The sequence below is a fragment of the Pholcus phalangioides genome, unplaced genomic scaffold (assembly GCF_987345545.1).
Source record: "Pholcus phalangioides strain wild (caught in Gottingen) unplaced genomic scaffold, Ppha-v1.0 ptg000024l_1, whole genome shotgun sequence".
NCBI classification, from domain to species: Eukaryota; Metazoa; Arthropoda; class Arachnida; order Araneae; family Pholcidae; genus Pholcus; species Pholcus phalangioides.
Genome location: NW_028301616.1, coordinates 16,531,543 through 16,603,631, shown reverse-complemented (window position 1 = coordinate 16,603,631; position 72,089 = coordinate 16,531,543). Strand labels below are relative to the sequence as shown.

The following is a 72,089-nucleotide window of genomic DNA, read 5'->3' as shown; positions in this document are numbered from 1 at the left end:
TTCGGGCTTTGGCAGTAACACATTTTTATCCCACATGACCTTCGAAGCAGACCCAAATACCGCATATCCTATTTTAGTACCCTAAGGAATTTTTTGGCAGGCTCATATGCTACCGCGTATGCAAATGCCACGGTAAATGCCAAAAAATGTGAAACAAAATGACTAAATAACGGATCCAGAAAAATCCGCTTCGCGAACATAATTACAGCCATTCACGGGCAATAATTACATTCATTCGCGGAATTCCATCATTACCAAACATCCGCCATTTCTTGCAAAACGTATCAAAAAATATTGGAAACTTCCGGCAAAAAATGATATCGTTTCGTAAATATTTATTTATCCCCATGCGGAAGGGGGCGTGGTTCCAGACAGACACCCCCTTTGTGTGTTGTTGGCAATGTCCCAACATGATGATGAATAGAACTAAATTAGTTAGAAGTTTTTCACATGTGTACAAGCTCGTGACCAGACTTCAGAAACGGTTTCTTTTTGCGGCAATAAAGGGTTTTTTTCCTCCCGACGAAGATGAATAAAACATGAATATACATGACTTGGGAGAAAATATGCGAATAACTCCGCCATGTGTGCGATAATTCATCATGTTTTCATTTTTTAATTTCTGATACCACAATCAATATCAGCTGTGCGTGTGTATGTTTAGATAATTTCTGGGAGAAAATTGCTTGAAATGACATTTTGCAATTAATTTCTACTATTTTCCCTACCCGAAATTATTGTAAATAATTACTAAAATTGTGCCTAGAGCCCATGCAAATTAATATGAGTTATTGTAATTTATGGGCGGTGAAGAAGTACAAGGGGCTGGATTAACTCCAAAAATTATTTTTGAGTTGAAGTAGTTCTTACTGTAATCAATAATTTTTTCTCGCGGAACCCCTAGCCATGTCTTGGGGAACCCCAAGTGATGGTTCTCCTTCAGAAAATGTCTCTCCACCCGTGTTTAACGATCCATGTTCCAGAGAACACTTAACATATAAATCTACGTTCTAGGGATCTTGTCCTGCTGCATTGCGTATAATTTTTTTTTTTGCGGAACCCTTAGTGGTTTTTTAGGGGACCCATGTTGAGTAACTGAGCTGGTTTCTCCCCGATGGAAAAAAAATCCTCCCAACATATCTTACAATCCATATTCTAGGGAAGAATAGAGGTAAAAATCTAATCTAGGTACTGTCCAGCTGCATTACATAATTTTTCTCGCGAAACCCTAGCGATGAATTGGGGAACCCTTTTTTTATCCTTGAAATACGTCTCCTCCCCACTTGTCTCACAATCTACGTTCCAGGGAAGACATAAATATCATTGTTTAAGGGAACTGTCTTGCCGCATTCCATAATTTTTTTTCGCGGAACCCCTAGTGATATCTTGAGGCTTAGGAAAACCCCAGTTGAGAAACATTGACCTGGTTTATTCTTCAAAAAAACTGTCTCCACACATGTCAACATTCTTATTATAGAAAACACTTGAAATTAATGTCTATGTTCAATGTCTATGTATCCCATTACGTTTTTTCGCGGAATCACTTGCGATGTCTTGGGGGAACTCAGAATGAATGACACTGAGCGCTGGTTTCTCCATGAGAAAAATGTCTTCCTACAAGAAGTGGATATTTTATTGCATCTTGCAATCATTTGAAATTAAAACTGCTAGCATCATAAGAGGCGCGGTAGCCCAGGGTCGCTATGATACTCGCCTGAAGTACCAAAGGATGTTTAGAGGTGTCGCGAGTTCGATACCCGGTTCGTCCTTGTCAGAAAACTTTCCTGACACAGGGGTACAACAGAAACGGCGACATGACCACAGAAAAAAGATTGTTACCGCAAGGAGTCCCACATCAAGGGGTTAGCGCACCAACCTCTCGATGAGTATAAAAGAAAGACTGCTGTGTTCGGAATCGGCAATAGATTGTAGGTCCCGGTCTAATCAGCCCTCGTGTGCAGAAAATGACTGTGGTGCGACAAAAATGATCATAAGCTGCATAAAACAGAGATAGTCGAATTATTTGTGTATGCATCATGATTTTTATTCTTTTCAGCTAAGCTTCGTTCTTCGGTTGCAAAATTTATGTATATATTGGTCCAAAGATCCCGCGGCAAGCTTAATTCTGTTGGAAGTATGTGAACGAAAATAAAGTGTATTATAAAGAATTATTCTTACGTATTCTGTGGCTAATGATGTTGTGTTGATCCAGCACCTCCTAGAGATACAAGGCCTCCGCAGTCTGCTTGTGACGTCAGTAAGTAGTCCATTTTCCCTCAGAATATTCAGGGGAAAATAAATTCCCTGCTCGTGTCAGTATCATCGTTGTGAGAAAAAGAAGCGGTCGGGCTCAGAATTGGCGATTTCTATGCCCACATCCAATAACTATGAGGTATTTGTGAGCCAATCACGAAGATTCTACGCCAAAATAAGAAGAAACGAAATAGTTTCAAAATGTGGCAAACTTGCTAGGTAGTCTGAATGACATTTATGGCAAATACTGCAGAGGCCTTCTACCTATAGGAGGTGCTGGTTGATCGGTAGTTTTCTTGTGATCAACCAAATAAATTCTCATTGGCTCTGTTAACTAGTCCAGTGTGTCTGACGTAATATTACGTCGGAAGTTCGTAATATTACGAAAGAAATACAAACACTGCTCTTTTGCTAGCCAAGTATTTGCGCCGATTTTAGGTAAGAATGTAACCTTGAGAATTTTTTGTGTGAGGAGATAAAAAACACGTTTTTCACTCGAATTCCTTTTGTTTCTATGCGTGCCTTTGCTTGAGGGGGTCGTACATAAGAATAATTTCACACATAGAGGGAAAATTTAGAACTGACTAGTGAGTTATCAAATCCGAAATGATATCAAGTGCAATATGCAAAGGCGTGGGGTTATTGAAAATATTGGGAGGGCTCAAAAATATTGATGGGTGGGCGAGGGGAATCAAATCCAATATTTCTATATGTCTTATCGAGATGTTAGCAAATATTGAGTGGGCTTGGGTTCGTGGACCGGATACAAGTTTACACCTATGGTGATTTGGCGTTATATTGTTTGCTATCCGTTTATTAGGGATTATATATAGTTATTAGCTCATTACCATTATACCCAAAATGGTTCTTTTTTTCGACAACATGAATACACTTGAGGATCAATATTTCTCATTCATTTTTTTTTAAATATATATTTCTTTAACGTTGCATATTCATGGCTGATGCTGGGATCTAAATGCTCAGTTTAAGTGGAGAGAATTAAATTTTCAGGAGCGTGGTGCCAACAGCTACTAGAGAATTTTGTTTTCTAGTGGGTGTTGGTGGTGGTGCTCGGCTTCAGCTTCATGTAAAAAATCTGATTTTTGAATACATTCTCGTGTGCTCGAATGCATACCAAAAATTATTTGGGGTGCTTGTTTACCCATGGCTCCGACGCAACAGTTTTGCCAAACAAAGTTTTATATATATATATATATATATATAAACAAGCACCCCAAATAATTTTTGGTATGCATTCGAGCACACGAGAATGTATTCAAAAACCATATTTTTTACATGAAGCTGAAGCCGAGCACCACCAACACCCACTAGAAAACAAAATTCTCTAGTATGTTAGAGAAAGTACCATCTTTTTATTCTGTAGATATCTTCTCGTATTTCAATGTTTGTGGATCTTCATTTGACGTAAGCAATATCACATTCTCACCATATGGGCATGTATACGCAGAGATTGTAAGCAATATCACATTCTCGCCATATGGGCATGTATACGCAGAGAATGTAAGCACATTCTCACCATATGGGCATGTATACACAGCACATTCTCGCCATATGGGCATGTATACACAGAGAATGTAAGCACATTCTCGCCATATGGGCATGTATACGTAGAGAGTGTAAGCAATATCACATTCTTCTCGCCATATGGGCATGCATACGCAGAGAATGTAAGCAATATCACAGTCTCGCCATATGGGCATGTATACGCAGAGTGTAAGCAATATCACATTCTCGCCATATGGGCATGTATACGCAGAGAATGTAAGCAATATCACATTCTCGCCATATGGGCATGCATACGCAGAGAATGTAAGCAATATCACAGTCTCGCCATATGGGCATGTATACGCAGAGAATGTAAGCAATATCACATTCTCGCCATATGGGCATGTATACGCAGAGTGTAAGCAATATCACATTCTCGCCATATGGGCATGTATACGCAGAGTGTAAGCAATATCACATTCTCGCCATATGGGCATGTATACGCAGAGAATGTAAGCACATTCTCGCCATATGGGCATGTATACACAGAGAATGTAAGCACATTCTCGCCATATGGGCATGTATACGTAGAGAGTGTAAGCAATATCACATTCTTCTCGCCATATGGGCATGCATACGCAGAGAATGTAAGCAATATCACAGTCTCGCCATATGGGCATGTATACGCAGAGTGTAAGCAATATCACATTCTCGCCATATGGGCATGTATACGCAGAGAATGTAAGCAATATCACATTCTCGCCATATGGGCATGCATACGCAGAGAATGTAAGCAATATCACAGTCTCGCCATATGGGCATGTATACGCAGAGTGTAAGCAATATCACATTCTCGCCATATGGGCATGTATACGCAGAGAATGTAAGCAATATCACATTCTCGCCATATGGGCATGCATACGCAGAGAATATAAGCAATATCACATTCTCGCCATATGGGCATGTATACGCAGAGAGTGTAAGCAAAATCACATTCTCTGCGTATACATGTCCACATGGTGTGATATTGTTTGGGACTCATATGGGTCCCTCCATGACAGGAAACAATTCTCTCTGACAATTCACGACAGGAAACGTCAAACAATATCATCTGTTCCCATTCGTTACGTGTCCAGTGGTAAACACCAGTCCGGAAACACAAACCTCTGTATAGTGCTTGCACCAAAGATACTCCGGTTGAGCGTCAGGTGTTAAAAACCCATGTCAAGAAAAATACCAGTTTCCAGCGTTGAAACTAATATTACACGCTGCCGTGTTGAGTGAAACGAATGTCACTCTCATGCTCAAGTTTTTACGACTCCGCTGTATGTTTTTAAAAATATATATATATTTTAGAGGTTTTTGTGCAAAATACTTGCCATTTTATTGCATAGGGACGTTGAGATCTTGAAAACGAATGTGTATTCCATTATATGGATTCCAAACTCATCAATCATTAACCATTATGAACAGTGATTACCCATAAAAGGGGATGAACTACAATTACTGGAAAGTGGAAAATTTTGATGAAACCGTTTACATGCATTGTTTGTACCCCGCCATTGATTGTTTTATCATCGATCTCTTCGTGCTGGTATGCATTTATGTTTACAGAAGACATTATTCCTATTTCAGATCTTTTCCCGTGTCCAAACAAAGTCACGCGATGGCCAATCATCCGAAAAAGCGCGCACCAAAATATTATAATCAACTTCGAATTTGGTAAACAAATTATATGTGCCCCTCTCTCCCCTTCTTTTGGCAACCTCTTTTATAATGTTTTGTTTTCCTTGGTCATCAGTTGGCTAAATATAGATGCTATTATTTGACTTCTCATCATTTATTGGTCGAAACTATTTCGATAACATTCAATACAAGAATCGATTGGTCATCTTTTTATTGATGATGACCGATTTTTCAATGCTAGTGATATATAGAGTGTCCCATAAATTCGTAAATAGTTTAAAGATTCGTAAAAATGGAAAGAATTGGTATATTTTGAATGCGGTTTGCGAAAATGTTATTTCACGAAGGGAGATTTTTGATTTTTTAGTTCAGAAAAAATATTAGTTCAAATTTTTCGTCGACAGAGGACGCTGCACAGAAGCTAATTACTGGAAATGTGCAAATTAGAGTCCCATAAAACAATGCAGAGTGTACGATTAACTGTTTATTTCTGAATTTTCCTGTTACTGGCGCTTACATCAGGTTTCCATTGTGATGTTGACTGTTGGGATGGTATTCACCGGCAGGGTTTAAACTATAATCCCAATTTTTGAATGGGAGATCGACACGGACTGGTTAATGTAGGGTTTTTTTAACCAATCCGTGTCGATCTATCCAAAAAATATGACTAGTTTAAACCCCGTCGGTGAATAACACACTTGGTGAAGTTGTTTTACCTCAGACACTAATCACCGGCTGAAGCTTTAGGGGTCATTAAAGTATTACGTCAGCATCGAGGGGGGGGGGTTTCGGATTTGCTGACTTTTGATGACAAAGGGGGAGGGGGGGTTTGAAGGTTGCTTACGTCATCAACCACCCTTTTTGAAGATATGAAATATTCTAAGCTGCTGACGAAATTTTGCTGACAGGGGGGAGTGGGGGGGGGAGGAGTCAGTGATTTGCTGACTTTTGCCGACGGGGTGGGGGGATCAAAAATGGCTGAAAATCTGCTTACGTAATTCTTGAATGGCCCCTTTTAAAAATTCTGAAATTCTTCTAAATAGTTCTGAAAGTATTTCTTTAAGTAGTTATAAATTTTCATCAACCTTGAAATTATTATTTTTCCAAAAATTCTAAGTTGCAACATTTTTGTAAATTCTGTAATCACAGGGTCTTTTTAATTAAAGTCTCACTTTGAAATGGCCATGAAAGGAAAACTACTGGACAAAATGTTATCAAACTTAGTAATAGTTTACAGAAGGTCATGGTTTACAGGAGAGGTCATGGGATTCAATTTTCCGCAATAAAGAAAAAAAAACAAACTTACCACCAGTGGGGAATGGCGCTGTATGCAATATTGTTAAACGAAATAAGACATGAAGATTAATTGCGAGAGAGATAACAGATTTATTTATTTATTTAAAATACAAAGCTACGGGTTTAAAACCCAATTACAGCTTGCAGTAAAAATAAAAATTAGCACAGAATAGAAAAAACGACAACATGATTAAGTACACAAAAGGCAAATAAAAAGTAACAAAAATTACGCAAAATGCAAAAATCCTACACAAAGATATATACAACGCAATCACAGCAAAAATCTTCTAAATACGGTAACAGACGAATGAAAAACACCCAGATGTTGAGGAAACGTATTATAAAAATTCGGAAAATCTATTTACAGCACAGTAATTACCAATATTCGTATTGAATGATTTGAAAACAAATAAGCAATTAGATCTTGTATCGTGGCACTTAATATTGAAACAGATTTCGTTAAGAATGGTTATGCAATCAATTTGGTTAGTCAACAGTTTCTTGTAAAAAATAACAAGCAAGCAATCTCTGCGTTTTTGTAAACTAATGACATTGAAACTGTTTCGTAGATGAGTGGCAGATAGAATATTGTTATAAGAACCATGCTTCTTGAAATGACCTTAGAAAATTGTTTTGAATAATTTCAAGACTCATAATATGGCACAAGCGTGAAATGGGTTCCATATAACTGAAGCATATTCCAGTTTAGATCTTATAAGCGTATTAAAAAGGGATATTAAAGTATTACTATCGGTGCGGAATCTCACGACATTCTTTTAAGCAAGCCAAGTTTTTTATATGACAAAGAACAGATTTCTATAATGTGATCAGCAAAGTTAAAATTGGTACTGTAAATAGCAGCCAAATTGATCGCAGATGTTCTTTTAAGCAATTAGCTATTATTAATGCTATACGTAAAAGAGATTTGATTCTTTTTGTGAGTAAATGAAAGAACAAAACATTTATCAATATTGAGATTGTCTATTGAGTAAACACCATTCGTGAAGTAAAGGACACTCATTTTGTAGGCAATAACATACATCAATACAATCAATACGTTTAAAAAACTTCAAATCATCAGCAAAGAGAAGACAATTTTTTTAAAAGTGCGGATGGATCAGATACACGCCACATTCAACATGCTCTGTAACAAGTTTCGGAAACGATTAAAAACATTTTGAACCGATGTCTTTAAGTCTTATTTCGTTTAACAATATTGCATACAGCGCCATTCCTCGCTGGTGGTGAGTTTTTGAGCCCTTTTTTTTTGCGGAAAGTTGAATCCCATGACCTGTTGTAAACTATTACCAAGTTTGATAATATTTTGTCGAGTAGTTTTCCTTTTATGGTAATTTAAAAGTGGAACTTCAATTATATGTTACATCAATATCCCTGTATATGTTATATCAAGGACAGAAGTCATTTCAGTTCCTGTAATTTCAAATTAGCTAGAACGTCGAAAGTTTACGCGGCTACTCCCCGACTTACGTACTTTCGTGGTACAAACCGAAATATATCCGGCACTTCTGGTGATATTCGGTGATATTGTTTTTTACCAGGCCTACCTCTCAGCAGTAAAAGATTCTCTATACAAAATATAATAATACTCAGTATACAGCAGAGTGTAAAATCAATGAGTCTCTCCCACTTTCTCATTCACACTCACGGACCTCCTAAAATCTTCCTAACGACCCCTGAAGGGTCCCTGGTTAAGATTTCCCCCTGATTTATGTATGAACAAAAATATGTATTTTTGAGAAATGTTTTTTATTAAATTAGGCTGAATGTGTTCCCGATTGAAATAGACTGTCCCGTTTCTGATCTCAAATTTCTGAATTGGCGGTGATTTTGTCTTACGGACGATGCTCGGAACGAATCCTGTTCGTAAGTCGGGGAGTGGCTATATATTTTTTTCGCAACACTCTGTATGGTATCGGATGATTCACACGCGATGTCATGTCCAGAGCTTCCGGATTTGGCGCTGTGTATGTTACATAACAAAGCCCGTAATGGTTGGTTTGTTGAGAAGAGGTTTTCCCCGACGGGGTCTTTGTCCTCGATGTTTGCTTATTAACAATTTACGGGACGTAGAAGTCAAAGTCAGCTGCTGTAACAACACCACATGATAGAAAATCATTGCTTGTCATGATGTGTCCACAGAATAGGTTATAGCCAAAACATTTCTAGCTTTCCTTAGAATAATTAAGATTATTGATATGGTGTTTTTTTGTTATTAGGGGGGGGGGGTCTCATACCTTTTTAACATGGTGGAAAAACTCTATGGTCTAATAGAAATATATCATAAAGAAATACTATTTAACCATTAGTTTACTTCAAATTTTTCACATATATTCTTGATTGTATGCACTATTGTACGCTAGCATAAAGTTTCACATATCTCTGATACTTAATTTCTTGTAAATTTAAAAAAGAAAACGCATTAAAAACAGCTTGCACGCGTGATAAAACACCAAGACATCAATGTAACTGATTAAAAATCAATTCGAAATATAAAAGCAACTGTTCGGTTCATGAAATGAAACAAAAGTTTGCGATTTCATTGACTCAATATGATTTAAAATTAAATTTTATACTTATAAATTTTTGAAATTCAAAATTTGAATTAATATAGATTGAGTCAATGTGGAAATCTCAAAGTTTTGCTTCTTTCCACGAACTGAACAGTTTCTTTAATATTTTGAGTAAATTTTTATTCAATTAAATGGATGTCAATGGTAATTTATCACGCAATGAAGCTGTTTTTAATGGATTTTTAATGAATGCAAATATTTAACGAAAAATATATATAGAATTAATGAAAGAAATATTTCCAGAATTTGAGGAAAACTATATCTAGAAATAATAAGAAATATTTCCAAAATTAACAAAAAATATTTCCAAAATTAACAAAAAATATTTCCAAAATTAACAAAAAATATTTCCAAAATTAATGAAAAATATTTATAAAATTAACAAAAAATATTTATGAAATTAATGAAAAATATTTATAAAATTAATGAAAAATATTTATAAAATTAATGAAAAATATTTATAAAATTAATGAAAAATATTTATAAAATTAATGGAATATATTTTCAGAGATAATGAATATTTCCAGAATTATACTTATATAGTATAATTCTTATATTATTTCTGAAAGAAATATTTTCAGAATTAATGGAAATCTTTTCACATTTGATGACAAAAATAATATCTTAGGATTAATGAGAATTTATACTTAATGAAAAACTAATCTAAGATTAAAATTTTTCACAATTTAATGATTCACCAGAATATTCAATGGGCAGAGAAGAATTTCCATTCATTAAAAATAGAATTCAATCATGCAATTTCATTAAAATATACTCAGGAATAATATTATTAATTAAATACCAAAAATAATGAATTCAAGGATATATCCATGCCCTCCACAAAGGGGGGATGACAGGGATCTAGCCCTGGGGACCGAGACAGTTCTCATCATTTGTTTACTTTTTCCCGCTAAAAATTAACTACAGAAGGGGCCCGTGAAAAGTCTAACCGTGGGCCCGCTAAGGATTCTATCCTAGGGGCCCCGCTCCAGGATGTGGAGGCCATGGATATATCAACCGATTAATTATCAACTTAAAATTACATGTTTCGTAGTAGATTCAATGTTTGATAATAAAAAAAGAACCATCATAAACACATATACTGTATATAGCAACTTTATTTATTATTTTACGATTATCTCAACCTATAACCTTCACTTTGCTGGCAAAAGGCCAGAAAGGTTCTGTGGCAATTAATTTAATCGAAAGAATTTCTGAAGATTCCTTTAGGGAATTAGCAATCAAGATATTGCGCTGGCAAATCGCGATCCGCCGCTATTTTCATTCCCGATATTATGTGGTGGGAAGGTTTTTTTCCTACTTTTTCATTGAGTGTTGGACATAAAACATCAGATTATTATGTTCGAAATGTGTGTAACTAAATATAGGATTATTATTGCGCGCGAGGGAGATAATTATAGAGAAATTTACTTATGCATTTTTGTTTTCGGATTGTTATAATTGATTTGGGGCCTTCAATCTTTCTATAAATCCTCATTTCTTTATTCCTAGTTCAAAATTCAAACATATTTTACACAAATACAAACGTATACAATACAAACACTTTGTGGCTTCAAGGCACTGAAAAGTCATTTCAAGGCCTAAATCTAAATTATTAGATTTTTATGATCTATAAACCGACAACATATGCTCCATAAAAAAAATGTATTCATTCCCTAAAAAAATTTGAAATGTGCCGTAAAAACCTAAACAGGAATATGAAGAGGCTGGCCATATTTCTTCGAGAAAATTACGGGAAATCGCCAATCATTGTCCAAAATGATGCCGAAGGCAGACAAATAAAACTGCCCATTGTTGCTAATATCGCCGAAAAATCACCAATGACGAGGCCGAAGGTAAGTAAAATTGTCAATTATTGCTAATATATTGCAGAAAAAATACCAGTGTGGGAAATGAGCTTGGGGGGGGGGATCCTTCTCCATCGTTCTGCTGAAATATGCAAAATAATACTCAAAAATATGAAAATATGCTTTAAATTCTGAAAAATCATGAAAAAATGCATTAGAACTGCTGAGAATCATGAAAAAATTTTCTATTGCGTAAAAATAGTGAAAATGCAAAATCATATAAAAATATTCAGTCATAGAAATCCGAGCCCTAGCTATTAGATATTTTTTGTAGCAACAGCGTTATTACATTTATTAGATACAAGGTGTTCAAATCTACGTGCGCGTCATTAAGTAAGTCATAAAAGATAATTAAAAAATAACTTGCAAAGGTAATCACTTCAAAACTATTTTAATTTCCAACACACAATCTCCCCCAATATCAATGCACTTATCCCATCGTTTTATCCATGCCGAATACCAGCTGCATAAAAATGTTTGGGTTGCTGTCTCAGCCACATTAGGACTTCATCTTGAACCTCTTCATCATCATTTGCGAAGTGTTTGCCTCCAAGATGGTTTTTTTAGTAGACTAAACAGATGAAATTCGCTTGGGGATAAGTCGGGGCTGTGTAAAGTGGATGTTTTGGGATTCCAAAGGAGTGCTACTAGACCATTTACAAAATCGAGGAATGAATGTTCAATCGTACAGTGATGTTCTATTGAAGCTTCGGACTGCAATGCAATATTGAGAAAGCGTCACAGGCCTATTGACCAAAAGAGGATTAACGCTTAAATTACGTTAATGGGAGACCTCATACAGCTCGCCTTACGCAGAAGGCGAAAAATGTATTTTTAAATTAAAATTTTTAACTGCAGTTAAAAACGGCCCCACCGTAGCAGCAGTGGTGGTCGGCTGAAGTTGGTTCTCTGCAGTTCCCACGTTCGAGGCGCGAACGCGATCCGATCTTCCCGTTAAAAAGCCTCGCCGCAGACAGCAACGGGCCTACAAATCAAATCAAATCAAATTTATTCATTTCCAACATACAGAGATTTAGATTTGTTAAAAAAAAAAAAACATATTTATCATCCAGAGACTGTGATGCCTGTACGAATGATTGAAAGTTTACATGATAATTAATGAATAAAATATATAAAGCATACGACATGAACAGAAACATTAAAAAAATAGACACATATGTAACATAAACGAGACAAAATTATCGCTGTCAAATAAAAAAATACGTAAAGATAAAAAATCAATAAAATTGATTGATTGCAGATAGGTTTAAATAATTGATTGCAGATGGCAGCACTACACGTAACAAGCATTACACAGAAACAAACTTCACGGAAGGTTCACTATACGCACACACACATTCCAACATGTACCAATTCGTTAGAAGTTCCGCAGAGGAATATGGACGAGAGGTGCATGTCTGGTTCAGTAGTAGTAGTTAAAAAATCTGGCACTTGATAGATTCGATTATACGTAGGTGTGTTTTGATATATTTTTTTTCATTAATTACTTTTCATTCAATTGTGAAAATTTGATAACTCTGTACAAAAAGTTTTGTCTTAAGGAATGGTATCTGGAAAGAGATTATTATTTCTTCATTCATTATTGAATACTATTTAATATTAATTTACTATTTCTTTCATTTTCATGGAGAAGAGTTTTCAAACTCTCTGGGTGATTTCTTCAATGAAAATCACAATAACACATATCATCGAGCAAAAAATTATATAATCTACAAAAAACAAATTGCGAAATTTATTTCAATTGGCTGTTTCATAAGTTTGTAAGTGATTTCAAAATTCACGAAAATTGAAGGAATTTGGGTTCGCGAGAAAGTTATTGTAACGAAAAATTTTTTAAGTACAGAAAAATCAGGTTGAGTTTGACATAAAACATTAAATTATTATTTTCGAAATTTATGTGTAACTAAGTGTGGAAATATTATTGCGGAGAAATTTGCTTATGTATTTTTTTTGTTTGAATTTCGGAGATTGTTACAATCGATTTTGGATCTTAAAATTTTCTACAAAACTGGAAAGAGATTATTATTTATTATTGAATACTAGTATTTCAATATTAATTTACTATTTCTTTCTCATTTTCTTCTAAATTTACATGCAGAGGTGTTTTCAAAGTCCGAGTTTTTCTAATTAAAGTTACAATAATGTATGCATATTATCGAGTAAAAAAAATATACAGTAAAATCTCCCAACAACGGCCACTAACGGGACCGTGAAAATGTGGCCGCTATTGGGAGGTAGCCGTTATTGGGACAGGTAGTTTTATTTCTGAAAAAAAACAAAAAAAACTGAAATTTGCGATGCATGTACATAGTATGTGAAATGACAATCTGTTCTGTAACTGATTACGATTGTTATATAATTGATTGTATCATGGTTCCCACAAGGGGTGGGCTGACAAGGCTCCAGCCCTGGGGCCCGAGAGGATTTTAATCTTTTTTTTGTTTTTTCACGCTATAAATTCATCATAAAGGAGGCCCCGTGAAAGTCTGGTCGGGGGTCCCGTAAAAGATCCCAGGCTAGGGGCCCTGCTTCAAGATGTGGGGGCCATGGATTGTATTAAAATATATGATTATATTTTGATAATATTATAATAATTAATCAATCTACAGCACTATTATGACACTCTAAAATTCAGAAGTGCTCGGGTAGAACACAACAAGCGGGAAAAACTGATATGGACCATGACGGTGTATCAGCAACCCTAGATAGTTCTTTGTTCACACTGGACTTCCAACTAGACCAGTGTTTCCCAAAGCGGGAAATATGGCCCCCTGAAGGAGATGGAATGATCCAAGGGGCAGTAGAAGCTACTGGTTTAGTATAGGATCCTATCGGTTGGCTTGGGTTGGGGGGCAATAAGAACAAAAAAAAAAAAAAAAATGTTGAAGGAGCACGATGGAACAAAAAGTTTGGGAAATTATGAACTAGACCAGAGCTCTTCAACCATTTCCTAGTCACGAGTACTGCCAGTATCCATCATAAAAAAAAAGAAAAGAGAAGAGCACCCTTACAACAAGTTTGGCATACTAAAGCATGAAATCACGATGATTTCAATCCTTCAATGCAATTTGTACAAGGTGCTTACTTGGGAGATCAAGCGCTCGCGAGCACGAAATCGGGCACGAGCATCGAGCACTCCGGATGCTTCAGGGAGCACCGTGGTGCTCGCGAGCAATGGGTTGAAGATACCTGAACTAGTCCTTTCCAGGGCGTTCCTGAGTCCAATCCAATAGCTGAAGACATAGGCGCTGACATACATTCTAGTTGAAACAAAAACATTGACACATCCCTCTCAAAAAATTAATACCCTTTCTACATTTCTATTTTTATTTGCAATCACCATTTCTTTTGGTCGGAACCATCCCTTGGACTAGGGAGTACCGTGAACTTGCATTTCCCTCTAATCATTGTGCTGACAACAGGTCTCTTTTTTGTCCCCTATATTATCTCTTCAAGACTTTTTCCTTCTCCACTGCCTTCAATATTAATTAAAGGCAATTGTCCGAAGTGGCCGTTAGTCGAAATCGTTGTTTGGAGGTTCCTTGTTATGTTAAGTCTATGGAACGCGTTCGGTTCCAACAAAGTGTCGCAGTTGTTCGGAGGTAGCCGTTGGAGGAGGTTTCACTACAAATAAATACTGAAGTCTAAAAAATATATATATTATGAAATTTTTATTTTAAATTGTACAAGGTGTCCCGTAAATTCGTGATTTAAAAATTCATGCACATTGAAGGTACGGTTCGCGGCAAAAGTTATTCTCACGAAGGAGGGAATTTTTTTTTTGGAACAAAAATTTAGTTTAGGTTTTTCGTCAAAAGAGGGCGCGAAATGCAATCACTAGAAATATGCAAGTCAAGAGTCCTATAAAGTCAAGGATGTACGATTAACAGCTCATTTGTGAATTTTCCCGTTACTGGCGTTTACATACGTTGAATTTTCATTGAATTGTTGGCATTGGTGAATATATCACTGACAGTGAATTTGTTATACCTCAGCCACGAATCGCCAGCTGAAGTTTTACGAGCGTTTTGGACAAAAAAAGAGATAAATATAAGAGAGAGAGAAAAAGATAAATATAAGATAAGAGAAAAGAGATAAATATGAAGAGATAAAAAAAAGAGAAAAAAAGATAAATATTTTTTCACGTTTTTATTATTTCTTTATATAAGAACTTGAAATGATAAAAACGTTTATTAATTAATTCTTGCAAAATTGCTTTTTTTTTTTAAATTATTTATTTCTTTTTAAAGTTTTCAATAAATTTTACTCATTTCAATGAATTTAAAATTCAAATATTTTAATAAATTTTAATTTTCTACTTTTTGATAAGTTCAAAGCAAAGTAAATCACTTTGGTGAAATTATATTTAATATTGTAGATATTGAAAATGTGTTTGCATTGAAATCGAGATTTAATTTTGAAAATATGTATGATCTGAGACAAGTAGTAAAAGATGTGGTTTAATTTCTGCAAATTGTTAAAAATGTAAATCAACATACTAATATTGTATTGTAGTAGTGAGAATATTTTATGTATAAAAGGTTATATATAATTTAAAAAAAATCACCGATGGTTATTTTTAAGCAAACGTTTTGCCATTGACTGATCAATATCTCCACCTAAGTAGAGAAACCAAGACGGAGAAGACCAGAGCTCGGTGCTCGGTGCTCGGTACTTCGCATCAACTAGCAACGGCAACACCAGAATTTATCTTTGATGAACATTTTTAACATGTACTTTCTTTATAGAAAAAAAAATCTATAGATATCAACACTAAAATTTATGAAGTTGGTATGAATTTTAATGTAAATTGTATTAACTTTAATTCTTGTTATTTATTTATGCCAAAAAAGAAGTTATGACCAATAGTAATAATATACTAAATTATATATTAATAATAATTCAGTTAATAATATGCTTAATATTACTAAATTTAGTAATTTAATGGTAACTGAAATAAGAGTATATAAATATTTTTATGTCTTTTTTTATAGTTGCTGGTTTCCCACGTAACCGGGGAGATGTAGAAGAATATCGCAGTCGCCGGGTTCGAGTGGACGGTGCCATCTTGGTGGACTTTGAAGAAGAAGCTCTTAGGAAATTTCTGGTTTCTGAAGTCGAATCTGGACTCATAAAGTCGTCCGAGATCGAATACGAACTCGACCGCTACAAGCAAGACTTGATATCTGTCGCGGAATACTACGACGAGAAGGAGATCCTCACGGTCGTCATGGGCGATCAACAGCACCACGAAGTCGTGAACGACATGGTGAACGCAGTCGACCGCATCATAGAGAACAGGTCCGAGTCCTCGATGGACGACGACGCCGTTCCCGATGACAAGTCTCCACCGCCTTGCATCGTTAACGGCATATGCGAAACAGTCGACAAGCGACCGCCATCTGCGGGATTTGACGGCACGGAAGCGGAAACTGATCAATATTCCAGGCAAGGCCAGGGTATAGATGGAGAGGTATTTGGAGCACAACAAAGTGACACTGCCATCCACGGCGAGTTTGACGAATCTCAGAAAGCGTTGCTGTTGCAGCGGGAGATAGAAGAACGCGTCACGAACTCTTTACTCAACGGTACTAGGGATGAGTCTGAGGACGCACCATCGCACGAAGAGAAGAGCGAACCAGTGATAGATCAAGAAACTTCGGAGGTCGTCGAAGTGAAATCTCAAATCGATGAAGGAGAGTCCCTAAAAGATGACAATCCTGAGAAGACAGAAAAGAATAAGACAGACGATGAAAAATCAAATTCTGATACCGAATCGTCTGTGCCTGAGACATTACAGAATGACGAGAAACTGGCTGACACTGAAACAGCAGAAACGAAAGAGAACTCTGAGATACTCTCGGAAAAACCACCCGAGGTCGCAGAAGAAGTTGAAAGTGTTGCATCAAAACCAACAGAAGAAACATCGGATGCGTCAAACCTACCAGAAGAGTCATGCGAGGCATCGGTTACATCAGACGCACCAGAAGAAACACAGGAGGCATCCATTGCATCAGAAGTTCAGGAAGCATCAATTGCATCAGAAGTGCAGGAAGCATCAGTTGCATCAGAAGTGCAGGAAGCATCAGTTGCATCAGAGGTACAGGAAGCATCAGTTGCATCTGAAGTGCAGGAAGCATCAGTTGCATCAGAACTGCAGGAAGCATCAGTTGCATCAGAAGTGCAGGAAGCATCAGTTGCATCAGAACTGCAGGAAGCATCAGTTGCATCAGAAGTGCAGGTAGCATCAGTTGCATCAGAAGTACAGGAAGCATCAGATGCAGCCGCAGATGTCGATCCACAGGAAGAACAACGGGAAATATCTGATGCAGTAGATAATGCTACAACAAACCCTGGGGCATCTGATGCAAATGAAAGCACTATATCAAACTCGCCACCACCAGAACGCACAGATCAGGTAGCAAACGGAGAAGCACAAGAAGAAGAGCTCCAAGACAAGATGGACGAACCAGAGAGAAGTATCCTGCATCTACCAGAGCCATCAGAACCCTCGACAACGAGCGTGACACCGGAAAGTACAGATACGTCCCTCTTGTTTCCTAGAAATAGGGAAAGAAGCGTGAAATCTGTCCCGTTGATGTTCGTGCTGGGTCGCTTGGACATTCCAGAAGCTCTCAAGACTTGTTTGTCCAACGAGCTTAATGTGAGCACAATCCAATTCGAGGAAGTAATTAAATCTCATTTCTATCCGACCGACCTCAACGACGCCTTACTATTGCTCAGGAACTCGATGCTCTGGGAACAGTCGGCCGAAACGAAAGGATTCTTGATCCGCGAATTTCTTTGGGAGCTCCTCAAGCCGGAAGGAGTTGACGATTTTTCAGGTCTCGGCAACGTCCTATTTCTCTCTCCCAAGGATTACAAGGACGAAAACAACAAGGCCATTGGGATAGGGGATGACATCGTCTTCATCTACTTTAAAGAAAAGATAAGAACTCTAAAAAATGTTGATGACTACGCCGAAGAAATTCTCGACATAGTTAGAAAAGAAGTTTTACTCGACTCACTAGAAAAAACGAGTTCGGAGGACGTTAACGTTGAAACTTCTAACGATCCCGAGACGGGATCACAGGTTGAAGCAGCGCCCGACGGCAATCAAGACGAAGATGGAGGACTCGGGGACCCAACTGTGACAGAACAGAAGGTCCCTGAAGATATACTGGAGCAAGAGGCCATGGAAGCTGACTCTGGGATGCCAACATCCAACGAGTCTTCAAGAACAGAAGACATATTACCAATTTCACCCGAAGAAGAGTCACCAAGATCAGAAGAGGCTGCCGAAGAGACCAATCCTAGTACTGCTGTGGAAGCAATGGGAGACGATGGAAAAGAAGCAACACAAACATCCGATGAAACGATCAGGGAAGTTCCTGCTGAGGAATCAGTCGATAATGATGCAGCATCAGATCCTGATATGAGCTCGTGCCAAAAAGAAGCGGTTCCCGTCACAGAAGAAGCATCTTTGAGTGATGGTGAAGCCAAGGACGACGAGGCTTCTTCAACTGTTGAATCGAAGGAGACCGAGGAGGTACTACACGGTACCTCTTCAGAACCCAATACAAGCATGAGCGAGAAAGACACGGTCCTGGAGAATGAGGGAGGAGGAGAAACCTCTTTGACTGATGGACGAACTAACGACGGTGATGCCTCAATGAAGCAAGAAGTCTCGAATATCGAATCTACTGGAAGCGGTGGAAACGAGGAAACACCAGATGCCTCGTTGAATGAAGTTGCAGAAATCGTACCGGAAGAAGTTCCAGCGAACAGCGTGAAGATGAAACCTTCTTTGATCAGACAAGGTACGTTTTCGGCAGCGGACGTGGATGATGAAGTTACGGATGAGACCACGAGTGTGAAAGATCTCAGCATTGCCGAAAGTGAGTCGCAACAAGAGGATGAGCAATCCTCTGAAAAAAGTGCCAAAGATACTACCAAGGAAGAGCAGCAGCTGCGAGACGAGGCAAACGAACCGTCTTCTATTGCTGAATCGTCACTTCCCGAAGAAGGGATAGAAGGAAAGGACAAGAATGATGATGGTGATGATGAACAACAAAACGTTCTTACTGCTGATGATGATAACCATTCTGAGGCAGCCTTGTCGTCCTCCGAAAAACGAGACATTAGTGAGGTTGAAGAAATCGTTAAAAATGACTCGGAATCGGGTGGAGAAATAGAAACATCGGAGCTATCCACCACAGATGCAAAACCTGTAGAAGAAGATAATAAAGGAAATGGCGGACTAACGTCGGATACAGAAGAAGGTGTTGCAAACGAAAAAGAAGCCAAAAAGGACTCTCTTGAGTCCGAGAAAGAGTCCAATCTCGAGAACTCTGAGGAAGTGAAAAATGCCGGAGAGGAAACCGGGACTGAAGTAACCACTGATCCATCAGATGATCATACAACAAATGGGAACGAAACTGTCGAATCGTCGGATACAAATGCTAACGAGGATAATGAACACCCCAACCCCGATGCAACAATAGCCAATGGAATCGTAGATGGTTCTCCACTCGACGATGAGCAAAATGGCAGAGCAAACGAAGCCGTGATTGACCAGTCATCGTCGTCACCGCAACCACCGCCACTGGAGGACGGCTACGATGAGAACGACGATTCCGAGAACTCCGAATGTAAATTCGACTCCGATACAGGAGACAACATCCACCACGACGGGACGAACGGCGAGATCAGTTGCGCGCCCGTCGTTGTCGTCGACCACCGTCAGTCGGTCAGCAGCGAATCGTCTCAGGACAACTGCGCGAGAAACATCCAGGTCGAGGCCGAGGTACACGCGGCCGCCGTCAGCAGCAGCAGTGACCTCCAGACAACGACGACGCCACCGAGTTCGGACACCGAACCTGAGACGGTGATAAGCAGGAACATCCTCTCGGACGGCATCGACAGTGCCGTAGAAGACGCCGACGATAAGACGGACAATGATTTAGTCGACAGATCGGAATTACAAGAATTCTCCCTGGACAGCGGCGGTGACTGCGCACACACTGAAGCTCCTGCTGATGCATCCGCTACAGCCGATGTCGAAGATCCCTCCGACAAGCCAGAAACGGAAGAAAACACTGAGAAGGTCGATCCTTCACAAACTATAGACACAAATCCACCCTCCGAATCAGTTCAGCCACCATCAGACGGTGAGAAACCACAGCTGGATAGCAATTTGACATCCACCGAAGGAGAGGAAAATCCACCAGCCGAAGAAAATCCAGATGACAGATCGAACTTCCAAGACGCAATAACGAACAACATCAACGATTCCTTGATCATTCCTCCAGATCCTGCGTCCAAATCTCCATCCAGAAGTTTGGGAAGCGGATACAGCACCAAGTCTTTGGAAAGGAACGGGGACCATCGCGGTTCCAACGACCCCGATGACGAAGACCAGCAGGAGAGAAGTTCCAGCAGCTCTAGGGGAGAACTCTAACTGATCACAAAACATCGGGACTGCGTTAGACGTCAACCAAAATAACGTCCTAATTAGGGAAAAACAAAATCACGTACATGTACAGGGTGTCCAAAATCGACAAGGTCCATTTGAAAAAAAATTAATGAAAAAAAAAACAGGAAATGCACCGTTAATTGCATCGGTGTTTGGGAAACATTAAATTTTCAGTGCGACAGAATTTCAAAATCAGTTACACATTTTCGCAACAGATGGCACTGCAGTATGAAAAACTAAAGTACTGAAAATATACGCTACTAGCGGGAACAACATGGTGTGACAAGAACAAAATTCTAAAATTCTGTGTCTCAGAACAAAAATTCGCGATGAAACCTGTGCAAACGTCTCAGGCGGCATGGCCTGCATTGAATTACACAACTTTTGAAATCAGTTACCAAATTCGTTACCAGATGGCGCTACAATCTGGAGAACTAAAATAATGTTTTTAGAAATACCGGATGAGATGATTGCATGGATTTCCTACAAATGTTCTGAGACTATACCAGTAATTGTAACCTCGTCACGCAAAATTTCCCTCGAAAATTTTCCTTTTGAATATATTTCTCCCCCTTACGCATTCCGAAAAATGTGCTGCCATCTATCGGTGGAAATACGTGGTCAGGTATTTTACACTAGGAAAGTATTGAAATGCACACATTCACACATTTATATATATATTTTTAGAATTCTTTTTTTGTTGAACTCTCAAAATTTCCCACAAACGCTAAGAAATTTTCGACAAGGACCAATTTTGTCCACTTTTTCCAATTAACATTGGAAACTTCCCACAAGTTACCATTACTGGACAAAACCATGTTGCTACTACAAATGATGGATATTTCTAAAATATCTTATTTTCGTTTTCACAAACAATAGCATCATCTGTTGCCAAGCTTGGTAAATTTTTAGTTGGTAATAATTTAATAATTAGTTAGCAAGTTCGGCAACAGATACCGCTATAGTCTAGAAGAACTGAAATACATATTTTCGAAATACCCACTACTTGCAGGACCACAACATGCTGTAGTGTCAGAAAAAAAAATCTCAGAAACCCGTGCAAACGTCTCAGTCGGAATTAAAATGTCATATCTTGGTTCACTAGATAGCAGCGCCATCTGTTAACAAACTTTGTGACTAACCGCGAAATTCTATTTCAATTCAGGCCATCCCGGCTGAAACGTTCGCACAGTTTTTGCGTTCTGAGATATTGTTGCTGTAAATGGTGGATATTTTAAAAATAAGTTTGAATATTTTGTAAATAATAAAAATGTTTCTCTATACTGCAGCACCATCTGTTGCAAAAATTTGTGAATAATTTTAGCATTTATATAGCTTTCCGTTTTCTCCCTTTTTCTTAATTCATTTTTCAAATAGACCAGTCAATTCTGGGACACCCTTTATATACAATACATGAGGCACACTAAGAAAGTTTTGCAATACGCAAGGTAACATCAAGACCGGGAATGAGAGGAAGTTTTGTAGAGACGAAAATATTGTGCCATGCAATGCCGGGCTCTGCACCTTTTTAACTTAGTCTAGGACCAGATGATTGTTTGGCTGAAACGTCTCTTGTCTTAAAAAACGATAGTTCACACCGCGTCAGTATCATCAGACGGCACGAGCAATTACAGAGAAGATGATCCAATGTCCTAAAAACCCTCAGATGTCAATTTGCTCAGCAACCAGGAGAGCATTCTCATGCGTTTTAGCTTCGACTTTGTGCACTCCAATGGCGATAGGTAAACAAAAATTGGCAATCCAATCGTGCCAGCGCTGTTTTCGGAGTTTGCAGTTCGACTCGCTTCTCACCATCAAACAACCATTTTCGGAAAGTAAAAGCAATTTCGTAAAATACCTTTTTTGCAACTTAGGCTATCTTTCATGGGCGGAGATACGGGGGAGGGGGGGGGGCAACCCCCAGCGTCAACGGTGGAGTCGACTGTATATGAATTGACATTATCATCATCATCGTGCCCCCCCCCCACCCAGACTTTCAAGTCTATCTCCGCCTATGCTATCTTTCCAACTGCAAGGCGTGAATGTGAGCTGGTCTCTAATTTGGAAAAGTCTCTCCACGGAGAGCAGGAAGACTTTCAAGAAGAGACATTTCTGCCAAACAATCTTCTGCTCTTAGTCTACGCTAAACGTTATAGCCCGATATCGAGCAATACCTCACTTTCATCTATCCTAATTCCTTTTTCCTCTTTTTTTTAATGTTCGATCAGATTGTAGATGTTGCAAACCATCTACTTCGATCATGAATGATTATGACGGGGTGAAGTTCCCGTCAAAACAAAAGTTGGTCTTGTTGCCATCTCGCCGCGCAAAACTTTCCTAATGAAATAAGAAAAAAATAAATAAATATTGAAGGTACCCTTCAAACACATGTAAATTCCAGTTTCTACAATTTTTTTTAAAAAGCTCTGAACTCCGAAAAATTGCGACTAATCCCCTCAAATTGACAATTATACAATATTTATTACTTATATATATACACTTATACACATATTATACTTGCAATACTCGTCTACGTGTTGCTAACCTAGTGAATGTTTAGGTCAACAGATTTGCATGCATGACATAGAATTGTGGGAAGCATGTTAATTAAGTCAAACGTCCATGTTTTACTCGTTTTATATTAATGGCAGCTTTTCTTCTGTAGAGAGAGACCTCGGATCGTGATACCAAAATCAGAAACCCCGTCAATGCCTTCTCGAAATCTCAAAGTGTGATAATAGTCTTCAAGGAATTTTGTTGTGACTGGTTTATAGAAAGTTTTTGTCTAAGCATTATATTCTCTCCATAAGAGGTGAAAAAGAATTGGCGAGGTCCCAACCTGGAGTCCCAAGAATCCACTTTCTTTCCGTATTTTACGTTACAAAGTTTTTAGCTAATCAATACGTGGTATCCCACTGAAAATTTCGCCCTAGAGACTTCCTCTCCAGGATGACGTGCCCTGGTGGACAACCATGGGAGCTGTTGTGCTTGCGAATTCAATTCTAATACTGGAGAATTAGAGAAATGGCGAGACATCCAGGCTCTGTCACAAGAAGCAACGTAAGCATTTAAAATAATTCATTCTAATATTGTAGAATTGTTGGTTAAACTGGAAATATTTCTATATTTCGCCGCATCAGTAACATCGTTTGTGGTCGAATGAGAAGGTGACGAGGACTGAAGAAAATACACATAGTATATTTTGCAAAAGTCTAATTTGGTGCCTTGCATCATGCAGTGTGGGTGTTAGTAGAGAGTAGTAGATGTATGTGCTGGCCGTCCAGTAATCTCTCACGGATTCGGCCTGGTCATTTTCTACAACCCCATGAACTTCTTAGAAGACAATGGCGAAGTGCGGCTGCTAGTTCAGTTCAATCAACCCGTGAAGCCGCTGTAGCTGTCTAGAGTAAGGCACCTGTAAAGCCAGTCGTACTCTGAAGCGACAACACACGGCAAGCTACACGAACGGAAAACAGCCGATGTTGAGTTCGTTGACAATGAGCGTTTGACCTCGTCCACTGAAAGTGACCTTTGGGCCTTTCGTTCATTGGAAGCGACTTGAAGCGGTAAACAAGTCGCGCGCCAGAAGCCTGTGTTCTCAAGACTGATTCCATTGCACAAAAAGTACGAGAACCTCGTCCATTAGCAGCGATCTTCATCTAGTGATTTGCGGCTAGAACAGCAAACGAGAAAAATTTCCGATTCCAACGGGATCACACACCACTTGCCGTATCTGCGCAGGCGCAGTACGGTTGTTTCCTTTTTTTATCGCGTCATTTGCTCCGTTTTCTTTCTTCCTCTCAACGGTCTCTCTCTCTCCTTTTCTCGCGTGAACAAGGAAGCTGAAATTTGATAATTGCCGTTCATCTGTTGTGATGGTAAGTAGTAATAGATAAAACATAATTATTCATTTATTTAAAACAAAGAACACCTTCTCTCCGAGTTTATGTCAATGTCTCATTAAGTATATTATTATTTAACGACTTCACTCCATGCAGACGCGAAACGAGTAGCGTGTGAGGGTCGCTTTCAGTGGGCGATGCCAAATGTCCTTTGCAATCGGAATCAGTGTCAGCCACTGTGGACTCAATGTCGGTCATAGTGACGGACTCACATCGCGAGGATCCGGGTTCGAACCCTACCGTTGCCATAGGGTGGTCGGCTGCAGTTGGTGTTTTCTGTGGTTTCCGACTTCGAGATGAGAATACGAACTGATCTCTCCGTCGAAAAGTCTCGCCACAGAGACTAACAAGCCTACAGCTATACAATTATTCAATCATTACACTTCACTCATGGCTAGAAAAAGTCACGGCAGACGGCAGCAGTATACACAATAAGCATTACACAGATAGATAGATAGATAAAACCGCTCACAACCCAGGACTGATGCAAATCCCCTTACTTCCGTTTCCTCAAGAGAGGCAGAGTTATGTCGGAAAAGTTAACAAAGATTTACAGTGGTGGCTCTCCTTGCCCCGTGCTCGCAAGTATCGAATCACTCACATCGTTCTCCCCATGAAGACAGCCATCAACTCGATGCAACGTACAAGACACTTGACCGAAATGGACAGCCGAACCAAACGAACAGGGAGAAAAATTGCACGTGCGCCCAGTGGCACATAAGGGCCGGAGACGGCAGCCTAGGATTTCGAAAGAAGTTATTACACAGAAACAGACTTCACGTTAGGTTGACAACATATGCATGCAGAGCTTCCATCATGGTCCAAGGTCATCTTCGACCACCTGATAAAATAGAGACAGATTGTTGGGCCATGATCTGGTTAGGAGGAGGAGGACTCAATGTCGGCCATTGCCGCTCACGTAGCTTGCTCCATGCTGGCTGTCATTACAGCTACTCTGTTCGCGACTGCAGACGAGTATGTTCGATGATAATCTTGAGGAAATATTAAAAAACTAAAATTTTAGAGAAATGAATAGAGAGGACTGCTCTTAATGAGGCATCTGACACAAACTCGGAGAAGGCGTTCGTGTTGTGAATAATAATAAAATTAATCGATTCCTACGTAGCATCACACTCCATGAACGCTAATTATCCAATTCCAGCTTCCACGTATACGCGGGAAAGGAAGGAGGGTCAGAGAAAGAGAGAAAGATGGAGAGTGAGGAGGAAGAGAGAAAAGAAATGGAGTGAGAGAGAGGCGCGAAAAAAAGAAGTGCACCACCGCACTGTGACTGCGCAGAGCCGGCAGGTCGCGTAAGATCCTGAATTTTTCGGATCTGCCGGTCGCCTGCTTCTGCTGTCACTGCTTAAAATCTTTCCGTGTGGAAAACGTATCCCTACTTTCTATGCAATGGGATCAGTCTTGCGAATACAGACAATTGCGCTCGTTTATCGCTTCAAGTAGTTGCCAGTTGACGACCATCCTTAAGGAGAGCACCCGAATGGCGTGGTGGTAAGGTGCTCGTCCACCACAGTGAAGGTTGCTGTCACTGTCCCGGGTTTAAATCGGAGGGAGGATATAGATAAGGTTCCCTAAAAAACTTGAGGTGACCACCGATAGACAACGCCTTCATTTCCAACCCATCTCATTAATGGCAGTAAATTGCAATATAGCGATATGGCCAGAGTTGGTGTTTGGTGAAGTAGCCTTAAGGAGAGCGGACTCACATCGTCCTCCATCTTTGAACGAAAAACTGGGTTTGCCGCTATAAATGAAATTTAATCGGTGAAAAAAAGAGCAGGAGAAGGAACAGCGATAGTATTGACGTCATACTTTATCCTCAGAAAAGGCGGATGAGTCAGCCTGGTATTTCAAGGAGCTCTAGTATGTCGTACTGTAAGACTCCACGATGGCTAATGGTTGTGTCATAAAGATCAAATTGAGCACGATGGTATCGTTAACGTTCGCTGAGAAGTACTGGAACATCCTTCCTCCAGTCGGAACCCATGACACCATGACTTTCGCTTTTTCGAACCATTACCGTCATAAAACATGGGACTGACAAATACTGACAACTGCCCGGGGGAGGGCTTTCAATGAATAGGGGAGGCTCATGGAAACGAGATCCGGTTGAAATTTTCGATAGAAAGCATGTCAATTGGCAGACAAGCATTTTTAGTCAAGTATGGGGCTTCAGAAAAACAGCTTTACCCGAGGACCATAGGTGCTGGAACCTTGGGGGGCGAGGTTATTTGAGCCCCCTCCGCCCCAATGAGTTTTGTAAGGGGGGGCTGAGCACCTCCCTAATAATTTCTTAAAAAACGATGCAATGCATCCTCCCTCTCCCCTGCGTACGCTCCCAAGTCCCGTATATACGGGACGACCGGCAACTTTCAGCCCCCCCACAATATTTTCTTCATGTCGGCGCCTATGCCGGGGACCCATAGTGCTTTTAAAAAAGCCCTGCTTTGACCCCCCCCCCCTCCCCACTTTTCGTAAAAGATCACGGTTTTCATAAAAGCCCCATACGTTGATTTTAAGGACTTCGTAAAAGATTAACAGCTTTTAGAGCCCAAGGCCTGAAGAAGAACACACACAGGGATTCGAAACGATCGGATCTCTACCTTGAAGACCCTGGGTCGGAACTGTATTCTATCTTCAGAGTCTATAGCGACAGTTTTCCATTAGAAGAAACCCTATTACGTAACGGATCTGTCCCGGTGATGCGCCATTTACTGGTCACGTGATTGTCCATTTATTCTCCGGAACGTTCACGAAAGTTGACGAAATCGTGAAAAAAGACGCCGTTTTAAAGCATTGATTGGAGAGAGAGAAAAGCTATTGGTGATGAATCGATTCATTGATTTTCGTCGCTTTCCTTAATGATAGCTTCCCCTTAATTTATATTTTTCCCACGGATTGCGTTTCGTACTTTTATCATTGCCGGTTTATGTGATACAAATATATATATATATATATATCCTATATCGTATATATATCGTCGTCGATGTAATAAGTGCTCTAATGGCTTTCAACGGCATCCATCATCAGAGTTTTTGACGAAATTGAATGTGTTCTTGCCCTACTTTTTTCCAATGTTATGGGGGCTAATGTTGTTCCCGTTTGCAATAAAATTATCTTTTGTCATAACGTGCCATATTTCTATTTATTACTTGGCGAATTTCCATTCTAATACATGTGTTCCATTAAAAATGAATAGCGTGAAAATTTTGATACTGAAGTCAGCGCCGTCATTTCAACTTTTTCCGGGGGGAGGGGGGCAAAGCACATGTGCTCAATGTATGTATATATATATATACACACCATTTTTAGTGTATTTTCAAAAGCCAGGGGGAACAACGGCCCCCCTGCCCCCCCCCCCTAAATGACTGGCCCGACTGCAGTATTATTATCGCAGCAGTTCACGCCGCTCAACGTGATCACATCGAGAGTCGAAGTTCCTGATAACAATAACCAAATGATAACTATATCCGAAAAGTCCCTTTTTTCAAGTAGCCTACGATGAACATACATCCCATTTGGTCGGACGGGATGCATGGCAAACAAGTATTGGTGAAACGATTTTCCTTTGAGCTAAAATCCTGCATTTTCTTATTCAGTCATTGTGAGGTGTTAGAATGGAACTGTCTTAGGCCTGGATGATTATACTATATACGTTTGATAAAAGTACTTTTATAAAACTTGTATAGTGTAATCCCGGCATAATGTATGTCACGAATTACGATATGTTCGTTGGTGGGGTGGGGGGGTTGGTGCACGCGAATTTTCTAAAAAAACCACATTTTCGAAATTTTTTCAATCTTCAAACACTATGAAATTTTCTGCGTCTAATTGCGCTCCGAGCTTTTGTTTTACCTGAAATAAAAAATACTTCTAAGGCCGGTATTACACTATAAAAGTTGGATAAAATCCCTTTTATAAAACTTGAAAAATTCAACCAATAATATTATCAGTTGCATTTGCTCGAATGTAACCTATGAGCTTCATTGGTTGGATTTTTTGTTTTATAAAAGGGATTTTATCCAACTTTTATAGTGTAATACCGGCCTAACATATTTTAATACAAACGGCTGGCAGGCATTATATAATGCAAATGTTTTCCCACTATAAAAATGCTCTTTTCTAAAAACAGAGTTTTTTCTGTCAAATAACGACCATTTTCTAACACAACTCGTTCAAATGTCTTGAAACTTGGTGTGTGCGTGTCTCCCATAGTATTTGAGAAATTAAATTGGGCGCCTGAAGTGAATAGAAAATTTTTAAATGTTCCTTAAGGAATATTTTCCCCATAGGAAAGCATGGGAAGCCAAGATCGTGTACACCCCCCCCCCCCCCACCTAATGTACAGCAATACGTTTCAACCGATACGTTCAGTACCAATAACTATAAACGGATTTTTCCCCACGTTATGATATTGGTCCGTTCCGTTGTTTGCAAAAGTGATAACAATACACTATTACATTATCCGTGATTCTATTAGGCAGCTTCGAACTGTATTTGGAAATCCAATTATATTGGCTACTAATATTACATTACGTAATACAATTCTTTTTCTGGGTAAATCAGCCTCATTTCCCAATTAGGAAAGAGATTTCCCAACTAGAAAGAGTTGAAAATGGGAATTTCATGTTTTGAACTTTTTTTTTTGAACACGGGAGAGCAAAATTTTGTTAATTTGGAGGTCAAAATAACTGAAAAAGCATTATTATATGCGAGTGGTAAGGAACAGGGCCGTCTTAAGAGTATCGTGGGCCCCCCGGGCCAAGTGGTTTTTCGGAGACCCTACCTGGTTAATCCTAGAACATTTCAACCGCATCTCATTTTTGTGATGCCCCTCTTCTCTTGAGACCCCCGGGGCGTGCCAATACTTTCTAAAGCAGACTTGCTCTAGAAGGTGTTGGCCGTGCCCGGGTGGGCCCATGCGTTAAGACGGCTCTGGTAAGGAATTATTGTCGCGAAAATATTATGCGAAAAATGGCAGTTGTTTACTCTCGGGATATCAGTTATTGATCTCACAAATCATGCATACTAAACCGTGACCATACTTCATTGACACAAAAGCGGGACATACAGCCAATCAATCATCGAGGAGGTTAAATTGCCTCTCATAACCAAAAAAAAAAACAGAGGAAAGCCGAATATAATATATCACTCCATAAATTCGTGAATATGTAGTTTAAAAATTCATAAAAATTTATGAAATTGGTGTGTTTGAATGCGGCAATTGCAAAAAAAAGTTATTCTCACAAAGAAGGTTTCCCGTGAAATTCAGAATAAATGCGAGAAATAATTCCAGCCACCCATGAAATTTATGAACATCTATCTATATATATATAATTGATTCTCTGTGTGTGTGTATATGTTCTCTATAAAAATCTACAATTTTAGATCGATCGTCACCAAATTTTGCATATATGCCAAATGGGACCCGACTTGAACGATAGGCTACGTTAAAATTTCGTCAGACCAGGGCAAATGCCCCAAATGGGCGAAAAACTGTCGGGCAACAATGGTTTTGGGGCCCTCAACAATTACTTTCGGAAGGTTTAATTTGGTTACCGTGGTTTCCAACAATGCGTTTCAGACGTGTGTATATATGCCTTTACAATGGTTAGTCACACCTTTAATTCTGTTATTATAAGAGTTTATTCCTTTATAACGGTTTGTAACTTTTCCAATCCTCCCAGTAATTGAAGAAAACCCGGGAAGAGCGCCGGGTATTTCTGCTAGTTCAAAATAAATGAAAGAAATAAATCCAGAAAAAGTTCAGAAAATTCCCGAATTATATAACTTTATGGATAAAAATTCAGAATTCCAGAACTTATGGGAGAAATTACTATTGCTGTGTAAGTGCCGGGCCTTCCAAAACGAGAGGGGGCCCCCCTGTTCGACCGCACCCCTAAGGGCGGCTCCGTCTCTAAACACTATTTGTATAAGGTATATTCCCTAGAGTGGTAATATATAACTTAACAGAAACAGAGAACGACCCCCGCCCATATATAACGATTACTATTTAGTACAATACTAAAAGTCTCGCAAAAAATATTTCATTTCCCTTAATTTCGAGGTGGGGAGGGACCTCCCTTAACTAAAACACTAATATATTGGTAAAAATATTACATGTAATAAAATAGATATTTTGTGGCTGTGCGCACTTTTCGCATTAAAGCGAACGAGAAGGTCGCAAATTGCAATTTTTATTACACGCCCTCTGCTCCCGTTTCGATGTAGTAACGAGTGCCTCAACATCGAACACGCAAGATACAACAAAAATAAAATAAAATCACGAATAGTGGAACGCGCCATCTATATAAATGTTTCGAGTCATGCGATTATGATATTAGATATCTATTATCAGTACAAAAAATGTCTCTAGATGGCTACCGGAATCAATGTTGTGTCATCAACGCTGGATTTCTCTATGTGGCAATGTGTTTCATGCTAATTATACCGTCAAACTCGGTTATAACGATGTGGAAAATTCTGTGAAATTTTGTCGAGGTCAGAGTCGCGTTTATGGCTTTTGCCGCCTGCGGGCTCTACACGAAATTTCCCGCTTTTTATTCTAGACTAATTTTCTTGACTACTCTCTCCTCGAATTCACCACCCTGAGCTATAGCCCGCTTTCTTCACGTCCTCCTGCAAGTACACCTGTGTCTCTAAGGCACTCTTTTGGTCACTCCCGTGATCATACACTCTCTAAGTCACTTTTTAAGTCATTTATATGTTCGCACACTGCTTTGGTCACTTCCATGTTTGCACACTTTTTTGGTCACTCACATGGCTTGCACACGGTTTTGGTCTCGTGCTTGAATACTTATTTGGTCTTTCATATTTTGCACACGCTCTAGGTCACGCTTTTGGTCGCTCACTGACATGATTCCTTGCTTTATAGGTCACTCTTTTGATCGTTCACACGTTTACATATGTTAGGATGGTAGGTCATTCTTTTGGTCATTCACATACTTACACGTGATCTAAGTCACTCTTTTGGTCATTCTCCTACTTGCATGCATTCTAGATACTCTTTTGGTCCTTCACATGCTTTAACCCGCTCTGGGTCAATCTTTTGGTCATCCAGATACTCGCACACGGTCTAGATCACACACTGACCTGGTCTCTTGCTCTGTATGTCACTCTTTTGGTCATCCAGATACTCGCACACGGTCTAGATCACACACTGACCTGGTCTCTTGCTCTGTATGTCACTCTTTTGGTCTTTAACATTCTCGCTCACGCTGTAAGTCACCCTTCTGGTCATTCACATTCTTTTTCACGCTCTAAGTCAGTGATTCCCAACGTGGGCGTCAACGCCCCCTTGAGGGCGATGGAAAGTTCTAGAGGGGCGGTAGAAGCTACGGGCATAACATTGGATCCCATGAGTTAGATTGCGTTGGGGGCGATGTGAGCAAAAAATTTCTGAAGAAGGGAGCGATGGGACAAAAAAGGTTGTGAAACTATGCTCTCTAAGTCATTCTTTTACTCACTCATGCGCTTTCAAACTCTCCAGGTCACTCTTTTGCTCACTCACGTGCTTTCAAACTCTCCAGGTCACTCTTTTGCTCATTTACTAACCTAGTCCCTTGGTGTTTGAGCAAAGGCGAATTCATTAAGGTATAAACAAATTTTGTCGTCCTCCTCTCATTCTGCCAACTGGCCACTCATTCCTCAAATTTGCGGCCCCTCTAAACTTACCGCCCTGGGCCCACTAAGTCTCCCCGTAAATACGCTACTGGTCGAGGTGTCATTACACAACCGAGGCCCATGTTTCAAAGACCTTTTTGATATGAGAAAATATGATCAAATGCAATCAAATGCACATTTGAAATCTCATCATGAATAGGGTGACCATGATTTACCGAGAAAAAAACCGGGAATTGGAATCATAAACACGTTAAAACGCCAATTTTCAGCAAAGTTGCTCGTTATTGCTTATACAGTCGAATCCCGTTTTAACGAATGCCGTTATAGCGAAAATCTCGTTTTAACGCGAACACTTTTCTAATCCCCTCAAATAAATTTACAAAGAAACAATGCTAGGTAACCTGGAATTCCTTTATAACGAAATTTCGTTTTAACGAAGTGATTTCTCCGGTCTCTTGGCGTTTATTATTACGGGATTCGACTGTATAACCTTGGCGCTGATAAAGTGCTGCAAGTCTGCAGGAAAATAGAAAAGAGGAAAATATTTAACATGATACATGATAAGGAGCAAAATTACGGAAAATTACGGGAATGTCCTGTTTACGGGTTTTATCAATGAGCAAGTCAAGGGCGGATCTAGAGATCGTTGTTGGGAGGGGTGATTGTTTTTTAAACTGGATGGGTTGACCGTACGTCCAGCACTGTCCCGTATTTTCCGGGACAATCACGGTGTCCCCACTTTTTTGAAAAAAAATGTCCCGTTTTTCAGTCGAAGTTTCCTTCAATTTGTTGTTTAATCAAAAACATTGATACAAGTAATTTTCAACGGATTTATTGAACGCAATATTATCATATTTGAATTTCGCTTGGGTGAGGTGATCGGGATGATCACTTCTCCCCCTCCCCCATTGATTCGCGCCTGGGCACAGTGTTCGCCAATAATTCGCCATTGTTGGCGCGATTCGCATCCAGACGCATCAAAATTTCGTGAAGGAGTGAAAATACTCTTTCAAATTTTAAGTAATTTTTTTTTTAATGGAGTCATTAAAATGCATTGTTCCTATGTGAACCTATCTGGAGGATTAGAAAAGTGTTCGTTAAAACGAGATTTTCTCTATAACGGTATTCGTTAAAACGGGATTCTACTGTATATGACAAACATTTCCTGAATGTAACCAGCTCGTAATTCTCGGATTTTCTTAAGAAAATGCCATAGAAACGGTCGCAAACGAGACAAAAAGTTTGTTGTTTTAACCGAAGTCGTTGCGTTCTCTTTTGCCGCGTTATAAGCAAGAGATTTAATAACCTTATTTTCTATGGGAATCAGTCACGTCTGAAAGTTATTGACGCTACAACCGAGGTGCCGTTACAATCAAGGTCGTTATAACCGAGTTTGACTATAAAAGAAACATACCTATTCTGTTTTTGAATTCTATAATTATTGAATAAAGGAATAATTTCAGAATTTCATTGAAAGAAATAATTTCAGAATTTCATTGAAAGAAATAATTTCAGAATTTCATTGAAAGAAATAATTTCAAAATTAATGAGAAATATTTCCAGAAATGAAAATTCATATTTAATGAGTCTTAATTTCACAATTATTGAAAAAAGAAATAATTTTAGAAATAATCACAAATAATTTCATAATTGTTGGAAAAAATAATTCTAAAAATAATGAGAAATAATTTCGTAATAATTGGAAGAAAAATGTGTTCAGTTATTGAGTAAAGAAATAATTTTGGAATTATTGAAAGAATTGATTCAATAAGCCGCCTGGCAGTCGAGTGGTTAGGGAACTAGCTTCCCACTGCGCAGGTCTGGGTTCGAATCCCGGTTCGGGCATGGATGTCTGCTAACAAATTCCCTGGACGGATCATGCTGATCCCTTGGGAATACGTGAAGATCACGTTATTATAATAATAATTATTATAATAAAGAATTATTGAAAGAAATAATTTCAAAATTAATGAGAAATATTTCCAGAAATGAAAATTTTTTCAAGAATTAATTAAAATCCATATTTAATGAGAAATAATTCACAAAATTAATGAAAGAAATGTTTTCGGAATATATAAAAATTCATATTTAATGAGACATAATTTCACAATTATTGAAAAAAGAAATAATTTTAGAAACCAATCACAAATAATTTCATAATTGTAGGAAAAAATAATTCTAAAAATAATGAGAAATAATTTCGTAATAATTGGAAGAAAAATATTTTCAGTTATTGAATAAAGAAATAATTTTGTATTTATTGAAAGAATTGATTCAATAATAAAGAATTATTGAAAGAAATAATTTCAAAATTAATGAGAAATATTTCCAGAATTAATGGAAAATATTTTGAGAACTATTGAAAGCAATGTTCTTCCGTATTAACCTCTGTATGGTTCATTCCCATGAAAACGCATTGAATTTTTTTACAGAAACGAATGTAAATTGATACTGTCTGTATATTTTAAATTTAAATAATACATAAACGTAACAATTCAATTAATTTAATTACTTTTTAATATATTTCCAATTCCCTCTGCCATAATCTCTAAACACGTAAAATTTCAGCAGCTCTGAAAAAAATTTCACCAACAAGGAATCAATTCTTTCTAGAGCAATAGTGTTCAACTTCTTGGAGAGTGCGGGGCCACTTCATTGGTTTGGAAATGTGTCGCGCGGGCCACTTAACTTATCTGGAAATGTGTCGCGAGCCACTCGAGTGATCTGTGAACTTTTTCGATAGCCACTGAAGTACATCGGCGGAGATATGGGGGGGAGGGGGGAGGCATCCGTCAATAGTGGAGCCGACTGATATAATGTACATCCATATACAGTCGAATCCCGTTATAATGAACTCCAAGAGACCGAAGAAATCACTTCGTTATACCGAAATTTCGTTATAAAGGAATTCCAGATTTTTGCATTGTTCCTATGTAAACCTATCTGGAGGATTAGAAAAGTGTTCGTTAAAACGAGATTTTCGCTATAATGGTATTCGTTAAAACGGTATTCTACTGTATATGAATTGGCATCATCAATGCTCCCTCCAGCTTCCATCATCGTGCCCCCTCCCCCAGCCTTTCAAATCTATCTCCGCCTATGATGAAGTAGTCCGGAAATGTACCACGGGTCACTTGAGTTTTTCGGTTATTTGCCGCAGACCACATCAGATGACTTTGAGGGCCGTATTTGATCCACGGGCTATTTGTAGAGCATGTATGTTCTAGATCAGTGTTTCCCAAAGTGGAAGTGGACGATATCGCTCACTCTGGGGAAGTGGACCAAATGGTCCAGGGGAGCTGCGGAAGCTTTGGAGTTAGTATAAGATCCTATGGGTTTGCTTGAAACGGGAACCCCCCAAAGGGGCGTCCCGTTTCACTGTTCTAGATAAAAGAGTGTTGTACCTATTACAGCTGTATTTTGTACATTGAAATGACAAAAGATGTACTTTCTAAAGAACATAAACAAATTGAGAAAAGAAATTTCCATAATGGTTTTTTTTGACCATGTATTTGCCGTGTATATTCAAATGTACACGGGACCTGGAGGGTTAATGAAAAATGTTTGCAGAATTAATGAAAACTCATATTTGATGAAAAAATGATTTCAGAATTAAAATTTGTATTTGAAGAGAAATAACTTCACAATTATTGAATAAAGAAATAATTTTAGGATTAATAAGACATACTTTCACAATTATTGGATTCAGTGCCGTAACTAGGGAAGTGCAACAGGTGCGCCCGCCCAAGGCCCACTTGGAATGGGGGTCCAGAATGGGCCGTTCTGGGCCCAAGAATGAGCTTAAATGCAAATTCTTGCACAGGGATGACTAGTTACGGCACTGACTGGATACAAAACTAATTTCAGAATTATTGAGAAATAATTTCAGTTATTGAATGAAGAAATTTCACAATTATTGAATGAAGAAATTTCACAATTATTGAATGAAGAAATTTCACAATTATTGAATGAAGAAATTTCACAATTATTGAATGAAGAAATTTCACAATTATTGAATGAAGAAATTTCACAATTATTGAATGAAGAAATTTCACAATTATTGAATGAAAAAATTATTTGAAATTATTGAAGGGAGAAATTTCACAATTATTGAATGAAGAAATTTCACAATTATTGAATGAAGAAATTTCACAATTATTGAATGAAGAAATTTCACAATTATTGAATGAAAAAATTATTTGAAATTATTGAAGGGAGAAATTTCACAATTATTAAATGAAAAAATTATTTGAAATTATTGAAGGGAGAAATTATTTGAAATTGAATACAGAAATTATTTGAAATTGAATACAGAAATTATTTGAAATTGAATACAGAAATTATTTGAAATTGAATACAGAAATTATTTGAAATTGAATACAGAAATTATTTGAAATTGAATACAGAAATTATTTGAAATTGAATAAAGAAGTTATTTGCAATTATTGAAAGAAGTTATTTGCAATTATTGAAAGAAGTTATTTGCAATTATTGAAAGAAGTTATTTGCAATTATTGAAAGAAGTTATTTGCAATTATTGAAAGAAGTTATTTGCAATTATTGAAAGAAGTTATTTGCAATTATTGAAAGAAGTTATTTGCAATTATTGAAAGAAATTATTTGCAATTATTGAAAGAAATTATTTGAAATTACTAGAAGAAATTATTTGAAATTACTAGAAGAAATTATTTGAAATTACTAGAAGAAATTATTTGAAATTACTAGAAGAAATTATTTGAAATTGAATAAAGAAATTATTTGCAATTATTAGAAGAAATAATTTCAGAATTAATGAATAATATTTCCGAAATCAATGAGAAATATTTTTCACAATTGAGAAAATTTTTCAAAATTAATGAAAAATATTTTCAGTAATTAATGAAGGAAATATTTTCAGGAATTTATGAAGGAAATGTTTTTAGAATTATGGAAATTCATATTTACACCGTATTATCTACGCATTAGCTGGCATGTTGCCAAACTCGAGGGGCACCTGATATCTGAATTTTTAGTGTCTGGTCCGTTCACGGAATGCCGGGAAGAGCGAGTGGATGATGATTCGAGTTGAAATTGGGATGATGGTGTTGGCATTAAGCCAATTCAATGGGGTTTTTTTTAATAAAGATATTTACGAATTTTACAGAATCTGTGATTTGAATTTCCCGAAATGCTGGCCTCCCTCTCAATGTTTCCCGGCATGCCAGCTAATGCGGGGGGGGGGGGGGGGACACACACGGTAATGAAGAAAAATAATTCTAGAATTAATGAAAATTCTCAAATTATATAGGGCCCTCCCTGTCTCACTGAAGCCCCCGGGACCAATTGTGGCCAACCCGTTAGGACGCCGTTGTGTGAATCTGCATACCCCAATATGACTTTTGTTGGCCTTCGGGATTGATAAAAAAATTTTTTAGGTTTTTTTAGGTAAAAAATTCATTTTCAGCGGTATTGTCTGATTCGTTAAATTGGGGTTGTACCGTATTTTGAAAGGAGAAAAAACAAACAAACAAAAACATTCAAGTTTTTTTTTTAACATTTTAGGTAGCAAAGGAGAAAAGATCACAGTAATGGGACTGACTTATATTCAGTGCGATTCGAAATGTCGATTATGCGTAATAGCCGGCAAATGCGATGAATTTAGAACGATTTGTAATGGTTACCACCGGCGCTTGGGTATTGTGCATAATCGCCGGTAAAAGTGATTTTTGTTTAGTATTTATCACAAATTTACCAACGACGCTTGAGTATTATGCAAAATTGCCAGTGAAAGTGATTTTTTCAGCATTTATCAAATTTACCAATGATGCTTGGGTATTATGCATAATCGCCGGTAAAAGTGACGATTTTTGTTTAGTATTTATCACAAATTTACCAACGACGCTTGAGTATTATGCAAAAGTGCCGGTGAAAGTGATTTTTTCAGCATTTATCAAATTTACCAATGATGCTTGGGTATTATGCATAATCGCCGGTAAAAGTGACGATTTTTGTTTAGTATTTATCACAAATTTACCAACTACGCTTGAGTATTATGCAAAAGTGCCGGTGAAAGTGATTTTTTCAGCATTTATCAAATTTACCAATGATGCTTGGGTATTATGCATAATCGTCGGTAAAAGTGATTTTTGTTCAGCATTGATCACAAATTTACCAACGACGCTTGAGTATTATGCAAAATTGCCAGTGAAAGTGATTTTTTCAGCATTTATCAAATTTACCAATGATGCTTGGGTATTATGCATAATCGCCGGTAAAAGTGACGATTTTTGTTTAGTATTTATCACAAATTTACCAACTACGCTTGAGTATTATGCAAAAGTGCCGGTGAAAGTGATTTTTTCAGCATTTATCAAATTTACCAATGATGCTTGGGTATTATGCATAATCGTCGGTAAAAGTGATTTTTGTTCAGCATTGATCACAAATTTACCAACGACGCTTGAGTATTATGCAAAATTGCCAGTGAAAGTGATTTTTTCAGCATTTATCAAATTTACCAATGATGCTTGGGTATTATGCATAATCGCCGGTAAAAGTGACGATTTTTGTTTAGTATTTATCACAAATTTACCAACGACGCTTGAGTATTATGCAAAAGTGCCGGTGAAAGTGATTTTTTCAGCATTTATCAAATTTACCAATGATGCTTGGGTATTATGCATAATCGCCGGTAAAAGTGACGATTTTTGTTTAGTATTTATCACAAATTTACCAACTACGCTTGAGTATTATGCAAAAGTGCCGGTGAAAGTGATTTTTTCAGCATTTATCAAATTTACCAATGATGCTTGGGTATTATGCATAATCGTCGGTAAAAGTGATTTTTGTTCAGCATTGATCACAAATTTACCAACGACGCTTGAGTATTATGCAAAATTGCCAGTGAAAGTGATTTTTTCAGCATTTATCAAATTTACCAATGATGCTTGGGTATTATGCATAATCGCCGGTAAAAGTGACGATTTTTGTTTAGTATTTATCACAAATTTACCAACTACGCTTGAGTATTATGCAAAAGTGCCGGTGAAAGTGATTTTTTCAGCATTTATCAAATTTACCAATGATGCTTGGGTATTATGCATAATCGTCGGTAAAAGTGATTTTTGTTCAGCATTGATCACAAATTTACCAACGACGCTTGAGTATTATGCAAAATTGCCAGTGAAAGTGATTTTTTCAGCATTTATCAAATTTACCAATGATGCTTGGGTATTATGCATAATCGCCGGTAAAAGTGACGATTTTTGTTTAGTATTTATCACAAATTTACCAACGACGCTTGAGTATTATGCAAAAGTGCCGGTGAAAGTGATTTTTTCAGCATTTATCAAATTTACCAATGATGCTTGGGTATTATGCATAATCGCCGGTAAAAGTGACGATTTTTGTTTAGTATTTATCACAAATTTACCAACTACGCTTGAGTATTATGCAAAAGTGCCGGTGAAAGTGATTTTTTCAGCATTTATCAAATTTACCAATGATGCTTGGGTATTATGCATAATCGTCGGTAAAAGTGATTTTTGTTCAGCATTGATCACAAATTTACCAACGACGCTTGAGTAATTATGCAAAATTGACAGTGAAAGTGATTTTTTCAGCATTTATCAAATTCACCAATGATGCTTGGGTATTATGCATAACCGTCGGTAAAAGTGATTTTTGTTCAGCATTGATCACAAATTTACCAACGACGCTTGAGTAATTATGCAAAATTGACAGTGAAAGTGATTTTTTCAGCATTTATCAAATTTACCAATGATGCTTAGGTATTATGCATAATCGCCGGTAAAAGTGACGATTTTTGTTTAGCATTTATCACAAATTTACCAACGACGCTTGAGTAATTATGCAAAATTGACAGTGAAAGTGATTTTTTCAGCATTTATCAAATTTACCAATGATGCTTGGGTATTATGCATAATCGCCGGTAAAAGTGATTTTTGTTCAGCATTGATCACAAATTTACCAACGATGCTTGAGTATTATGCAAAATTGCCAGTGAAAGTGATTTTTTCAGCATTTATCAAATTTACCAATGATGCTTGGGTATTATGCATAATCGCCGGTAAAAGTGATTTTTGTTCAGCATTTATCACAAATTTACCAACGACGCTTGAGTATTATGCAAAAGTGCCGGTGAAAGTGATTTTTTCAGCATTTATCAAATTTACCAATGAAGAAATTTCACAATTATTGACTGAAGAAATTTCACAATTATTGAATGAAAAAAGTATTTACCAATGATGCTTGGGTATTATGCATAATCCTCGGTAAAAGTGATTTTTGTTCAGCATTGATCACAAATTTACCAACGATGCTTGAGTATTATGCAAAATTGCCAGTGAAAGTGATTTTTTTCAGCATTTATCAAATTTACCAATGATGCTTGGGTATTATGCATAATCGCCGGTAAAAGTGACGATTTTTGTTTAGTATTTATCACAAATTTACCAACGACGCTTGAGTAATTATGCAAAATTGACAGTGAAAGTGATTTTTTCAGCATTTATCAAATTTACCAATGATGCTTGGGTATTATGCATAATCGTCGGTAAAAGTGATTTTTGTTCAGCATTGATCACAAATTTACCAACGACGCTTGAGTAATTATGCAAAATTGACAGTGAAAGTGATTTTTTCAGCATTTATCAAATTTACCAATGATGCTTGGGTATTATGCATAATCGCCGGTAAAAGTGATTTTTGTTCAGCATTGATCACAAATTTACCAACGATGCTTGGGTATTATGCATAATCGTCGGTAAAAGTGATTTTTGTTCAGCATTGATCACAAATTTACCAACGATGCTTGAGTATTATGCAAAATTGCCAGTGAAAGTGATTTTTTCAGCATTTATCAAATTTACCAATGATGCTTGGGTATTATGCATAATCGCCGGTAAAAGTGACGATTTTTGTTCAGTATTTATCACAAATTTACCAACGACGCTTGAGTAATTATGCAAAATTGCCAGTGAAAGTGATTTTTTCAGCATTTATCAAATTTACCAATGACGCTTGCTTATTATGCATAATCGCCGGTAAAAGTGTAACCTTTTTTCGAATTTATCATATTGACCAATGACGCTTGATAAATGATACATGATTTATCAAACTTACTAAAATAGTCGTGCGGAAGACCAGATTTTATCACATTCTCCGTATTGTTTATCCTCATTTTTGTTTCGTAATCTGTGCACGTGCGAGAAATAGCATTGTGATAGAACTGCTGCTGTCACCTATTAAATATGAACGGAAACTATTTGTATCGTTTCTTCATATCATCGTTATTATACAGTTCTTTATGCTTTTGGTTGTTTTCCTGCTCGCGGCAGAGTTACAAAAATAAAATTTGGCAACACTCGAGATTTCTTCATTTGTTTACATTTTTTTCCGGCTGCAGAACGCATGTGGGTTTAGTTGGTACAAATTGTAACAAGGTGTTTGTTTACGGTCATGTTTACGAAGGATATAGATGGCTATGGAGCGAATGAAATAACTCCTGTCAAAGCCATAAAAGTTTGTAATTTTATTTTCTTTATTGTGGCTAATTTAAAAACGAATGCTTTCAATTAATTAAATGTGTTTGTGGTGAAATGTGATAAATTATTTGTTTCATTGTTCGAAAGAGCCAAGGGGTTCCTCAATCATTTATGTTCATGGTGAGCATTATTACGCCCCTCCGCATACTAGAACAGGATGCTTAGGTTAGGCCATAGGCACATGTATGGTTTTGTCACCTGTAGTCTACACAAGTTCGGCCTCTCTTCTCCCCCGTTGTAGTCTAATTTTTTTACTATTTCCTCGAATTCACCACTCTGTGCTATAACCCGCTTTGTCTCACCCCCCCCCCCCCCCCACTGCTGCAAGTACACACTTTCTATAAGTCAGTATTATAGTTATTTACATGCTTACATTCAGTTTTGGTCACACACATACATGCCCAAGCTCTAGGTCACTCTTTTGGTCATTCACATGCTTACACATGCTCTGGCTCACTGTTTTGATCATTCACAAGGTTGCACACGCTGTTGGTCATAGTTTCGGAACAGCTGTCGTAGTCCGCCACTTGGCGATTTTTTGGCGGCACACATGTCTGATGGCCCGACGAAGAGTAGCCAAGGCTGTCAGACACTACGGACGCCGAAAAAAAAAACATCAGCTTGCAAAACATAATAGAAACCACCAAGCATAAAAATAGAAAAAAAAATATCAGTTAAAAAAAATTACACCTGGCCCATTTCTTTAATAATAAAAAGATCGGGGCATAAGGAATTCGGGGCATAAATATTCTATGCATTAAAACTAAAACCCGGACCCTTTTTTTTAATAAACGGATCCGGGCATGAAAAAATTTGTAGGTTCATTTTAAATAATAAACTGATAAAATCACAAGGCATGGCAATGGATGAATAACTAATAAATACAACGAAATAAAACGGTATGATACAACCTGAGCAGTTGATAATAATCCAAAGGACTTGAGCTACAGAAGGGAGGAATAATAATCAAAGAGAGAGAGATGCGCTGCTTAGAATTTTTGAAAAAACGCGGTGAACAAAAGAAAAATCCTGTTTGGCGAAGCCAGCGCCATCTAGTATCACCCAGCAAAAACTGAAAAAAAGTTAAAAAATACAGCAACCCAGAACCCCATTATGACGGTCTTGGCGACTCAAGTAAACCCATTGGATACTATGTTGAAGCTGTAGTTTCCATCACCGCCCCCACCCATTCCATCACCCATTTTGGGAAATACTACTCTAGATTAATCTTTTAGTCATTCACATGCTCTAGGTCACTCGCTCTGTAGGCCTATATCTCTTGTCACTATCACACTCAAAATTGCAAAAACTCACGCAGGCTCGGAGTCCAGAGTAGACAAAAAATGGATGTCAGTTAATAGCTGAATGCGTTCGTAGGCTCGCTCACCATATCTGACATAAGCAGCATTGTGAAATACATTTGCTGGGGTAGGATCACGTGCTGCAGATAATGTAAATTAGCGCTGCTGCGGTAGTAAGCACATGAAGCAGTTGTCTGTTTCAATGAGTATCGAGGTGGCTGACTACACAAACGAGGAATACACTGATATGCATCTGATTTACTGTCAAGCAGATGGCAATGGAGATGCTTAGCACAGCAGATGTACCAATAGCAATATCTGATGAGGCATTGTCTGCACCATACTACCTTCGCCATGATTGATCAACTGCTATGGGAGACAGAGTTTCCACCCAGCATGGCGAAAGAGAGGGAGAGATGCAGGGAGACCACACAATGTACGCACTCCTCAAATGGAAGAAACCGTGCTGTAATGGTTTGCAGATTCCCCATCGAAAAGTACACGTCGCTGTTGCAGATTTCAAAAGCATACTTGGTATCCTCGAGCTCATCCGGGAATCATTTTTACACTGTTGTAGACTGTGCGATGACGTCAGCGGCTGCCACTTCCAACAACTCTTGTAATAATTAATCAAATAAATCTTTTTTGTAATTATTGTACTTTTTGTTGTTCTAGCGTGACGTTGAAACCTGCATGCTGTTTTTGTGATTTTCACCCTCTCAAAGTGGTTTGCGACACAATGTTGCATTGCAATTTTTATTTCTCTTAATGTCTTCTAACAACCCTCTGAGTTTGTCAGCCCATTAACAGAACACCAGTGCCAGGTTGTCATGGTGACTAAAAAATTTATATCAGCACCTAATATTTTCTTTGTGTAGTTATTAAATTGCAGGCTGAGAGCAGTACAAAATGTTTAGAATGTATAGCAATAATCTGATATATAACAATAAGCATATCTGCCAGCATGAAAGACAGCCACTATGTCTGGGAAAAAGTCAAAACGTGAATTATTTTAGAACTTTTTCTTTGGATAAAAAATTTTTGCCGTCTGAATAGCTGTTCTGGCACCTATCTTTTTTGCAGTTTGTCCAGTCCTGCCCTAGAATATTTATGGAGTCAGTGTTATAAGTGTTTCAGCGCCCGAAGTTCTGACCAGCCCATACTGTGAAATCTGGTGTGAAATCTTCATGTAAAAACCATTGCAGAAATTTAGCCTTGTTTTTACAGCGCTTTCTTATTGTTATAATATTAGGGATTAATATTTCATGAATTTTCTTATTTTAGGATAAATGGAAACTGGTTCCGCTATTTTTGAAAAGTAAAGGTTTGGTCAAGCAACATATTGATTCGTTTGATCACTTCATTAACTTTGAGGTGCGTATGTACAGACTTCTTGTATCTGTGCCTGATGTTTAATTCTGCTTCGAATTCAATAAAGTTGGGTTGTATGAATCATAAATTTAGGGAAATTAAACAAATGTGAAATTACTTTAAGAATCAATAAAATGCTGATTCTCTTCTACCCTAAATTATTTCTGGAAGAAATGCCACGTTATTGAAATGAAGTTCACACTTGTGCAGAAATTGGCCTAATAGCATCTGAAACTAGTCAGAAATATCAAATCATGTGTGATCCCAGCACTGGTGGTGAGAAATTTCCTGAAGAAACATGAAATTGATTATTTCGATAAAGGATATTTTTATCCAGTAGTGTGAAAATCGTTTCTTTTTGCAGACAGTGCAACCTGTTGCATTCTCAGATTCTTATTTTTGTCCCTGTTATCCGACAGCAAAAGGGTTAGGCATGAAATTGATTTTCCACAATAAGGCATTTACTGACATCATCCAAATATTATTACACAATTTAGACTAGTCTTCCTCAGTTAAAAATATTTCAAATTTAAGATTAGTTTCAGCAACTAGATGACATTCAAATAATTCTGGCCTGAATCATTACAAAAGTCAAAGATCCCGCCAATTTGTTGCGTGGTCAATGTCTTTAGTTCACATCACTTTACTGTCGAAGTACTAACTGCTATAGACCATTCAAGAATGGCACATTCACAGAAGAGATGAGATCATTTTATTCTGATGTTATGATGTTGGTTGGAGTTGAGAACAGAACTGTCGATGAAGCGTGAGAAGCAGCACCAATGGATTCATCTGGGTATCATCAAGAGATAGAGAGAGGATATCCAACATCAAAGAAATTGACAACAAGTCCATAATGAGGTCTTTACCGGAACATAATTCATACCAATCTCTTCCTATCTACTGCAATAAACTCGAACAAAATCTCAGGAGTAGTACTAAAACATGTTCTGATCTCCCCAGCTGGATTCAAGCAAGAGGGTACCTAGGCCTGGTTTAGAAATTATCTTTACATATTAAAGGTTAGAACTTCTCTTGCCAAAGGCAAAATGAATTGTGCTAATAAGTATGGTATTAGTACCGAACAACTTAAAATGAAGAAATGCTATTGTGCTTCTTTTATGATTAGTATTTATACACAACAGGGAGCGTGTTTGTTTTTGGCCCAATCGAGCCACACTCATTTTTTTTTTCAAATCAGTCGAAAATTATATTGATCAGGGGTCTGTCCAGCCAAAATTTGTGTCCGTTTTCAGAACCCTTCACAAAATTCTGGATCCGAAAAATGGATCTTTCATAAAATAAAAATTAATGGAACCATAATCATTTAATTTCTTTTGTTATTAATTGACTTGCTTATTTTTCACAAAATTAATATCCCTTTTCACAAAAATGAGGAAAATTTTCACAAGAACAGGACCCTACAAAAAAGTCTGGATAGACCCCTGGTGATGTTAAACTGGTGAAAGGATTTTGTGCTGTCTGGCCATCATAAATAAGTTAAAAAAAAAATGTTGTCCTTTACAAGGAACAGGCATCTTTGGTGGTAAGTGATCATAGTCATATCAACAAACTTCACCATGCCCATCACTTATAAACGTTTTTACACTCATTTACGCAAACTAAACACCTTGAAATGTTTTCACCATAGTGCTGGCAATGGCTACGAAGTCTGATATTTCATTATTTTCTATTCTTTTTGAGAATGATATTAATTATTATTTTTTAATTATTCAGATAAAGGACATTGTGAGAGCAAACGAGAAGATATTTTCTGATGCTGATCCTCTATTTTACGTGAAGTAAGTTATCGTTATTTTTTTGTTTTCTATATGACGCAGAAACAAATTTTTATTCCAGAATAAACATTTGTTTGTGTGTCATAGAAAAAACATTCCAGAATTTTTTAGATAAAAAATAACTTAATGATTATTTTTGGTATGCTTTTACTAGCAGCAAAACCAGCTTTTCTCAATACTGTGGGGACCTTAAAGATGTACAGAGTTACCAGCTGCTTCGGATTGTCCATAGTTTCTATGGATGGCTGCAATGATGTACAAAGCTATGAGAGACTCGATACTACGTAAATTGGTTTAAAAAAATTGGGTCTTTAAGTTTCTTGTGGTGTGTTTTACTTATTTTTATTGTTATTTTTATAAAATTGCACCAATCTTTACTGTAACTGTGAATCCGTATATGCATGTGGAAAGAGTTCGAGAAAAGACAAATTCAGATCTGATCTGTTTTGTCTATGTGCGGAAGACAATCTGTAAAACCGTATCTAAACCTGCTGCTCTACTCTATGCCCGAACATGCAAAAACTTGTTTTCCAACAAAACCGTTCCACACTGGGTTAAAAACAGGGTTTTGAATGGTTCAGCGCGACGGGTTCGAACCCAGCTTCATTTGCATAGTGGATTGGAATCCACAAGTGGATTCCTTTGCATGGTCGAGCTCACGAAACTTGTGTCAGAAAGAATGTTTATTTGTAGGTGCCATATGTTGGCTCCCAAGGAAATGGTCGAGACTTCAATCAATGCATTCCAGACTTTTTCTAAAGATTTCAAAAAAAAAAAAAACCCAGTATTCAAACTTAGAACATTAACATGCATAGCCTCAATATGATGACTTTACTCTGCCATTTCTTAATCAATACTCTCTCTGTTACTGTTTGAACTAATGTTCTCAAGCAATCGCTCGTTACTCCTGCAGAAAGCCATGGCACATCTTCTATTCAGCAGCTGCTCGATAGCTTCCTACATTTAGGAGCTTTGATATAAAGAAAATGTGGATGGGGATCTAGGATTGCTAGACATCCATATATACGACCCACGAGGGCGTATGTTGATTTGGATTGCATTAAATGTTCATGAATTGTTAAGGGACTCTGTGACCTCAAAATGTTGCTTCAGGGAGGGGGGGGGGCCTCATATGGCCTGAGCCCTCTGGGTTTCAGTGCTACTGAGGTGCTGTATTTAATGAACTTTGAATTTAAATTATAAAAAAAATTAAATTTGCCAGTGATTTTTTTTATTGTACTATGATTATGTTGTCTTGGGGTACTCCAGGAGGCATAACATCATAGGCAAAGTTGAACATTCATCACTTCTGACAAGCTTTAAGCTAATGTCTGAAGTGCTATGTCCAGTACCTACGGAGGTGGAAAATCTATGGTGCCTTTGAAATATAGATGGCAGCACTGAGGCATGTCTGGATGTTACAAATTGTTCAAAAGGGAATTAACACATGTTTTCCATGGTGAAGAAAACATTTCTATCTGTGTGAATGAACATTCAAATACAAACTCCAAGGTCGACACATGCAAATTGCCTAGTAATTCATTGCATCATTTAACCATGCAATACAACCTAACAGTAAAATTTAAATCTGTATCATTCCCTTTATTCATTGACGTGTCAATATTAAAAAAATTTCATCTTTGTTCGACCTGCATCATTCAAATAAGATAAATTAAATACATACAATTCAATATATTTTTTATTCAGCTTTTAAACATATTTCCTTGCATTCTTCTTTAGGTATCTGAGTATTGAGATTGGGCAGCCAGAGATAGAAGAAGGTTTCAATATAAAAAACACAACAACACCTCATGAGGTTTGTTTCCATCATTTTACATGCTCTCTCTTATCTTATAGGCTATTTGTATTCTAGGTGTAGCTTTACTATAACAAAAGTAGGGCCTACATGTATGACATTTTTGCCCATACATCATAGCCTACATTTTAGCATTTCAAGTAACTTAATATGCCTGTATTTTCATTCTGTATAAGCAAGTAGAAGTTTAATTAGGGGCATTGGATTTTACGGTTAAATGAAATGAACAAATGCAAAATAATGGAAATTATTTTTTCAGAAAATTTATATTTAATCCCTGTACAGTGCATGCAAAATATCAAATGAATGTAGTATAAAATTTCATGAAAAATACCGTTAAGTATTTACTGTTAAAAAGTTTTTAACATCACATACAGTACTTTGAAAAATAGTCTTTCAATGTCTTCTATTGTTGCCCCCCTTCAATGTGGAATGTAAAGTTTGATATGCTTGTCTGACAAAGTCTTCCAATTAATTTTTCACATCATCCTCCTTCTTAGTAGAAACAAATATTGCCTCCGCCCAAGTGCAATATCACTCATTTCCAGAAACACTTGTGTAGTCTCTACCGTCACAAGCTGTAGAGCTCTTGTTCAAGCACACTGCAGCATTCTGTGCACCAATTTATCATGATGCAAGGCATTTCATGCATTGTTTTACTGCACCTAATTTATGAAGCATGCCTCATGTAACACAAACCTCAGTAAATCAAGGCTTGGATAGTCTGGATCTTTCTGTATGGATGGCGTATATTTATACAGTCGTATTCATTATAATATAATTCATAAATTATGTAAATTATCTTTTTACCTGATTTTAATAGAGATTTACCTGATTTTACTAATTGAAGTAGGGCGCTGTAGCCCAGGTTGATAAGATACTCGCCTTAAGTACCAAAGGATGTTTAGAGGTGTCTCGAGTTCGATACCCAGTTCGTCCTTGTCAGAAAACTTTCCTGACACAGGGGTGCAACAGAAACGGCGACATGACCACAGAAAAAATTGCTACCGCAGGGAGTCCCCCATCGAGGGGTTAACGCACCAACCTCACGATGAGTATAAAAAACAAGCCTGCCGTTCGGAATCAGCAATAAATTGTAGATTGTAGGTCTCGGTCTAATTAGCCCTCGTGTGCAGAAAATGATTGTGGTGCGACAAAAATGATCAATGAACTAATTGAAGTAAATATGCTCTCTACATAGTTTAAATTTTTCGCAATCAGCAACTCTGTGTGTATGGAATTGATTGATTATAGAATGATATCTTCAACTTTTACTATATTTTTTAGTGTCGTCTTCGAGATATGACGTACAGTGCTCCTATAACTGTGAATGTTGAGTATACAAGGGGTCAACAAAGGCTGATTAAAAACAATGTGAACATTGGGCGGTGAGTGTTTCATTATTTCAGTTTTTTTATCCTGAAATGGTTTTTTATACTAACTTTCCCATGTCAAAATATCTTAAGAAAATGAAATTGCACTAGAAAAATTCAAAATATTTATAATAAATTCCCATTTCTGACGTATGTTAATGAATATTATTTCCATGTATTTCATGTAGATTGCCAATAATGCTTCGGAGCTCAAGGTGTGTCTTATCTGGTAAAACACCATTTGAGCTGTCTCGCATGAACGAGTGTCCATTAGATCCTGGGGGTTATTTTATTGTGAATGGTACAGAGCGTGTTATTCTGATGCAGGAACAGCTTTCTAAGAACAGAATAATCGTGGAAGAAGACTCCAAAGGGAGCATATCATGCCAAGTCACAAGGTATTTTCACTGTCACTTTCATATAATTAATCATTCCTAATCTTATGAAGCTTATACATCATCCCGCCACTCTTATTTTATTAAAAGTCATGTAAAAAATAGATATCAATGCTTGTGAGTAAATATTGTATTTCTTTTTTAATCAATTTTTGATCTCTCTTCCGATCTGGGACCAAATCACATAATTTTATACACATTTTTTCAAAAAATTAGATCGCCCCGGAAATTTAAAAGAGCAGTACATAAAATGCTCAAGTGTTGGAAAGCCCAAATTAACAGTGCATATGTAATTTGCATTTTCATCTAAGACATATTTTCAACCCATTGCTTATGAGCACCATGGTGCTCCTTGAAGCACCCAGAGTGTGTGATGTTTGCTTAACGTTCTAATTTCTGCTAAAAGTTCTAATTCCAAGAAACAATAAAAAAAAATTCAAATTATGGTTTTACTTAAAATGGAAAATAAGCAAAAGCAGTACTACCATTCTTACTGTATTTTATTCTTAAATAAGATATAGATGCCATATGATGTGGTTCAAAAAATGAAAAATGTAAAAAAGGACACAAAGATGAGATAGTGATTGAGAAGAGTTTGGGATGAGATTGATGGTTAAGTGATGCTGAGACAGTGATAGTTTTCAACTGTTTCCAATGATTTTACATAAGCAATTTTAAGACAATGCCATTGTCCACCGTTGCGAAGAAAACAGTCAAACTTGTTCCTCTCTCTCGGCGACCCCCCCTGAAAGTTAAAGTCTACATCCATTAAAGGGAATCTAATATTTTATTAAATCAGTTACTCATTATAGGGATGGGGCTGTTTATTCCCTTCAAAAACTGAAATTACTGTACAATACACATTTGACTGTACAATACACATTTGATTGTACAATACACATTTGATTGTACAATACACAATACAAAATTTGAAAATTTTCAATGCCTTTAACTTTCCGGGGCTCGGATTTTCGAGACTACTGTATTACTTATTACAGAAATCACGTGGAAAAAAGTTTTAAACTGTTGCTCAAATGCAACATCAGTCAAAAATTGATTAATAAAAACATAGATTCCATTACATCTACCTCCATTGTAGAGGTGGGGAAAGTTTGTATAACATTCAGTGTAATATTACACAGGTCTGTGATGAAAAAACTTTCTTAAAACTATTAATTAGTGTTTTTTATAGTTTTTTAGATGCTATTTACTGGAAAAATAGTTAAAAAATTCCATCACATCTAGTTTTTGAGATAAAGTGAAAATTAAATTTCAATAGTAATGCATAGGCAGCATATAGACCACATTGAAACTGCATTATAAACATAGTAAATCATTTCCAAGTATATTTCAGTGATTTTAGAAATATTTTGGGGCACTGATTCCGAATCTGGCATTGTTTTTGCCATACTGGTTTTACTTTTTGAGAAAAGGTGAAAATTAAATTTCAATAGTTATGTTATAAGCAGCATACGAATTACATCGATACTGTGCGCCATAAACAAGTATAGTGAATCATGTCCAAGGATATTTCAGTGATTTTAGAATGATTTTGGGGTGCTGATTCCAAATCTGGCATTGGTTTTGTTATATTGGCTCTACTTTCTGAGATAGAGTGAAAATCAAATGTCAATGGTAATACATAAGCAGTATACAAATCCAATTGAAACTGTACATTATGAATAAATATATTAAGTCATTGAAAATTACATTTTATTGGTTTTAGTGTGATTTTAAGACATCATTATAATGACAGAACTAGGATATAAATGTGAAGTATGTATTTATGAGGTGATAAAATACCAATAAAAATTCCAAAATATTTGGAATTGAGTTATTTCCCCCAAAATATGAAATCATTTTGTGAAAAACCTTATGTGATAGAAAAAAATGAATTTCATTTCTGGAATCAGTACTAAAAACAATATAAAAATTAGTGATAAAAAAAACGATTTTTAAAAAGTTTTTTGTAGACCTGTGTTACTTATCAAAAATTTGATTGTATTTAAATTTCTTTCCAGTTCTACTCATGAAAAGAAAAGTAGAACAAATGTTATCGTTAAGAAGAGGAAATTTTTTCTCAAGCACAACAGTTTTACAGACGTAAGAATTTTATCATTGTAAACTTCTACACTGTTTTGTCTTTTATTTGCTTTAGAGCCTCTTTTACAGCTCTGCATAGATATTTACTTATATTCAAAATTTTTCATTATCCTCAAAAGGTTTCATCGATTTTTATTTCAGATGTGGGAGGATTCCACTGCATAATTTTGTTGTGTAGAAAAATTTTTCTTCTTCTGTTATATGTTGATTATGATTGATATGATATGTTGTTTGCCATATGCTTCAGATGATCACTCAAAGAGAAATTTACCTGTTTCTCTACATACAGGATATCCCGATTATGATTGCATATAGAGCCATGGGATTCGAATGTGATCAAGAGATTATGCAGATGATAGGTACAGATGACTACACGCAGACTGTGATGTTGCCCTCCATTGAGGAATACCAACGATTGCAAGTTTCTACCCAATTGCAGGTAAAACTTTTAATTTATGTAAACACAAATTTTCTCCTTTTCTCACAATTTCTTTTAATTCTCATAATGAAATGTTATTTTTAACATTTTTATAGATCAGTATATGCTCATTCTGTTTCTTAGGCACTCAGATACATGGGATCTAAACTTCGGCAGCGCATGTGGACCAGCACTGTTAAGAAAACACCAGTAGATGAGGTTCGAGACCTGTTGGCTACCACTGTACTAGCTCATGTTCCTGTAAGCTATGTATTTTTGTTATTTAAATTTATGCATTTTTTATTTAGATTATACAGTCGACCCTCATTATAATGACCTCCCCCCCCCCCCCCCATTATTCCATTGAAAACTGACGTTATATTGGATGGTCATTACATGAAGAGGAAAACATATATGATAGTTGTTATATGGAAACATTCGAGACATTCTACCAGTCGTTGAAATAAAATGGTTGCTATAACGAGTGTCGACTGTATTTGTTTTGCATATTACATGGGCAAAATCCAATTATATTGAATGTGTATGTGAATTCTATTATTTGATATGCGGTTTGAAGTAAAATACTGAAAAGAAAATTATAACCTTGCACACAACCAGACTTCAATGTTTTCAAGTGCTTCCAGGAATTTTTATTACCTTGAATTACATCAAAAGCTCAAATTATGGAAAATACTGTGCGATAGTGCCTTTCACTTCAATGTTGAATACTCAAATTCATTGAGACTGTTAAGGCGCATATATATGTTAGCATGTGGATCATTCAGTGTTACAAAGTTGAATAAGATATAGCTGCTATATGATGTGGTTCAAAAAATGAACGTAGAAAAGAACACGAAGGTGAGATAGTGATTGAGAAGAGTTTGGGATGAGATTGATGGTCAAGTGATGCTGAGACAGTGATAGTTTTCAACTGTTTCCAATGATTTTACATAAGCAATTTGGAGACAATGCCATTGTCCACCGTTGCGAAGAAAACAGTCCTCTTGAAAACTTTTTCCTCTCTCTCGGCGGTAACAGTTTAAGTATTAGCAATCGGTTGTTCAGTAATTTGTATGATGTTGTGAATGATTCTTGAGCTGTTTGAACTGCACCCACCTGGAATCAGTTTTTTCAACAAACATAAAAGAAAGAAAAGGAAGTTTGCATATCCACGAACAGATTAGAACCACTACAGGGGGTCGTACGTTACAAGATTGAGGCGCTATTATATATGCACACCTTTAATGTACATGGATGAAACAGCTGGTTGGGATTCCTTATTAATCATTTGTTGTTGGGCTACATTTGAGTTTTTTTTGTTTTGTTTGTGCTACTTTCAATTCTGCATTTTCAAGAAATTTAAGACAATCGCATCCAATATTGTGAATTTTTTTTCAAATTGGTCTAAAAAAAGTAACAAACTGAGTGGAAGTCACAGCCACTGCTGTTTTTCTTCCCACCTTTCGAGTGTAGAATACATTTTCATAGAGCTGACTGCTGTTTGTAGCGTAGTATGAAGTGGTTGATGTCAGAGTAGTGAAAGTGAAGTAATCCTCATTTTGAGAAGAATGTTTTACTAGAATTGTTATGTGCTCCCATGTTAAAAATTTTGTGATTTCGAAGTCTAGAGGCGAACTATTGAAGTGGAGACTTGATTAATTTTTGCTTTCCACAGTTTGAAAATTCTTCTTCGCATTTCCCGATTTGAGTCAGAATTTTAAAAAAAATGTTACTTACACTACTCTAACCCCCCTCATATGGTCTGGAGAGAGAGAGAGACACACACACGCGCGCGCGTGAAAAAGGATAAGCATGTGTATCGTTTTGATTTATTCTGTGATTAGCATCCCCTCCCTACTTATCACATGGTTGCACAGCATTCATCTACTTAGTTTTGAATTTATAGCATGATGCCTTTCACGACAAATTTGATATAATACAATCATTCTATGTAGCTAGACAAATTATCTTGTAGTGTTTTAGAAATCACTGAAGATGCAGTTGTATCTCAATGAGACTAATCAACCTATATTTTCAATGTTGTATAACACAAATTATTCATAACATATAAATATAGTGAAAATATTATATAATGATACTCCCCCATAATCATAATCACCTGTATACTGATATTACTCTTTAGTCCCAATGCGCTTTTCATAGTGTTAATATATTCTGTCTATACTGATATGATTCTGCAGTCCCTTGAGTGCCGTTATATAGGTGTTTCAGTGCATTATATTTCACATTTTTCTTCTCTTTCTCATTAAGAGTAATAGGATAAAGACACCGGACAACAAATTAATTTTCTATACTCTTATATAGGAAAAATACCATCCCACAATTTGATAGTTTTGCAATTCAACATTAGTTCATTGACTGAGTCAAATGGCAAGGAGCGAGGGAATTTTAATTATTTTGAAATATCAAGAATTTGACTTATGGATACTTGACTGTATTTCATTTGCTTTCGAACATGATTTGCAAAAGATTCAAAAGTAAACATCAAATTAGCTTGTTTTTTTTTGTTTTTTTGCGATTAGACAACTGTCGTCAAAATTTACTTTGAATTGCTGAAAGACGCATGCACACAGGGAATCATTTTTTTCTTTTTTGAATCAATAGGTTGAAGAATACAACTTCCGGATGAAAGCCATCTACATATCAATTATGATCCAACGTGTGATCTCTGCTCAAAAAAACCCAAAACTCATTGACGATCCAGATTACTATGGCAATAAGCGTGTTGAGCTTGCTGGGTCTTTGATATCATTGCTGTTCGAGGATTTATTCAAGAGGTTCAATTCTGAAGTAAGTCTGGAGTTTTCTGTGACTCAAATTAAAATTCTATTGAACTATTGTTTTTAAATTTTTTCTTTTTCAGCATACTGCCAGCTGAGTGTCTATTTTCACTTCTTCCTGGCTTTATCTGAGCTGAGTTCGGGCACATATGTGACCTGTCATTTTAATTCACCCAGAGTGTAGCTTGGACAGAGAAATTTTATACCACTTAGGTTACCTTTCCGACATTGTTTCATATCTGTATTTTACTCACTTTTACATCTTTTTGGTCAACAGATAGTAGCATTACACATTAGTAGGGCTAGGATTTTTATACCCTAAAAACTCAATGCTCTATAAAAAATACATTTATGCCCTTGAAAAACTGCAAATATATGCTATAAAGAAAAAAATATATGTCCTAATTTTTTTTCATTCCCATCTCAGATGACATTAGTTTTAACAAAGTAATATGATAAAGAGAAGTGTCTAGACTCCTTTAAACCATTACTTATTGTATGAACAAAAATTCTTCATTTTACTATCTACTAGGAGTATCAGAGAATCAATAACATAGCTTTCTTTTTTTTACCATTAAGTTTACCCCACAAATTCAGAATTAAGATGCTACCATCTCTCGGTAAACATATCTAGCGAAGTACAGTCAATGCTCGATTTTACAAACCTCCAATTTACGGACTGTATGTTTTTATGAACTAATTTTCTGGTCCTAAACAATATACCATTCCTTTAAACGTCTTTCCCATTTATGAACTATTTTTCATGTCCGTACAGGTTTGTAAAAACGAGTGTGGACTCTATTTAGGGTTAGAAAAGCATTGCACAAAATTTAAAAAAAAATTAAATAATTCTTTGATAAAATTTTCAAAATTTCTCACAAACGCTAAGAAATTTCCCACATGGGCCAATTTTAGCTGATTTTTTTCCCACGAATATTGAAAATTTCCCCAATAAGAGCTAGGATTTTTATGCTCTAGGGTCGTAATGTTGTTGCTGCTGATTGGTTGGAAAACCTAATATTCAGGTTTTTTAGCCAATCAGCAGAGGCATTTCATTTTTGGTGCATAAAACTCCTAGTCCTAAATGATACAATTTACATCCACCGTGCTTGAGCATGGTTTTCAGAAAGGTTGCAAAGATTAGTGCTCATATTGTGGTTATTCAGCAGGGTTTGACCCTTTAGCGTATTGTCGTAGATGGCCCAGGTTGGTGGAGGTATGTGTTATGGAAGCTTTTGGGAATAATGGGGAAGAAGAAAGAGCTCTCATTGGAGGTAGAACCAAAAGAACCAGCGTAGCCGGTCAATTTGTCGCAATCAACTTGTCGCGCTCAACTCGTCGCGCATCAATTTGTCGCAGTGCCAATTCGTCGCGGTACAAATTCGTCGCAGAGCCAATTCGTTGCGGTACAAATTCGTCGCAGAGCCAATTCGTCGCGATACAAATTCGTCGCAGAGCCAATTCGTCGCGGTACAAATTCGTCGCAGAGCCAATTCATCGCGGTACAAATTCGTCGCAGTGACAATTTGTCGTGTAACCAATTCGTCGGGACGTCAATTTATCGCAGAGTCAACTCGTCACGCGATCTGTATGTAGGTTTTTTGTCTCATACGTGAAAAAATAAACATGAAGAAAAGTTTTTTTCCATCAAGAAATGCACACAGTTTACTAAATTTTTTTTTTTTTGTCATTTCGAAAAAAATCATCGAAATTACATCGAAATTAAAATTACAATTGATATTAATGTTTTATTATTTAATTATTGTAAATGTTAAAAAAATCATTTTTTCTATGATAAAATTTTAAAATTCTGGAAAAAATGTCGGTGTTTATGATATTCCCCAAATTACAGTACAGCGGAGGCTCTCTTTAAGTGTAAACTTGTATCTGTCCCATGTGGAATCGAGACTCCCACCAACATTAACCACTACAGTATCTCCACAAGAACCTGAAATAATTAATAATTTAATTTAATTAATATTTCATTTTCACCGGATAAGCCACACTTGTCGCTTTCTCTCGAGATTTCCATTACTCGTAGCGAGGGGAGTTGGGGCGCACACCGAGATGATAAATTGCGATCACATACATTTTCAAAATTTAATTTGCACTGGATAAGTTGCTCAAGTTAAAAACTCAAAAAATCCAACCAATAAAGTTCATAGGTTACATTCGAGCAAATGCAACCGATAATCTTATTGGTTAAATTTTTCAAGTTTTATAAAAGGACTTTTAGAACACTTTCATAGTGTAATGCTAGCCTTAGATATATTGTCGGTAAAAAATTCCTCAAAGATGTATTCCCTACATGGCAGATACATATTCAATAGTGAATTAGGGCCATTCAAGTATTACGTAAGCAGATTTTCAGCCATTTTTGACCCCCCTCCCCCTTGTCAGCAAAAATCAGCAAAACACTGATCCCCATCCCCTCCCCCGTCAGCAAAATTTCACCAGCAGCTTAGAATATTTCATATCTTCCAAACGGGATGGTTGATGACGTAAGCGACCTTCAAACTCCCCCTTCCCCCGCCATCAAAAGTCAACAAATCCGAAACTCCCTCCCCGATCCTGACGTAATACTTGAATGACCCCTTAGGCAAATTGTGCTTTGGGATGGGCATTGATCCTAATTTATCATCTTGGTGTGTTCCCGCAACACCCCTCGCTGCGAGAAATGGAGATCCCGCCAGAAAGCGGGAGTGCGGCTTATACGGTGAAAATTTAATTTTGAAAATTTATTTTATCGTAATTTATCATCTTGGTGTGTTCGCCCAACGCCCCTCGCTGCGAGAAATGGAGATCCCGCCAGAAAGCGGGAGTGCGGCTTATACGGTGAAAATTTAATTTCGAAAATTTATTTTATCATAACTTATCTATCATCTTCGTGTGTTCGCCCAACGCCCCTCGCTGCGAGAAATGGAGATCCCGCCAGAAAGCGGGAAGTGTGGCATGAATACCATGAAAACTGAATTTTGAAAATTTATTTAATCGGCGTACTGACTCTGCGACAAATTTGTACCGCGACGAACTGATTCTGCGACAAATTCGTACCGCGACGAACTGATTCTGCGACAAATTCGTACCGCGACGAACTGATTCTGCGACAAATTTGTACCGCGACGAACTGACTCTGCGACAAATTTGTACCGCGACGAACTGACTCTGCGACAAATTTGCACCGCGACGAACTGACTCTGCAACAAATTTGTACCGCGACGAACTGACTCTGCGACAAATTTGTAGCACGACGAATTGACGCTGCGACAAATTGATTGCGACGAATTGTCGCGCGACAAGTTGATCGCGACGAATTGACCTAGACCCAAGAACCAGTATGAAGCAGAATTGGAATAGTGGGGGGAAAGCATTTACTTTTTATCAAAAATTATTAAATATGCTAGATATGCCTTAAAATTTTGAAAATATACTCTATCATATAAAAATAGTGTAATATGCAAAAAAAAATAACGACAGAAATCTGAGCCCTATGCGCTACCTATAACTATTTTTGTGTGTGTGTGATGAGGTTGCAAATACAGGGTTTTTGTAAAAAATTTTTTTAACCATTTTTTTTATCTGCTTACCATAACTGACTTGCAATCGAACAACTCTGATTTATGTTTATCTGATTCTGATCATTTTGGAAATAAATATGCCATTTGCATCCTCCATCCCAATTCACTGTCTTACATCATCATGTGTCAATGGAGAAGCAGTTTTTTAAACATTGTAGGCAGAGTATTCTGCTTTTAGTGAAAACAGGGGTGCTCACAATTGCAGGGATTACTCTGCTGCATATGGTTAAATATTCAGATTATGGAAGTTCTGAAATATTGTATGGGAATATTCTGTTTCAATTCTGGTAATTTTATGTGGTAATTTGAATGTGTAGAGCATTAGTGATGTCAGTTGACTGTGAATTTTCCAAATCCATCTCATTCGCAAGATTTCAAGACCAGGAAATCATGTAAAATATAGAAATACAAGGCCACAACAGGCAAAATCCCCAACAAGGTGGCTGAGTAAAAGATTTCCATAACAAATATTGATGCCATATATTTCTAAAATACAGTAACCCCCAATTGAAAATGCAATTACATGAACTAGAAACAATATATATATATATATATATATACATGATGAAATATTATACACAATGCCCATAAAATTTATGTTTGTCTTATTCTAAGTATGGATAGCTTCTATCTAGATTTACCCCAACATGTTCATAGTATTTCTTTTTAAATGTGTCATGTAAAATATATGGATAAAAATATAATGTTCAGTGTAAATCTACATGTGTATTGAGGAATGCTTAACTAGAAACTATAAAATGTGATGACTTCAGTGCTGCGGAAAGCAACCTTTGCAGGTGAATTTTACTGTACTCTTGAAAAAAAATTCAAATTTCAGGGTAAATTCTATGCCATGTATAGACATATTATAATGTTCAAAATATACAAAAATAAGTATTAAAATTTTTATCACCATTGAACACACATAAAAAGAGCTGCTTGAACACGCTGAGCCAGGAAAGAGGTTGAAAAAATATTGATATGATGTGTTTGCCTTAACTATCGCTAAATTACATCTTGAGAAATTAAATGATTCAGTTTAAATTTTTCTTTGGTATATATATTGTAGGCTAATTGAAAAATCAAGCTTATTGCAAAGAATCTGGATGAAACCAGGGCTGTAAAGTAGTAGTTGATGTGGAGTACAGAGCATTTTTTGAGCTCTCATCTTCATTGTCATGATTTCTCCAAATAATAGAGATATTAAGGAGATTTAACTTGTGGTTAGAGGGAGCTAGCCTCTGACTGTGCAGGTTCGGCAATGGATTTCTATCAAAACTAAAATATTCTTCGACAGATTGTATAGATCTCTTGGGAATACATGAGGATCATGTTATTTATTAATCAGTCAATGGCAAGACGATTGCTTCAAAATAACCATTGTTTAAGGTTTATGGGCTCATTATAAACACCTAAAATAATATTAGACTGATTAGAAAGTGCTAGATGATATTCCAGTTAGCCAGCCGCATTGTTAAACGACCAGGCTCTTTGCAATAAGCAAGATGCTTTCATTCATCTACAGCATGTGCACATACACTTATTTATCACATACTGCAGATTAATGGTACCATTTATCTTTAAAATAATTTCAGTTGAAAACCATATCTGACAAGATGATACCAAAAATAAAAGCATCTCAATTCGATGTCTTGAAATATATGCGGCCTGATCTCATAACCAATGGCTTGATCAATGCTATAGCTACGGTATGTTATTTTCTATTATCACAAATAAGTGTTATACTGTTTGAACAAATACCTTCAATAACATCATTCTAGGTTATTAATAATTTCAACTCATTGTCATGTCATGTATATTTATTACATGAATTCCTATAAGTCTCTTAATTATTCAAATACATTATTTCTCTTGTTGATGGTGTGTATGAATCACACTGTCTTACACTTATCACATCACTACACTTATAAATGGTGTTATAATCACTTAAATTTCATATATTTTAATTACTTATACCTTGTTTATGGATATTTTCAGGGTAACTGGACTGTAAAGCGTTTCAAGATGTCTCGCATAGGAGTGTCACAAGTGCTTTCTCGTCTCTCATATATTGCAGTACTTGGTATGATGACTCGAGTCAACAGCCAGTTTGAGAAAACCAGAAAAGTGTCTGGGCCCCGGTCCCTGCAAGCATCACAGTGGGGAATGCTGTGCCCGAGCGATACACCAGAAGGAGAAGTGAATAGTCCAATTTATCACAGATTTTTTTGAACATCATGCGAGTGTTGCAACATATTTTATTTTGTTCGATTATTTCACACATTCGGAGTATCAATATGTTTTTCTGACTGCAAAAGCATTCCTTGGATTTATCTCAGACTTTACTTAGACATAGATGAAGTGTGTACGATGGCACATTTCATTTGTATTTTGTGATTGCTTCTCATACTGGGGTACTTTTTTTAAATAGGGATGTGGCTTGGTTAAAAATTTAGCATTGATGACACATATCACTACAGATTTTGTAGCAGAAGCTGCTCTAGCAAAACTAGCAAGAGACCTAGGAGCTATCGATGTGAACTTGCTGTGTGGAGAAGAGCTCTCTCATCTGGAAAATTATATAATATTTCTAAATGGTAAGCACAAAATGTGAACTACAGATTTTAATTTAATAAAATTACAGTCAAACCATGATTAAATGCCAGTTTATTTCACAGAGTACTGGTATTGTAACAAGTTTGGCAAAAAATGGGATCACTGTTTAACCTGTGTAATCCTTATGTATGGAAGATTTGTTCACTGAAAATTTCTGGGGGTATATAACAAAATTTTACTGAACCGTGGCTTTTTTGATATGAGGGCCATTATGGTACCACAAAATTGCTCAGAGCCTTTAGAGACTGATCTAAAATGCCCCGTGAATAATTTTCTGCCTTATTAAAATAAATGATTATTCAAACCAGTGTTATCAGTAATGAAAATAACATAACATGGGGAAATTTTTTATTTTCTTCAACAGGCAATATTGTGGGTCTTACCAGCAATTATCAACGAATAGTCAGGTCTTTTCGTCTTTTGCGTAGAGCTGGTCACATAAACGAATTTATTTCCATATCTACCAATCATACTCACAGGTCTGTTCACATTGCATCTGATGGTGGTCGCTTATGTAGGTAGGTAATGCAAATAATAAAAATGCTTTGTTTAAAATGAATGTATTGTCTTAAACATTTTATTTATAATTTTAAGTAATTGTGTTTCTTCTAAAATTTGTATATATCGTTAATTTTATTATGCTCAATGATTATTAATGAATAAAAATTTTTTTTAAATCTACCATTAGTATTGATCCTTTAAGTTGGTTCCGAAATTTACATGCTAAGCTGGTATTTAAATTATTTTTTTAATAGAACTTTGTGCAGCTCTTTGCTGAAAATAGTTTATATATTCAATTTCAATTCTAAAATTGTAAAAAAGTTATGTGTAAAATGCCTACTCTACAGGGTTTAAGCTATGGTCGCATTTTTTGCAAAATGCGAAAGAAAATCGTAGAATGCAAAAAAAGTAGTAGCCACTTTCGCAAAAATGCGTACAGGAGGTACACAACAAGTAGACATCCAACCATCAATTATTACATTAGGGGTCATTCAAGTATTACGTCAGCATCGGGGGGGGGGGGAGGAAAGGGGATTTCGGATTTGCTGACTTTTGATGACAAGGGGGGGGGGGTTTGAAGGTTGCTTACGTCATCAACCACCCTTTTCGAAGATAGGAAATATTCTAAGCTGCTGACTAAATTTTGCTGACAAGAGGTGGAGGGGGTCAGTGTTTTGCTGACAAGGGGGGGAGGGGTCAAAAATGGCTAAAAATCTGCTGACGGAATACTTGAATGGCCCCTCAGCATCGTAGCATTTTGCTAAAGCTTTTCTCCTCATTTTCGCTTTTTGCGAAAGGAATTTTTTATCCAGCTTAAACCCTGCTACTCTATGTAATAAAAATTTTACTGTGATTATTCAAAAAAAATAATCAGGTGGTAAAAAATTTCACAGCCTGGGATGCACCATGTACTGAAATCCACACACAGGGGTTAATCAATAGTTGCCAAACAAGCAATAATTTTTGAAGCATTGCTGAAAATTTCAGAATTATTTTTTCAGAATAAACATCTATCAAAATGTGGCCAATAAATTAAAAATAAGGAAAATTTGCCTTGAAAATGTTAAATATAAACTAGATCAAAAGAAAGGTACATAGGTTCAAGTACATTTCAATGAGATCATTTGTCCTTAAAGCGAAAATGTAGCACTGTCTTTTTTAAGGTACCTCTATATGCATTAGTGGATGAATACCTAAATTTTCATTTATAAAAAAATTATTTTTCAAACTTTCCCCCTCTCGAAATGAAAAGTGTGAAATCTCTCGCATTTCAATTTAGGCCTTATATAATTGTGAAGAAGAGGAAACCTATGGTTACGGAAAAGCATATAGAACAGATGAATCAAGGTGTACGAATGTTCAAAGACTTCTTGAGGGAAGGCTTGATTGAATATCTTGATGTAAATGAAGAGAATGATAGCAATATTGCCGTCTATGAGAAGGACATCAATGAGTAAGTGGAATTGTTTTCAGTGATGTGTTTTTAACTGTTCAAAATAATGAATTGAAGGAAATGCCATCCCTATCTATAGCAATCTTATTTTCCAGAAGTTTTTTTCATACGTAAAGCTATCCCATTTATTTTGCTTCATGTGTAATTTTCAGACAAACAAACCAGTAAAACAACCAATAAGTCACCAATCAGTTCCCATTCACTTGAATGTAACGATGCGCTTATTGTTTGTATTTTTCAAGTTTTGTAAAAGAACTTTTCTAAAACTTTTATAGTGTAATGCCTTTCTAGAACAAGTTTACAAATTCTTGATCGCGAGTACAGTTTCTTTGTTGCAATGGACTTCAGATTGGCTTCAAACCATTTCAATTTTGAAGGGGAGAAATATGTGTTAGATTTGAAGTTTACAGAAATTAACTTGAATCTATTGTAAAATTTTAGGGATAAAAAATTTTAATTTTAGGCATACAACACATCTGGAAATTGAGCCATTCACATTATTGGGAGTTTGTGCTGGACTTATACCATATCCACATCACAACCAGTCACCCAGGAATACTTATCAATGTGCTATGGGTAAACAGGCGATGGGTGAGTTCATTTTTTTAAGAAAAATAAGTTATTGTGACTTAAATCTGATGCATAATCATCTCTTTTCTTTTTCTTCCGCATTTATTTGCTACATCTACTTAAATTTTCTGTTCAGTAACCTTACTGCTGCCAGAGATTGATTTTTTTAATTTAGTCTTTCCTCGATGAAAAAAATTTTGAGCTTTATTTTTTTAATTTGTAACATGGTGAGTGGATTTTGGGCTAAAGAGGTTTGGTCTGGAAGAACTTTTTATTTCCAAGCATATTGCCAAAACAACGATGCTGATCAGTAATATCTTGAGATCACATGTGAGACAATCACTCCAACCCTCTTGTTGTCGTCACAAGAGATGTCTGCCACTGTAGTCGACAAAACCTTTGTAAATCAGACTTAATCAAATTTACCTAGAATCTATTTACCAGTCTTTCTTAATCGCCACTTAGATAACATATTGGCAAAAGTATCGGGACTGATCTCTCTTAAAAATGTTTTAGGATATGTGAATTTTTTTTTTTCTTTGCAGGTACAATTGGTTACAACCAACAGAAACGAATTGACACTTTGTTATACTTGTTGGTTTATCCACAAAAACCGATGGTGAAAACAAGGGTGAGTAGCTACTGTGTTTTTACAGAAATATCTTCAAATTGTTTAACATGATTGACAAAATCAAAAATAAATAAATAAATATATATCGTCCATATTTCTTACTTTAATTAGTTCAATTTACACCTTTGCACCATTAATAAAACTTGTATTTTCTTGCATATAATCTGTGGATCATACTTTAAAGCACTTCAATGTTTTAGTACAGACTGTAGACAACTGCTTTTTTTCTACATCTTTTTTCCCCTAGAGGTTGTAATAAAAATTAAATAAGTTAACAAATAATTAAAAAATAAATATTTTCGAAAGTAACAAATGAGACATACAGATGCAATAATAAGTGGACACAGGCTCCTTGTGTGTCAATGGGGGAAGGAGGATCACTGGGGATGTATCTATAGTGGGAGGGGGGCGATTCTTGTATCCGCCTATGGATTACCATCCATAGTAGTAAAAGAAAAGGTAGTAAAATATTTTTTTTTTAATATGTCCAATTAATCTCTCTATTCTTCAAAATTTCATTATTGGCTTATGAAATTTACATGTACAGATCCTATTCCACTACTTACTGATTATAGGATGAATTTTTTTTCTCAACATAGCTAAATTTGTGTGTGCAGATTATGTGCAAGAAATTATGGTATTCATCGAACATACATTTGAGTCACCAACATAGTTAGTGAATGAAAGAATTATCTATATGAAATCTAATGTAATGCTTTAAAAGGATACAGAATTAGAAGTTTAAGTGGTTAAATGCTTTCTAGTTTCATTCCATTTCCATCCATTTATGCGAGAAACACCATGTATGATTGTAGTGGATAAAACTTCTCAACTGAAAATGCTAATTTCTAGTCCAAAATAATCTAACACAATCCAAATCATGTATTCGAAGCTGATACTGAATTTTTCTATTGATTTTCTTTTTCTCCTGTTGGTGCAAAATGTGTACAATGGGCATTTATAGTAGAAATTTATATATAAGAACTATGTATAATTTTGAAATAAAATGCATTTAGCTTCATTATCAATATATTTTTACCTGGTCCCTATGGTGTCCAGTTAGACGGTTTTTGACTGTGTTAAAAAATGTTCTGTTCATAAAAGCTTAGTCTTAGTTTTCTTGTGTCCTGGGAAAAATTACTATGACTTTATACAACCCCTGCTGGAAAAATATGTATCTCAAAACCCAATCATTTCTTGTATAAGATTTTTTTTCTCTTCCATTTCAGACAATAGAGTTGATCAATTTTGAAAAGTTACCCGCTGGACAAAATGCTATCCTGGCTGTAATGAGCTACACTGGGTTTGATATTGAAGATGCTACAGTAATGAATAAATCCTCAATTGATAGAGGTAATCAAATGCCATCTTTTCTTAAGTTTCAGATTGTTACAAGCATGAGATTTTATAGTAGAGTAAAACTTTGATTAACCATCACTTTTTTGGCTGTCAGTTTCTGTTATCCGTCATTGTCTAAAAAAAAATACAGAAAAAACAGCCCCAGTTAAGGTCCAAAAAGATCGGATCACTGCTATGGTCTGTGTAAATGCACCGGCAATCATAGATTTTCCCTTGCTTGTAATTGGCAAATCCAAAAAACCATGTGCTTTCAAAAATTTAAATATGAATGCATTGTCTTTGAACTATTATACCCAGAAAAGTGCTTGGATGGACCAAACAGTTTTTTCAAAATAGTTCCACTACGTTTTCATGCCTCAACTTAGAGCTCGTATGACCAAAAAGCAGTTGCCACAGGAAGCACTGCTGTTAACGGGAATGCTCTGCCACACCCCTCCTGTGAACTCAAAAGTGATGATGGCAAAATAGCATACCTCTTTCTCTCAGCGAATACAACTCTGCTCCTATACTCCCAACTCCCTCCCAACTATATCCAACCTAGGGACCAGGGCATAATTGAAAATATAAATTGAAGCTTATACAGGAAAGCTTTCATCCAAGGCTTGCTTTTATCTGAACTGTTGGTATGACGATCAAAGAATTTTGGAGGAGATACAACATAAAGGTTGCTATTTTCAATGTTGCCACTACTTGGGCTGGCCTTATATTGATCATTTTGTAAAATTGAATACAATATGCATGTATTATTCACTTTTAAAGGATTTTGTTTCCATTTTCGTCCCAAGCCCGAAGTGAAATCACGTTATTGTACATATGTATCAAGAGATTTCTGTTATCCATCTATTCGTTTATCCGTCACAACCCTGGTCCAGACGGTGACGGTTAATCTAAGTTTTACTGTACTATGATATGGAGGGGCTTCTGAGCCCCTGATCAATTCAAGTCAATAAACATTAAAAATGAGATAAACAGTTCTTATGCAAATACAAGCACAAAGGTCTCAAGAGGCAAATTGGCCTATGAGGTGGCTGAAAAAAGATGCTCATAAAAATATGGACATTAAATTCTGGACCTTGTAAAGGGTCTTTTTATTCCATGGTTGGTATGAGTGGTGCCAACTGCTGTTACAAAATAAAGATAGCTGCTTGAATGCTTTGGCAACTGAAAGTTTTATCAATGAAAAAGCATTTACAATACGAAAGTCATTTTCAGAAAATTGACTTACACCAATTGGCTTCTGAGCCCTCTATATATACAGGTTCACCACAAAGTACTTGTAATTTATTTACATGAATGATATTTCTAGCATGATATGATGAATAAAATAGATAAGCATTCATAAGTCTTCATTATATCCTGCACGTTGGGAGACAAAGAAAATATTCTGAGAGCATATCACTACAGTAATACTCAAATTTACGTCCCCTGGACTTACATCATCCTGCGTTTCCATTGTCTTGTCCTAAAAATGGTTTTTACAATTTTTTAAAGAAGAACACTAACTAAAATACAAACTGCATGTTAATTTCCTATACGTCTACATGCTTGAGGCATAGAGTTAGTATTCTAAGGTTAATTAGATGCATTTTCCCGGTAAGGTAGATGTTTGCACTTGGCCATTCAGTATCCCTCTCTACCTAAAGTGCTCCAATGGCCTCTGCCACATCATGATCAAAAGCTTACCTGGTTTTATTAAAGATAAATATCATAACCATCTGGCGGCTTGGGCTTTGTGCAATCGGCAATTCCTTCAATACTCCTCAGATGCTTGGCCAATCACCTTTTAGAGGGAAGCAGGTGTATAACACCTCTGGCTTGAAGAAAACTACAATATCCTTTTTAATTGATCTTACAAATTCTTTTGGGTTCAAAAAAATTGCAAACATAATTACATACATTAGGTTTTAGTAATTGAAAGGCATTTTGGTTGGCCTGAAATTACAAACTTGAAAAGAAATAATTACTATTAATGTTATGCATTTGTTTAAAAGCATTACCTTACCATGGTTTTCAATAGCTTTATTCTTCTTATGCCAGGTTTTGGTCGTTGCTTCGTTTACCGGAGTCAAAAATGTCCAGTAAAAAGTTATGCCAATGGTACATCAGACAGAGTTCTCGGACCAATGATTGATTCTGTCACTCAAAGACCTAAACGTGGCCATGAAGTGATAGATAATGATGGAATGGCTTTTCCAGGTGATTTTTTTATCTTTGAATATGTTACATGTAATGTGCTATGTTTATATGAAATATATATACCATGTACCAATTTATATCAAATATATATACCACGTACCAATTTATATCAAATATAAATTCTTTGAGTTTATTACCATTCAATATAGAATGTTTTTCCTCTCTACACACCCCTTCTTCACATATGTGTGCAATTTTTAATGTTAGATGAAGGAATTTTTCTGTTTGCAAAATGTTTGCAGACCATGGTCTCAAAAATTAACTTCCTGGCATTTCACCCATATCTTTGGGAGCAATCTTCAGAAGTGTAGTTGCTCATAGGGTCACATATTTTCCAACATTGCCCAAGCCTGCTTATATCTCTTTGGGGAGCCAGAGCAGTGGCCATGATCTGGTTAGGAGGAGGAGTGTCACATCTGGGTTCTCCCCTCTTTAGAGTAATGAAACCTGAATAGTATTCAATTCCTTGTCTATTTTTAATTTGTGTTGTTTCCAAACTTAAAGATTTTGAACTTTTCTCTCTCTCTCTATGAAGATAAGATTTCTCATTTCTTCTGGCGACAACGTTTCTGATGCTCTATGATTCTTGTTGCATTGAATTTCACTGACTATGACCTAGTAGCCCGAAGTTTTATATGTTTTATCAATCGCCAGCCATGAAAGATTCAAACAATAATTACTGTTTGTTTTAGGGGAGAGAGTTGAAAATAGACAAGTTCTAGTCAACAAGTGGATGCCAGTTGTGACGTCATTGGTTGATCCTTCTGAGAGGGATCCCACGCAAAATACTCATAAAGACGTTTCAATATCGTGAGTACCAAGCACATATTCATTTATATCATGATCTGAATACTACTGTTAAATTTTAAGATAATTCTAGAAATTTTTGCTTTATCATCTATGTCATTTAAAATTAATATTGTCAATTATCGTTGTCTGTGTGGCTTTTTTAAAAAAAAAAAAGGAATGCGAACTGAATTTTCTGTTTATTTCAGGTACAAAGGTTTGGAACCTGTTTATGTGGAAAAAGTTCTTCTGACGTCAAATAATGACAGTGTCTGTTTGATAAAATTGCTGCTCCGTCAGACAAGGCGGCCCGAAATCGGAGACAAGTTCAGCAGTCGTCACGGTCAGAAAGGTGTAGTGGGACTGATCGTAAGTCAAGAAGACATGCCATTCAGTGACCAGGGAATAGTGCCGGACCTTGTCATGAACCCTCACGGCTTTCCATCCAGAATGACAGTTGGTAAAATGATCGAGCTTCTCGCTGGGAAAGCTGGCGCCCTCACGGGAAAGTTCAAATATGGAACTGCGTTTGGTGGAAGTAAAATCAAAGATCTGTCTGAAGACTTGATTGCTTGTGGGTTCAATTATCTCGGCAAAGATTGTTTGACATCTGGAATCACTGGTGAGCATCTTCAGGGTTATATATTTTTCGGACCTGTTTACTATCAGAAATTGAAGCATATGGTGCAGGATAAAATCCATGCCAGGGCTAGAGGTCCGAGGACTATTCTTACAAGACAACCTACAGAAGGAAGGTCTAGAGAAGGAGGTTTACGACTTGGGGAAATGGAAAGAGACTGTCTCATTGGGCATGGAACGAGCATGTTGCTGCTGGAACGATTGATGATCTCTAGTGATGCATTTGATGTTGATGTTTGTAATCAGTGTGGATTGCTGGGCTATTCAGGATGGTAAGATATATATATTTACCACCTTTATTTTGCTTTATTCCTTCTGACATTGATTCTAAGATTGCTTCTCATTGATGATTTCTAAAAGAACAAAAACAAAGTAATACAAAATTTTCTTTAACTCAAAGTAATATCAGTTGTTGAAAAAAATTTTTGGATATCAAAGTTTGGCCGCTGTTATTGTGTTTTTCCCTTAGCATTTTCTCAAAAGTACCCTCAATCATCTACAGTCCAGTTTGAGGGCAAGCTTTTGTAAACTTTTGAACTCAGCAATACACCACCACCACACACCAGAGGCAGTTTATGGTTTGGTCTCCTGTTGGCTACACAAATTTTGCCACCTTCAACGCTTGATTTCATAACAATTTATGGCCAAGACACCCCCATCCCCCTCCCCACTGAAATTCACATTCTGCAAGTTGTTGAAATGAGAAATGAATTGTGCACCCTCAAAAGCTCTGATAATTTTCCTAGGCTGAAACCCATCTGAATCCCTATTTTCACCTATTTCAGTTACCTGCTATCGATCTCTGATATGCTGTTTGTTGCATATATCTGTCACCTTTATTTTCCAGATGCAGTATTGTTCATTTAGAAGACAAATAGCAAACCACTAGCAAAAGCACGAAACAAGCACAACTCTGACGATATAAATACATTAGGGATTACACATGGCTTAGAATACACACATTCCAGCATGTACCGATTTGTTAGAAATTTTGCAGAGGAATGTGTATGAGATACACGTAAGGTTAAGTAGTAGTAATCGTGCTCATTTGTATGTTGTTATTCAAGGTTCATAAAATGTGCATGTTTTATATTTCCCACCAGGTGTCATTTCTGCAGGTCGTCGCGAAACGTTGCTTCCATCCGGATACCTTATGCTTGTAAGCTGTTGTTTCAAGAACTTCAATCAATGAATATTATCCCACGGTTGAAACTGACGAAGTATTTTGAGTGATACATGCTTTGTTCTGTAAAAAAAAAAATAATTATTATTATTGTATTTGTAATTTTTTTGTAATTTACTAAACATAACTAGTAACTTTGTAATTTACTAGTTACATAAACTAGTTTCTTTCAGAAATTTTCGGGAAAATTTCAAGAGCATAAGTGCTATCTATAAAATTTTCATTTTTGCTCATTCTTTAAGACACTGTAATAACCGTTCATTGCAAAAATGATGATTATGGCAAGTTGGGGTGTCCTCAGATGGACCAAAGGCAACACAAATTACTTTAGGAGCTGAAATTATATTTAAAGTACTGAGATTTCCTGCCTGTGATCTGCGTAATAAACAGGGTGTCCCATAAATTCTAAATAGTTTAAAAATTCATAGAAATTGCAGGAATATTGTGAATTTGAATGCAGTATATAAAATATATTGCTAAAAAGTTATTTTCACAAAAAAATATTTGTTTTAATACAGAAAAAAAATCAGTTTAAATTTTTATCAATAGAGGACGCTGCACAAGCAAATCACTGTAAATATGCTAATCAGTTCTAGAAAATGAAGGGTGTACGATTAACAGCTCATTTCTGAATTTTCCTGTCACTAGGGTGCAGGGTTTAAGCTGGATAAAAAATTCCTTTCGCAAAAAAGAAATGGGTGGAAAAGCTTCAGCAAAATGCTGCAATGCTAACAATGGCGTAGGGAAGGGGGGGGGGGGACTTGGGGGTCTGGTTCCCCCCCCCCCTACCCGAAATGTGAAAAAATGGCCAAAAAAAGGGAAAAAGATGGCCAAATCTATTGTTCTATCACTTTGGTCCCCCCCCCCCCCGAACGAATTTTCTGGCAACGCCCCTGAGTGCTAATGTAATGATTGATGGTTGGATGTCTACTCGTTGCGTACCTTCTGTACGCATTTTTGCGAAAGTTGTTGCTACTTTTTTGCATTCTATGGTTTTCTTTCGCATTTTGCGAAAAATGCGACCGTAGCTTAAACCCTGCTGGGACGTAAGGTTTTCATTGTGATGTTGCATTGATGGAAATCACTCATTGTGAAGTTGTTTTATCTCAACCGCAAATTGCCGGCTAAAGCTTTATGAACATTCTGGACACAGAATGGATTGAAGAAAAATTCTGGTCCAATCAATCCTGCCAAACTTTCGTGCAGCGCCCTGTATGGACAAAAATTGAAATGCCTTTTTTTTCTATAGGAAAATAAGATTTCCCCATCATTAAAATTACTTTTTTGCAAACCGTATTCAAATGTAATAATTCCTCCATTTTTCATGAATTGTTTTTATGTACTTACGAATTTATGGGACACCCTGCATGTTCAAAGTACATGGACCCAAGA

General features: G+C 36.7%; 2 protein-coding genes across 2 annotated transcripts in view; both read left to right on the top strand.

Moving 5' to 3' along the window:
- Positions 1 to 20,813, top strand: part of LOC149068856 (uncharacterized) — a 27,978-nt gene extending 7,165 nt beyond the window's left edge. The window contains exon 2 of the mRNA XM_089251095.1: positions 16,216 to 20,813. Coding sequence (XP_089107221.1) covers positions 16,216 to 20,681 — 4,466 coding nt within the window. The 3' untranslated portion in view covers positions 20,682 to 20,813. The remainder of the gene's footprint in view (positions 1 to 16,215) is intronic.
- A 20,832-nt stretch (positions 20,814 to 41,645) lies between these two features.
- Polr3B (RNA polymerase III subunit RpIII128) lies at positions 41,646 to 70,853 on the top strand. The gene is made up of 22 exons (XM_089250824.1): positions 41,646 to 41,785; positions 44,394 to 44,483; positions 46,218 to 46,282; positions 48,020 to 48,095; positions 49,383 to 49,483; positions 49,657 to 49,866; positions 51,885 to 51,966; positions 52,256 to 52,405; positions 52,529 to 52,645; positions 55,010 to 55,195; positions 60,359 to 60,472; positions 60,762 to 60,962; positions 61,195 to 61,360; positions 61,744 to 61,897; positions 63,160 to 63,333; positions 63,797 to 63,924; positions 64,449 to 64,534; positions 65,764 to 65,887; positions 67,931 to 68,089; positions 68,782 to 68,899; positions 69,085 to 69,786; positions 70,618 to 70,853. The coding sequence occupies exons 1-22, from the start codon at positions 41,723 to 41,725 to the stop codon at positions 70,745 to 70,747; spliced, it is 3,396 nt and encodes a 1,131-aa protein (XP_089106950.1). The 5' UTR covers positions 41,646 to 41,722; the 3' UTR covers positions 70,748 to 70,853.
- Positions 70,854 to 72,089: the final 1,236 nt, after the last annotated feature.

Excerpts from the sequence above, each read along its gene's own strand:
- Polr3B (XM_089250824.1), top strand. The coding sequence starts at position 41,723 with ATGTTTACGAAGGATATAGATGGCTATGGAGCGAATGAAATAACTCCT. Across the intron at positions 63,925-64,448 it reads TATGGGTAAACAGGCGATGG|GTACAATTGGTTACAACCAA; the intron begins GTGAGTTCATTT and ends TTTTCTTTGCAG. Across the intron at positions 64,535-65,763 it reads AACCGATGGTGAAAACAAGG|ACAATAGAGTTGATCAATTT; the intron begins GTGAGTAGCTAC and ends CTTCCATTTCAG.